The 70,618-nt window shown below is 47.0% G+C and overlaps 1 protein-coding gene and 1 long non-coding RNA gene across 6 annotated transcripts; one reads left to right on the top strand and one right to left on the bottom strand.

Annotated features, from left to right (window-relative positions):
• The first annotated feature begins 543 nt into the window (after window positions 1-543).
• On the top strand, window positions 544-27,942 carry LOC148056757 (uncharacterized). The gene is made up of 4 exons (XR_015702778.1): window positions 544-578; window positions 12,558-12,728; window positions 24,621-24,766; window positions 26,236-27,942. It is a non-coding gene; the product is annotated as an uncharacterized LOC148056757 (long non-coding RNA).
• A 143-nt stretch (window positions 27,943-28,085) lies between these two features.
• LPAR4 (lysophosphatidic acid receptor 4) lies at window positions 28,086-41,565 on the bottom strand. Of its 5 annotated transcripts, none has more exons than XM_087749177.1 (3): window positions 41,427-41,564; window positions 35,085-35,224; window positions 28,086-29,765 (listed from the first exon to the last, which is right to left on the bottom strand). In XM_087749177.1, the coding sequence occupies exon 3, from the start codon at window positions 29,610-29,612 to the stop codon at window positions 28,566-28,568; it is 1,047 nt and encodes a 348-aa protein (XP_087605303.1). In that variant the 5' UTR covers window positions 29,613-29,765; window positions 35,085-35,224; window positions 41,427-41,564; the 3' UTR covers window positions 28,086-28,565. The 5 variants fall into 5 exon arrangements, with proteins under 5 accessions (XP_087605303.1, XP_087605302.1, XP_087605304.1 ...); XM_087749176.1 differs by lacking the exon at window positions 41,427-41,564 and adding an exon at window positions 40,379-40,692; XM_087749178.1 differs by lacking the exon at window positions 41,427-41,564 and adding an exon at window positions 36,122-36,639.
• Window positions 41,566-70,618: the final 29,053 nt, after the last annotated feature.

Below are 70,618 nucleotides of genomic sequence, written 5' to 3' on the forward strand. Positions count from 1 at the left end.
CACTCTCTTCTGAAACAGCAGCCAGTTCTCAATCCGTTCGCTGCTCCATCTAGAGAGGGAGGCAGCCGCCATGCCATTAGCACATGCATCTTGCGTTGCAGGACAGATAGCTCTCCTTATTTCTGTGCTTGCTAACCCAAACGTCACAGTCACTGGGGCTGGCTTCCAGGCTGTGCCATCCTTTCTATTTACTTGCTGGTGTGGCACTTTGTCTAGACCTTTTTTCTGAACAGTCCTGGAAAAGACTCTGACAGGGGTAACGCAGGCAAGGGCAGATGGACGTGGAGTTGCAACGAGCACTCTGGGTACAGCGCAGCAGGAGGCTGCTCCTGTTTGGTGTGCGCTGCCTGCGCACACCCAGGCCCTTGAACTGACAGCTGTGTTGGTTTTCTTTTATCACATCAGACAAGGCTGCTCCCATCACCCAGGGCCTGACTTTTGGAGGTGTCCACATAAGAAAGGGCTACAGACAAGGTGGATGAAAGACTTGCGCCCAACACCACTGGAGAATTTTGGGAGTTGCTCGGAGCCCAGCCCCGGCACAGAGCGAGGTGGCCGAGAGGCAGCGGGGCAGCCAGGTGAGCCACAGACAGCCGCTTTGCCCGTACCTCTGCCTGACACAAACCTCACAGCTCTTTCAGAAGCTCTTTGGGCCTTAGCTCTTGGCTCTTGCCCCTGCCAAAGCCACAGCTGATGGCTTCTGCAGTGGAAATTCATGCTTCATGCAGCCTCTCTCTGCTTCTGCAGGGCCCTCCCATGGAGCCACGTGGCAGGCAGGGCACACAGGGTCTACAACAGCATGCAGGCGTGATGCAGAGCAGGAGGGATAGGAGGTGAAGACCATCACCAGGGCCACAAAAATTATCAGAGGGCTGGAGCACCTCTGCTGTGAGGAAAGGCTGAGAGCTGGGGTTGTTCAGCCTGGAGAAGGCTGCGGGGAGACCTTTTTGCAGCCTTTCAATACTTAAAGGGGACCTACAAGAAAGATGGGGACAGTCTTTTTAGCAAGGTCTGCTGCAACAGGGCAAGGGGTAATGGTTTTAAACTAAAGGAGGGGAGATTTAGACTAAACACAAGAAAAAAAATTTTCACAATGAGGGTGGTGAAACAGTGGAAGGGGTTGCTGAAAGAGGTGGGAGATGCCCCATCCTTGGAAACATTCAAGGCCAGGCTGGATGGGGCTCTGAGCAACCTGATCTGGTTGAAGATGTCCCTGCCCATTGCAGGGGGGATGGACTGGATGGCCTGGAAAGGTCCCTTCCATCCCAAAGCGTTCTGTGATTCTGTGACATTCTGTCTTTGTGCTCGGAGGAGGCCAGCAGAGATCTGCTGAGGGGAAAAGATCAGTCCTGGATTCATGAGAGCACATTCCCACACTGCGGTCAGCAGTTACGGTGGCGGTGAAGAGAGAAATGAGGTTTCTACCATGCAGACAGGGTATTGGTTTACTGGAAGAGGAAGAAGGGTTTTTAGGAGGCTGCTGAAAGGAAGCTGGTGTGAGTGACTCAGTGCCTTATTGTAGAAAAGTCTGGCAGGCCACAGGGCTCCACAGACAACAGTCTCATAGCAGTGATGTTTGGCAGCTGCTACATCCAGTTACTAAATCTTTGCTAGGCTCAATACCCCTTAATGGCCCTGAGCAGCCTCACCTGGGGCTCCCCTGCACCTGCCCACGGCTCCATTTAAGCTCAGGGTGGGGGCCTCAGCCCCTTCCTCTCCTTGGTGTAGGTGTGCCCATCTCTGGCCCTGCCTCTGGGATGGACCTCAGCTGTGCAGGTAATTCGTCTCTGGGGTGGACCCTTGGGTGCACACTGTAGTTTGTTTCCAGCCTGGGCTTTGACCCTGGCTCTTCGGGGGACATTTTGGAGTCTTGTAGCCTGGTCTCCAGCCCTGCCTCTGGCTCTGCTTCCCTTTGCTCCTCTCTGGAACACCTGGATTGACCCTGGACCTGGGTCTGTGCTTGCCCTGGCTGGAACCATCGACGGGATGAGCTGCCCGCCCTGGGGCGGTTGCACACGGTGGGTGAGGGCACTGCCTGTGCTGGGATCACCCTTGGCTCCCAGGTCCCCTGTCTTTAGGGAGCAGCCACCCTCGTGCTCCCCAATGGTCTCCTGCTCAGTCTGAGGTTGTACATAACTTCCTGAGAATGGCTGAAGAGCTGCTTCCTCTCAAGTAAAGAGGTTGGAGCAAATAAAGGACTTGTAGGCTTCAAGGTCGGTGTTAGAGTGGCTAATTTTAGGTTTTGGAGTGGATGCAGAAGTTGATAAGGTGCTGGTGCTCCCCATATGTTCCCAGGGAAAAGTAAAGCTTCTTAAAATAGGATCTGGAGCAGCCAGCGTTCTGTGCAGATAACAGCCTGAGCTGAGCTCCTAAGGAGCACTGAGCCCAGGGACCATTTTTTACTTTTATTTTGTTTTCAAAGACAACGCTGCCTGTGTTGAAGATCTGATAGCTCTTGCCGTCAGGAGGGTATAAACAGAGGGTGTCTGTTGGGTTCAGCCTCTCCAGAGAGTCTGTAAGGGCCTTGCTGGGCACAAGCAAGCACTATGCTGGCAACTACTCGTGCTGGTCTCCTCCTTTAGTTACCAAGAAGCAATGGGCATGGTTAGGGTGTGATTGTTTTAGATACCCGTTCTAGGGGAACCCAAACTTTGCTATTCTAAGTGCTGATTTTTCTCCAGTGACTAAAGGGAAGTCAAGATGACAAATTAGCACCTAAGATTATGCAAGTTGTGGCCCGTGCCTGGTGTCCGGAGCCACGAAAAGCTTGAGATCAGACGTGCCTACAGAGTTCAGGGAGCAGAAGTATGAGAAACTATAGGATGTCAGCCTGGGATTTAAGCTCCTAAATTTCACTTGGGTGAGCCGCCAAAATCCTTTTTGGGTCTAGCCTGGCACAGCTGGCATAAAGGTCAAAGCCGGAGCTGGGTCCCCTTCTCCTTCAGCCAGGGCCTTTCCAGCTGCTGAACTGCTTTTTCTTCCTTTCAGCTATGAAACTGCCGGTAGCAGGGCTGTGTAGTCCCCCTTCTTCCCCGCCAGCTTTGGTGACCCATTTCTTGCTCTCTGGCAGACATGGCTGTGGAGTTTAGTTCAATTTCAGACAACTGTATTTACAGGGCAAATGATTTTGTAACTATGACTTGTTAGCTTCTTGGGCTTACTTGCTATTTTAAGCTTATTTTTCAGCTTCAAGCTCTGGCTAAATGGACTTTCCCTTGCTGAAAATGTGCCTTCAGAGCAGGAAGGAACTTGACTTTGTGAAGATTTATGTCCCTTTTAACCTAATTATGTGACTATTTGTAACAATAAGCTTCAGTTCCACTTCAGTTAGTAAAATTTCTGTAAGCAGTTATTTGCCCCAAGCTATAAGGTATCTACTACTGAAATGCTATGAAATGAAGGAAATCATATGTATAAAACATTGAAAATGTGTTATTAAAGTCTGGACTCTGTCTTGAATTGTTTGTGCAGAAGCCTAAGGATCTGGAGTTGGAAATACAATGTATGTAGAGCAATACAAGAAAATGTTCATTTCTAAAAAACACTTAAGGTAATTTAAAATGAGCTTTAAATGTTTTCTGGCTGAAATTAAAACAGGAGTGAAAAAATTTGTGTAGATGTGTAGGTGTAGGGAAAGCGGAAGATTATTTCACTGTTATTGAGAGAATATAAAATAAGAAAAAGGTGTTTCTTTGTTTCAAAGAACCTTAAGAAATTTTGAAACAAAGCACTTTAACCACTTTTGGTCTGACAGGCATTTCCATTCAACTGAACTTTATTTTAGCAGTAAATACGTGTCCGAAGGTTTTGAGCAAAGATTCACCTTGGCAAGCACTTCATCTCCCTGTTGCTTCATTTCCCCCCTTATTTCTTACTCTGTGCAGCTGCTGGTTTTTTTCCTTTAATTAAAAATATAGCTAGATGGGCACCAGTAACAAGCTCTCCCCTGTCGCTGGTGCAGTGCAGGGCCTCCGTGCTGCCTGGACCCCGTCCCTGGGGACGCCCTGCAGGAAATGGTGGCCACGGAGGGCTGACAGTGCCGTTAGCTGTGGGGACAGCGGGAACGGTGGCAGTGGGGCCACCTGCAGCAGCGAGCAATGAGTCGCCATCTGCTCTCTGTGCACGTCCAGGAGCAGGACACCATCCCGGGAGGGTTTGCCCTCAGACACCTCTTGGCCCCGGGAGTTGCGGCCATGCCAGGGCCTTGAGGCTTTGCCGGGCATGTGAGGCAACCTGCAGGTCGTTGCCTCACAGGGTGGGTGCTGTGGCAAGTGCTCGTTCTTCATCAGATATCCTCCTCGGGCTGTTTCCACTGCCATTATTTTTTCTTTTATTTCTTTTTGGCGTGCATTTTTCTCCTGCGTAGGATGGGCCAAAAGAAGTGATAACAGGAAAGCACAGAGCCGTATCGCTCGCCCTCCCTGAGGTACAGAGGGGGCAAGCGGGCAGCGTGTCCCCTCTGTCCCCAGCCAGCCATGCTTCCCCGCAGGTGCTATAAGCACCAGTGTGGAGCATGTCGGCTTCACGCTGCCATGAGCTGGCAGTGGCCCTGCTCCCCTGAGGGGAGCTCTGTCGAGGCGGAACGTGTCGGAAGGGCCTGGCAGCCATCTTGGCAGTGCCATCTTGGCGGAGGGGAAGCAGCTGGGTGTCTGTGGTGAGGGCTGCTGGCGGTCCTGTCCCTGCTGGCACCCACCGCTGCGCCTCGGCGCTGGCTTCTGAGGCAGGGTGCCCGTTTCTGTTATCTGAACCCAGAAACACTTCTGATTTCTGTCTGCACAAGCGTAACAGCTCTGTGCATCGCTTCTGCCCTCTGTGCAACTCTTGACAGTGAAGATGTCCTGCTTTTCTGCTTTTCTCCTCTCACCTGACCTTTTTCCCTCCTTATCTTTCCTCTCTCGATCCTTGTAAAATCCCCTCTCTGTTCTGATTTCTTTCTCACCAGTACTTTTATCTCCTCAGCCTCCTCAGTTCTGGAGACCTTTTTCTTATGCAAGCAGATCACCTTCTTTATCTTTAAATCTCTCATGCTTGTTTCCACTACTATTTCTGTCAACCTGGCTCTTATTTAATTCATTTCCTGCTTTATTTTCTTTACCTCTCCCCTACCTTTTCCTTTTCTGTCTCCAGAATCTTTACTCAAAGTCTTGATCCCTCACAGCCTCCTCGGATGTCAGCCCTCCAGGCGCTGCTCCTGCCTCTGACAGTGTCCATTTTCACCTCCCTCCCTTCGGCTTCCCACCCCACCTTCACACACCTCTACACCCCACACCCTTTCTCCTCTTCTCCACCCCATGGTTGCTGACGGGCATCTTCACTCAGCCAACTTCTCCAATGTCAGCTCGTGTTTCTTCATCTTCTCTTTGCAGACTCCTCCTCTTGCCCTCCGTGACTTCAATGGTTCATCTTGCACTTTTGCTCCTTCCTCATGTCGCATGGTCCAGCCTGACAACTCCAGGCTCTGCCTTTCACCCCATACCCTTTTTCTGGTTACATGTATGCCTGGCATGAATGCTGTTGCCTTTCTCCAATGCACATGTGATTTCTTTCTCAGAAATTGTGGTGTTGTACTTAGCATTTCTCCTTATCTGGGTTAATGAAATCCCAAATCCACAGTTCTGTCTTCTCTTGGCCAGAACTCCATAGTCTCCTGGTTTCCCTGCTATGTCTCTAGTCATTTTGGTTTTTTTTAGAATACATCTTCCTCCCTGACTTTTTTTAGGTTTCCTAGAGGACTCTGTCCTTCATTCCGTTCTCCCTCTACACCTCATATTTGGATAACCTCACAAATAGAAAATCTTTGCCTATGCTGCATGATGTAGAGTGAACCCCTCGGGTGCTTCTGGCCCACCTCCTTTTGGGTTAAAACCTCAGGGCAGCCAGATGCCCACTATGGTTCAGTGTGGTCCTTATTCTGCCTTTCCAAACTCACCACTGCGTTGTTTTTAATCCCAAGAAATAGCATAGAAATTGTATCTATCATCTGATATTGCTGATGTTGCTGTAGCTGCCATGTTACTCACAAACTTATTGGAAGTTCATGACTCCACACCCTAATGTGTGTGGAAAGCAGCAAACAATGTCCAGCTCTTCGTTAGGATTTTCACCTCTTTGTTAGGATTTTCACATGCTTCAGCTTTTTTATGATGGGTTGTTTAAGGAATGGAGACACTTTCTCAAAAGATTCCTTAACAATGAGTTGATGTTAACAAATAATTGACCTCTCTCCAAACAGCATTGACACAAGTTAACTCCCAGACTTCTATCTTGAACATCCAGCTTCATTACCACAAAAGATTTTTTTGGTTGTGGACATTGAGCTGCTGCTTCCCTGGAAAGAGCCATGCCAGCTGATCTTGTCTGTGATGTTTCCAGTAAATTGAGAAAGCACTTGAACATGTGCATGAGTAGAGCAACAGGGTGGAAGTGAGCTGGGTGGGTGCTCAGGGCTGTGCCTGTGCTTCATTAGAAAAGGAAAAAGAAACCCGGCCACCTGGCAGGCTGACATTATGGTGGGTCCAAGCAAAGCACTAGTGCTTTCAATTTGGAATGAAATAACTTCCTAAGTGGTGTGAAAGTGGGGAGCAAAAAGAGCTTTGTTCTTGTAGACCTCAAAGGAGAAATAACTTGGCTTAGGTTTACACTTTAACAGGTGGTTCTTTTTTTTTTTAGTTTTAACCACTTCATCTCTGTCTGCTTCGAAGGTCAGACAGTTTCACATCAGCTTTTCATGGGAAGCTGAGGGTCTTTCTGATTGTTTGCTGACAATTCAGTAATATTCCCGATCAACTATTCAATTATGAAGACATCAGTAGTTCGGCCTTCTTGGGTAACAGTCACTCTGTTGTCCATCTTGTTGCAATAAGACTTTTATAATTGTATGAGAAATGTCTGATAATGAGCAAGTTCCTTTGAGGGCAATGACACTCTGGATCAGAGGATTAATAAGGAGAGTCACCAAAAGGCGTACTTGGTACCTCTATTTCCCAACATTTGTACACCGCCGCCTGCAGAATTGTGGCTCTGCCATCACAATACCAAGGGGTGTTGTTGCCAAGGGCTGACCCTGAACTGTGGTTTTGAGAGCAGTTTGATAATCTGTGAGCAATTTCTTACAGCAAGGTGGTGGCAGTGGGAGGAAAGCTGGAAAATGGGCACAGCTGGGGTTTGTTCCCCACCTGAGCCTCGTCCCAGGTCTGAACCAGGGTGGTGAAGGCAGGAGAGGGCAAGTGTGTGTGAGGAGCTGGGTGAATAGTTTGATTTGGACTAATGGTTTGGGTTTTTTTCCTCCTACTCTTGCCATCCTGTTTGAGGGGAGTGTTTTGTTGCATGGCAATAAGTACAATGAAGAAGTATATGCAGCATTGTCAGGAAGAACCCTTATCTCTACCGGGGTATTTTAGAGCTTATTTGAGCAAATGAGCTGAGCTGCTTGGAGCAGTAAATCGGAACCGAACACTAATGCCTAGGAGTAGCTGATGTTAATGATGGCTTGAAGATCTTGCAAAGCAGAGGTGCTCCCTCCTGCCCACTGAGCTGCTGAGGTCAGTGCCTTCTCCTATCTTGTGTTTTATTTTCTGAACACACGATGGCAGTACATGCTTTAAGCACCAGTTAACAATATTTAATTAAAAAAAAAAACCACAAAACAAAACTGAATGCAAACTTTTAATCTTTTTCTTTACAGTAGCTTGTAAGAAATGAAAGACGTATTTATTCCCCCATGCCTAAATATCTCATCTTCCTTTCCTTTATGAAAATGCAACTCATTCCTTATCCCTCCCCTTTAATTCAGTTGTGCCCTTATTCCTAATATTGCTTAATTTTCTCCTGGTGCTGTGTCCTATTGCTCTGAATCGCAGGGCTTTTTGTGCAAGATGGTGCTTCCCTTGCGGCGATAACAGGTTTGGGGATTTTACTGAGAGGCCGGTCTGTGGCTCGGGGGGGTGCAATGGGAGAGGCCGTTTCTGGCATTGGAGTAGAAAAAGGTTCAGCAAAGGAATCTGCCAGTGGTGGAATCGAGGAGGCAGCTCGGAGGAAGAGGACCTTCAGAAGCAGTTGTAGGGGGGAGAAATTCTCACTGTGAATTTATGGCATAAGGATTTGGAGAGTCTCAGCCTAGCTTGGATAAGAAGCTTTTAGATGAGTTTCTGAAGGGACTTCAGGAATTTTTTTCCTTATCTTTTCTCTGCTTATGGGGGTCATGTCAGTGACGACAACGTTTTCCCTCCAAAGCTATCCTCAATTCTCTCTGTCAGGAGGTGAATTGATGGAAGGCAACGCTTTCTGCTGTATCTGCTGGGCTCCTGCGAGCCTGCCGGCATGCTGCCCTCTGGTGCTGCTGGGGCTCCCATCAGCAGCTCCCGGGCTCTCATGCAGCAGCTTTGCAGGCAGACTTTAACCTTGAGGTACCGTGCGGTTTGTTTTGCGTTGCCTGTCCTTTGCCATTACTGCTATTGGAGGGCACAATTTTAGGACCAGACTTAAATTAACACCCTCTAATACAGACACCATTTTGTTATAACAGATATTTTTCCTGTAAAAGGTAGCTTCTTACAACTATATTTCTATTCTTCACTAAATACTTTACAGTTTCTGCACCTCTCTCTCCTTGATGCGCCATCTGATTTGACCTCTCATGTTTGATGTATGTAACTGTTTTGTCTGTGATACAGTGAGACCTTAATACAGGAAAAACAACAGAAATGGCTCTTCTCTCTATTTTTGCAGCAATCAAAATTATCTGTGCTTATTCCCTCATGTGGGACGATGGTTTTGGTCCAGCAAGCCAGACAATCAAATTAAGTAATTTGGGAGCACCTTGTATTCACTCTTTCAAGCTTTTGGGAGCCACCAGTGGTGTGGGCAGTCTGTAGGAGATGCGCTGGCGTGTAGGAGATGCGCTGGCGTGTAGGAGATGCGCTGGCGTGTAGGAGATGCGCTGGCGTGTAGGAGATGCGCTGGCGTGTAGGAGATGCGCTGGCGTGTAGGAGATGCGCTGGCGTGTAGGAGATGCGCTGGCGTGTAGGAGATGCGCTGGCGTGTAGGAGATGCGCTGGCGTGTAGGAGATGCGCTGGCGTGTAGGAGATGCGCTGGCGTGTAGGAGATGCGCTGGCGTGTAGGAGATGCGCTGGCGTGTAGGAGATGCGCTGGCGTGTAGGAGATGCGCTGGCGTGTAGGAGATGCGCTGGCGTGTAGGAGATGCGCTGGCGTGTAGGAGATGCGCTGGCGTGTAGGAGATGCGCTGGCGTGTAGGAGATGCGCTGGCGTGTAGGAGATGCGCTGGCGTGTAGGAGATGCGCTGGCGTGTAGGAGATGCGCTGGCGTGTAGGAGATGCGCTGGCGTGTAGGAGATGCGCTGGCGTGTAGGAGATGCGCTGGCGACCAGAGGTTCGAGTTTAACTGGAGGCTGGATAAAACCCTGACGTGGAGCAGAACAGACCCATTGCACTGCTTAGCTCCGAGTGACATCTGAGCAACACAGACCTGCTCAAAACAGGCTTCTTTTCATTTTTGCAAAGAAAAAGGAGTTGCTGTCTGGAACACAGATGGCTGAAATTGTGAATTAGTCTGTATCTAACCAGTGGGGAATGGGGAAAAGAAAATTTTGGGAAACTTGCTATTTCCTCAGGCCCTTGCCATCTTTAATGGCTTCATGAGTCTCTCAGTTAACTTGAGCAAGCCACAAAACTGAGCAGTACGGGATTGCACTCCAAAGGAGCGGCTGCACTGCCCTCAGGAAAGCAAAGAACACTTGCTTACTGTAAAGAAGACATAAATGCATGAGCCAGATGTGGAGCTAGAAATAAAGAGGACTGAAATAACAGAGGCAGAAGGCAGCAAGCATGTGAAATTCAAGGCTTAAAAGTGTGAGCATTTTCTCACTGAATGCATGTATGTACCTAACTATATGAATAAATAATGCTTTCTAGCAGAAGTGTGGGAAAATAAACTGTTACTGGATTTAAAATATGTCAAAACCCTAGTCTAATTAAGAGTGCATTCATGAAGGGGGAAGTTTTCGGATGTCTTCTGTGGGTTAGGGAAGCTCAAAGTGATGCAGAGGGAACCCATCTGTCGCACGGGACTGATGCGCCTTGGACAGCTGCTCATGTGTAAAGGCAGAGAATAAAAGCAAAGAGCATATTCTTGCTTTTCTAAGCACCAGAGAAGACCTGACCATGTGGATGCAATCATTTGTCGTTGGAGAATGCTCTCCTTGTACACAGAACCCAAATAGTTAGATGTGTAAAATTGAGAAGCATCCTTTACCACCTTCAAGGGTCGGACTTTTACAAAGACTACCTTAAAAAAAAAAAATGACAGGCCAGCAGAGTTCTGAGAGCTATCCTTTGGGGGGAAAAAGAGCAGGAATTTGTGCATGCTCTGCATGGCCTTTGGGAGAGGTAGCCCAAGTCCTGCAGCCCCAAAGGTGTTGGAAGCAAGTCTTAGCAAAGCGCTTTCAACCCTGAAGAGGTTAATGGAAGAGGCCCTAGTCCTGATGACAGTAAGTGCAAAACTGCAGGTCATTCCCAGACGTTTCCTGCGGAGTGTATTGACATGGCATTCCTGCAGCAGGACGATCGGAGAGGAGACAAGTCGCTTGTGCCTTCTGGGAATTCTGACAAACAAAGCACCAGCGCTCCCACGTAGCTATACAAAGAAGCAGGGCTCCCGTAGCTTTGGCCAACTTCCAGGTCTCATTGGTGGGAAAGAAATATTAATTGAAACTCGCCAAAAACTTCTTACTGGCATTGATAAAAGGGGTCTTGGAAACAGTCCTCTGCCTGATTTCTAAGGCTTGGTATTAATTTTTCATCTAACTATAATCTGCAAATTAAATATGACAGTGGACACAGTTTTGAGGACAGGAACTTATGTGATTTGCAGTAAAGCACAAGACATATCCCTGAAAATCTCTGTTTTTCCAAATCTGGGATTGGTGCACACCTCATTTGAAGACTGCAGTGCACACACCTGGGGTGGGAGTGGTGAAATCGGAATCTGATCTGTCTTCAAATAGGACCAGTGCAATTATGACTTGTCACCTCCTGAAGCCTTGCTGAGCAGCAAGAAAGCCTTGGAGATAGGGACTGCCAGGGGCTGGGTGCTCCAGGCGAACAGCCCCCCGGGTGCTGCGGAGATCTCGGGCAGCTGCGAGGAGGTTTGGGTGGGAGTGGGGGTGTCAGGTCACCCACCCACCTTTGGTCAGCAGAGCTCTCCGAGCAGATCCAGGATGGAGATGGGTTTGCAGTTAGGATAGGGGTTGGGCTGCTGCACAGCAAATGGGTTCAAGCAAGCCCCTGGAAAAAGGCATTCTGCAGAAACTGGTGTCAGGTGCTGAGCAAAGCAGGTGTGTTGGCTCTGAGTGATTTCTGAGCAACTCACATAGTAAATTAATTAATAGTAAATTAATAGTTGCCTTCCACAGCAATCTGTAAGCTCTGTGGAGCACCCACCACAGAGAGTCTGAGGCCCCAGTCGGTTTGATGGGGAGGGGTGTTGTAAGGCAACCTTGTAGTGGTAACAGGTCAGTGATGTGCTGCTCAACAGAAAGCTGTTATGGGATCTCACTGTCTTGTGCCTGGTAATTATTTAGGAGTTATTGTGTACGCGCATGTGGTGGTGGGGAGGCAATTGCCTGCCCTCTTAGTCCAGTATCATTGCGTGTGGGGTCTCATGAGAGCAGCTGGGCCTTGCTGCCTGCCTTGGTACTAGCAGCGATGTTTATTCTTCCTGAGTTCTTACACTAGCACACAGTCATTTCTGTAGAAGAAAACAGGATGAGCTGGTGGTGTGGATCCTTTTTGAGCTGGGAAACTTTGGTGTAGGAGTTGATGACATCAGTGATGCTGGACCTAGGAGTCTCTACCCTTTTCTTTGTAGCGCCTGCGAGAGTTTCAGCACGTGCTAGGTGGCGGGGCTATAAAAAAGTGACTCATGCTGGTTTAACTTATCTTCCTATTTCATACTTTATGTTCTGGGTTTTTCTTTCCTATCTGTCCCATGTCACCTCCCTCTTCTGCCCATTATGCCCACTCTCTAGCTAGCTCTCTCCTTCCCTCTGGTTCTTACAGGTTTCCTTCTGCTTTACCTCTTTTTATTTGCCCAAGCCCATCTTGCCCTTTCATGTCTTTCTCCCAGTTGTCTGCACGTCCCCTTTTCATCTGTCTGTCCCCTGGAGTCATGGGAGGACTTCAAGCTCTACCTCCTCTGCTTTTTACTTAGGTAGAAGCATTCAAGCCATCTAACCCACCCGTATTAGCTGATCCCAATCTCAGCGCTGATTCTTTAATGCAGGGTAACACATTTGACTGGGTAAAATCAAGCTAAGGGGTAGGCTGAGGAGATGCATTTGGGGAGCACCAGTTGCCAGGCGATATCCAGGTGGATTTCCAAGGGCAGGTAGATGGCTGCGAAGCCAGTACTAGGACTGGTTTTACCTTTAAAAGTGGCGTAAGACTCTAAGCAGGACCTACCTGAGAGCGGGTGGCATCTCTGTGCCTGCAACGTGGCAAGTGCACAAATGCGGGCTGCTAACGAGCATGTTCCTTTTCAGGGTCCCCTTCCAGAGGACAGGCAGAGAAGTGTTGGGATGACCCTCATACCCAAACCCACCTCATCAGTCCTGCAACGTGCAGGGAGTAGCGCCTGCCCACAGATACCAGCCAGCATCACCCCCGGGGTTACATCCCACTTCTTGCTGAGCATCGGTGCCTTTGGATCAGAGGTAAGGAGCCAGCGCCCAGCTGCTGACTATGCAAACTTCCCTTTCGGGTCTGCCATGTTCTTATTGTTCATGAAATCTGAAAGAAAAAGATGTTTCATGTTCTAGAGTCTTACTCTGAGATGGGATACTTTGCATTTTTGTTTGGCATGGTGTCTAGTGAGCTATCCCAGGGACACTTAAAGAGAACTGGGGAAGGCACACGGGACTGTGCTTAGACATGGCCCTGCACCCTGTACCAGCGAGGTATCCTAGCCTCAGTTCTCACTTAATGTGCGCCAGAGAGTGAAAGACCAAAGAGAAATACTGGCATTGCCTAGAAACTGAACTCTTGATATTTTGAAATAATTGCACAGCTGTTGTCTCAGAGCTCTAACATGAAATCAAATGTGTCGGCAGTGGTTTAGCATCACGTGGCCAGGCACACTGATGGCTGTGGTAGGATGATTGGCCACCCGAAGTGAAACCCAGCACACCTGGATATTCACAGCCAAGTAATGCCCAGCTGCCTCCTTCCCACTGCTAGATCTGACTTACGTGTTGGGTTTTTGGAGGGGAAGAGCAATGTTGTCAGCATTCAGCTCTGAAGGTAGAGGCCACGGAAGCACTTGTGCACGAAGCCCTGGTGCTGGCACAGGCAGTGGTTTGCTGCTTCAGGTGTCCAAACTGCAGGAGTTTGCAGACTCTGGACATTATGCCTTGTTTTGCTGGTTTGACTGGACAATTCAGTGTCCGGGGTTTTTGTTGTTGGTTGTTGTTTTTTTTTTTAAGGCAAAACCGTCTGTCTCATTTCCATGGTTAGGGAAAAACTCCCTATACAAACAGCTCCAGTTCTGATGCAGAAATATAGTATGCAGGAAACAGGCATCTTGGTGTGATCCCTGAGCCAGGGCTCACGTCTTCCAAGTCTGTAATAGCTCTGGGCCAGCTCAGCAGAGAGCTCGCTAAGGCCAATTTGTTCCACCTTGGTTTTGGGGGGTGGCTTTGGGAAGGTCTGCACAGAGGTCTCTGAAGGTTGTGTCTGGGGTCCGCATCCGTCCTACCTGGGTCACAGCTGAAGCCCCTGGTGGGGGTGTGCTTGTTCAGAAGCAAATGAAGGTGTGCAGCACGCTGGGCAGGTTTTATTCTTTTCTGGATATTTTTAAATAAACAGTATAAATGTCAGTCCTTCAGCTAATGGAGAAAATCAAGACTGTTTAAAGGGAGATTATTTTGTGTTGGCAATCTGTCCTGCCTCCTCCTCTGTTGATCAGTGTGACTGTAAAGGATAACTGCTTCAACATTAGGGACTACAGCAGAGAAAACTAACTGAAAATGTTTCTGCATGATTCTCCAAAGTCATACACCCCTGAAAATAAAGCCTTCTTTGGTGTCTTGCCCTACACCTTCACCAGAAAGCTTGCCTTTTCCATTAGGAAACAGTGTTTTAAGTGATGTATGGATATACAGGCCACACAGCGAGAGCAGACCAAGAATTTGCAGATCCTAAAATGAAGGATTTTCACATTGGAGGAGTTTTTACTTTTAAATAGATCAAGCTTAAAAATAAGCCCAGTTGTTCTTGTGTGTTTGGCATCAGATTTCCTGTAGAAGTAATAGTAATACGGTATTTAACTAATGACCTTTCCCATTTGCCAGCTTTCTCTGCTATCCTGAAGCTGGCTTAAAAAGAGTTGCTATGGAAATTCAAACTTGCCAGGCCATATGCATAAGATTAGAGTTTGACTATGAATCAAGAAACAAAAGGAACTGGATGAAAAGTCTTTTTATCTGAATACACATCTTCAGCGGTGATCGCTTGTAATCAAAATTCCTTCCCTGATTTCCTGCTGGAGACACAAGGCTGCGAGCCTGGCTGCAGTGCAAGAGAAGCTAACACGAACCTATTTTTCGTCGCTATGGTGCTAAGAATAAACAGCTTTTTTTAGGATGGGCTCCAAAATACCACTGGAGCTTGCTAGCTAGCACACAGTCTTTCAACTTCTGAATTATCTGCATCCCTTTGTATTTCAATTTATCCCGTGTTTCCTTAGTTAAAACATTGTTTTCCATATGGGGCTGCAGCTTCCTTCCTCACCGGCTTCTCATGTTCCCAGTGTGAACAGAAGAGCATGAATCAGAAACCTGCTACCTACCACCAGCTTTTTTCCTGAGAAACTAAGTGGCAACCTGGCAATCTCTGCGATCACTTCTTTTTAGCCAGTTGCTTCCTGAGGTCTGAAATTGTGTGAAATGCTGTCACGCTGAGCTTCATTACAAAAATGACTGCGGAGACGGAGGTTTTGGAAGAATTCTTTTCCTTAGTCCTGTGAAATAACTGAGGCGGGAGGACTTTTTCCATGGTGTGAGGTTGCAGTCGGACTGTGCTGTGCAAAGTAAGATGTGACCTTGAGCTCCACAATCTGACTCGATTTGATAAGCACCTTGCAGTTCTGCCTTAGAGAGTGCTATAAAGCAGCTTTCATCAGCTCTGTAAGGTGCCTATAGGCCTCTCGCAGAGCCCCTGGCTCCGCACGCGGGGCCGAGCACATTAAAAATTAGCTGGTTGAATTCTTCCCGTGAACGTGTCCTTTAACATATCTCTGGAACTTTGTGGCTCAGCCCATCCAGTGCAATGTCAATGGTACAGACAGATACCAGGTCCTGTCTCTGGTCTTTATCCAGAGCAGTCATGTATAGGCCATTGCAAAAAGAAAGAAAGAAAAAAAAAAAAATAGTAAAAATATGCTTGATGTAGTTTCATGAGAGAGCACTGTGGAGTATGCTTTTTCACTTTAAACTCTGCGAGAAAAGGAAGTAAATTTGATCTCTGCTCCTTGCCTAGAGCTCTTTAGGTTTCTTTCTGTAGCAGTCAAGTGAGACAAAGCCAGTAAAAATATACCCTGTTCTAGCCATTGGTCTCACCCTGCTCCAGCTGCAAGGGCCTGCTTAGCCTCACCAGATGAAATTTTACTGCTGGAGCTTGGGCTGTGAAACTGAGCGGGTTTTATGAGGAACTGCTTTAAATCTCCTGTGTTACCTATCTCCCCCTGGTGAAATATTCAGCAGAGGAGCAAGGGAAAGAGCAGGCCAGGAGAGAGGTGTGAAAACACGACCAGCAACGGCGGCTGAAAAAGTCGCTGTTTGCTCGCAGGGCCCCGCGTGGTGTTTGCTTAGATTTCCTGTTTGAAGCACAGACACGACTGTGGTGTTGATCACCGTTACCAGATAAAGATCATTTTTAATGGTGAGACAGTACAGCTAAAACACTACGTGAATCAAGGCGATTGTACCGTTTGCATAGAGACTGCTTCTTCTATAGTGGAAAGCATTAAGGACATCCATTAGGAGCAGAGACCATGTCCTTTTCTGTGAAGCACCCAGAGAGCACCTTTGTCTGAGGTTGGGACCCTTAAGAGCTCTTATTTCCCAAACAAATCTCTCATCAGGATGGGGACTCTTGCCTTGGATTCTCCCGAAATACAGCCAGAAAGATAGAGAAATAGGCGAGGCCTACTTCTGAGAGCTCCCACGCGTAAGGCAAGTCATTCTGGAACCGAAGGGTAATTCCAGCTCTAGCTGTTAACTCCACACACCACAAATTTCTTTGCGTAATCAGGAACTTGTTCCATACATCTGCTATATAGATTCTCTTGTAGCATTTCCTTTTTTTTACTGAGACGTCCTTTTTGTACCGTGATACTTCAGCACGTACTTTCCTATAACTACTCCCCGTCGCTGTGGCCGTACCGCAGCACGTTTTCCCAGCGCTGGGGCCGGGCCTTCGGCTCCCTGAAATCCCTGCCAATTCTAATCTGCAGCTCAAGTGACTTGGCACCCATTTCTCACGAAGACCCTTGGTATCCTACACCTCTGTACACGCCCCAGATACTTATATTTATCTTTGCTTGATTAGGGTTCATCTGCTGCAGAGCTTCTGCAGATGTTTCTTTATTTAAACCATACTTTATGAAGGGAAGGAAAGGAGAGACACATGCAGAGGAAGGAGGTGTGTTTCATAGCATTGCTTACTCTGAAGCAACTCCTATGCCAGGAAAATGTGCACATTGCTCATAATTCTTTGTCTCATTTGTTCTTCCCTCCTACTCCCCCCTCAAAAAAAAAAAAAAAACCACACCACCAACAGGAATTCCTTGCTGCTTTACTTACCAATTAAATCTTTCTGTCTACAGTAAACCAAGAAGGTCTATCAATGAGGCAGTATGTGGTCAAATGATGGTTGGAACCACTCAGCAGGAAATTTGGTAGGAAAATACGACTCAGCAGCTTAGCAGGCTTTATTTTTAGGGCGCATGAGCTTGTTTAACTCTCAGATGTGAACTGCCAAATTTCTATTGTTGTCAGATGGCTCGTGTCCCACCAGGCTGAGTCAAACCGGTGACTCACGGGCAAGGAGGAATTGCTTTGGTGATGCATTGTGATTTTCTTCCCTTCTCCAGCCTAAGATGTTGAAGATGATAAAACCTCCAGTCTAAGATGATAAAACTTGTTTGCAAAGCTAGTTTCCAGCTTGTTCTGGTTAAAAAAAAGTCCTGTTTGTAATCAAAAAAACCATTGCACTGCAAAATTGTTTGAAAAAGCACCTGACGTATTGAAGTTGGATGCTTCTGCAGTTGGCGTGGGCTGTCTCTGCTCGGGGCTGGCCAGGTGCAAGCCAAGCCCCGAACGGAAAGAGTGGGGCCGTGTTAGCTCAGCATTGTTCCTCGGCCAGCAACCCCTGCCGAGAGCCGGGATTTATTAAACCCGGAGCACAGTGCTGTACTGAGGCAGGGACAGGGATTTCAGGTGTGAGCTGGCTGACATTTAGCCAGCTTGGCAAGTGGATGTAAATCCTGTGGAAGATTCAAGTTCATACGTTATGTGGGGAAATCATGTTCTAATTCCAGCACACAGCGTCTTTCCCTTTCACCTCTCCCTCAGCCCTGCTCCTCCCAAATCCTTACCCTCCTCTGTAGTACAACTACTCCTTATAGAAATCACTAAATTAGTTCCTCGATATGTATATACGTGTGGGATTATCTTGGACTCCTTGCTGTGCTCACTTCTTACCCGTCTGCCCTTGTGGCTCTTTAAAGCATTGTGTGCAGTCAGATACCGGCTGGGATGCAGCAAGGAGGTGCTTTCAGACCATCACCCATAGAGATGAGAAAACCTGGTGGCGTTTCTGGGGGTTTTGGCTTACCATGTGCTCTGAAGCAGGTCGGGGGTCTGGTGCCTTGCGAGAGAGCAGCAGCTGAGCAGCGTGGGGGCATGCATCACTTCAAGCCCTCCCGTATCTTACACCCGGGTGTGCAGTTACGCCGGGGTCAGCCTGTGTGTGTAGCCAAGCTGGAAGGCAACGAGCCTGACTGTCTGGAGGGGGTTTAAGGTTGTTTCTTAAAGGGGTGAGCTTTTCCTTCTGCGTTAGTGTGCGCTAGGCATTGCTGTCTGGCAGCTGTTCAGGCACCGAGGACATGAACTGTTGCTGTCAGTGTTGAATTATGCTCCAGCATGCTCCTTAAAATGAGTAACAAGTCTCTCTAATACAACAGCGTGTTCTGTAGGCCTCATCAATGTGCAAAAAGATGGATGGCCTTAGCAGAAAGTACAATTAAAAACTTATTTAGTAGCCTACTACAGTGTGACACTTACTTCTGCTTATAGCAGGCTTATATTGGTTTAACTTTCAGTGACATATGTACTGAAGAGTCTGTTATGAGTTCATAGTTTGGTAACCGCATGAGTATTTCTGTTTATTTCACTTTTAAAGAACTTTATTCATTGCGAGTTTCTTACTGTAGCATGTCCTTGGGCCCTTCAGGAAAGTGTTAGATCACACAAAGTCTGAGGTTTTGGTGTCGGACAAATCCACATGTGATTTTTAAAATGCGTAAACAGTCAAAATGTCCAGTCCTGCAATTTTTACGTTAGTCAAAGTCTGGCTCAGGGCCGTGGCAGTCTGTCACACGCAAGGACTCCTCAAGAACTCGGGCAATTGTTCTCACTGCTTGACAGTGGTTATCCTGGCCCTTTTCCTCTCTGGCCTTGTGACTGATCCGCACACTCAAACTGTCCTGCTTTGTCTAACAGGAATAAAGTGATAACTGTCCCTCCTCAGCTGCAAGCTTGCTGATAACCGCAAAGGATGCTTTTAACAGTATTGTTTACTTCTTTCCCAAGGGCGTGTTGCTATAGCAGCAGAAGGTACTCTGATGCTGTGAGAGCTGGAGTGCAAACCCAAACAGGTTAAGATAACTAAATAAAAACGGAGTATGAGTCAGGCTCTCAAAGTAAGGAAGGTGATTGTTTGCTGGGGATGTATGCAGCCAGCAAGGCTATGCGTCGTAAATGATGTGTGCAATAGGTTCATTTCTGTTTTGAGCTGTGAAACAGTGTTTGACTCTCTTGATAATTCTGATCTGAACTACAGGTATGCTGCCTATGTGCTGACCTCTAAGGGATGAGATGGCTTTGGTGAGGTGCTGTCTTATCACCTAGGGAGTTTAAATGTTCAGCTGTTGTATTTAAGACTTCACATGGAAATGAAAATCCACCTCTACTCTACACCTGCCCTTTATTCTGGGAGCAGGGCTCTGTGGTGCACCAACCTGAGCTTCAAAGCTGGCTTTAAAAGTTCCCGTTGTCCTACCCCCACGGACGCCCTCCCCTCGGTTGTGCCGGCACAACCATTGATGGGATAGAGCTGTTAACAGGAACCTGTTTAAATGATCCAGGTTAAAAATAAACCCCCATTTTGGGGGGAGGTGGTGGAAATGAGTTATATTTAAACCAGATCATTGCAGTGATCTGGTAGACAATGTGACCTCCCAAGCAGTTGCTGCACAGCTCAAGGGCAGTGGAAGAGCCAGAGAGGGGTATGGGGAGAAAAGCAGGCGGCAGCCTCCGAAATCAGTTTCATTGTCCCCCATCCCTCAAAAAAAAAAAAAAGAGGGACAATAGAACTCTGAGCCCTGGTTTCAGAGAGTACCAATTAACCAACATGAGGTGTGTTTAAAGGGGGAGTTGTGTAATAAATATTTGGGAATATGAGTGACTGCTTGCATGACAGTGTCTTACATGTACCTCCCCCATCCTCCTTTCTACCTGTGGTCCCTAGCTGCTATGCTAGTTTGTGTCGATGAGATAATATATGGGAACAAGGCAGGAATCTGAACTGCCAAAGGGGAGCCATATTTGCGGCTGTACCAACATCATGACGAAGGGGTCTTACCAATATTCCTCTTTCTCTTGGGTTGCGATGGCTCTATCGCACAGGTATGTGTTCTTTCACACATGCAAGTGGGAGTGGGGTTGGGAAAAGAAAAATTATTCTCATGAGCAATGCTGAGAGAAGATGGATTTCAAATTACATAATTGGCAATGCAAAATCTCCAGGTTAGTGGAGGAATTTTAATAGGAACCCTTGGCCACTTGCTCTGTGGCCTCTTAACTGTACGTGTGCCAAGTGACCACTGCCAGCAGTGAAAACAGCATAACCAAGGACCAGAAACAGAACATGCCTTCTCCACATATTACTGCGAGAACATTTAGCAGGATGCGATTGTTGGACTTGAGACTGATATTTGTCCTTTGATAAACCTGAACCTTTTTCCTGCACAAATCCGAAAATAAATCAAGGTCTCCTCAAATCACTTCCCGGGTATGGTTGCAGTCAGGTGGTTACATGCCTGGCTTTATACTGGTTTTAAGAAGTCATTTTGCATACTTGATATTGCTCACGTGCGCGAAATCTTGCTTCCCTTCTGATAGCTCTACAGTTGTGTGAGTGAATCTTAACTCAGTTGTAACCTCAAGCTCTGTATGAGTGGTGCTGACTGTGCCATTTACACCAGAAAATATTCTCTTGCTAAAACGTCTTTACTGCCTTGCCCAACGCAGCACGGTCAGCACCTGACCTCGCTGACTCGTGCCCTATGCTTACACAAGGCTTTATTGGGGTTTTTAGTCCAGGTTGTGAGTGCGTACTGCGCAGGTTGGCAGAAGGCTGTAATGGACAGTGACAGAGCAGGCTAGAATTTGTATTGTTAATAAGGACAGGATGTCACTATTGGAACACAGGATAACTTACTGTAACTTGTGTCACCTATGTAAAATTTGTAAAAGTATTTCCCAGCTGAAGACTCTGCATCTGTGCAGTAGAAAGCAATCCTCCCCGTGATATCTGTGTGCTGATACTGTGCCATGGGACGTCTCTGTTTAAAGCACTTTCCCCAACTCCCTATTGCAGCTAATATTGATTTTAGCATATGAAATAACACCTCCACTGCCTGTCAGCTGCTAAATCAGTGTTGTTCAAATGTGCCATGTGGTTCTCAGACTCCTTGTATAGGATCTCAATGCTCACTTTTGCCGAGATGGCTTTTCTGTCATCTCACTTCAGAGATAACACAGGTTGATGCCCGCTTTGGGAACAGCACAGTCCTTCCACTGGTCAAAAAAGACTTCAAGATTAATTTTGTTCTGTTAGTGTGAGAACACAAACGTTGTGCCACGGTTGAGTTTGAAATTAATGTGTAACAGCCAAAAAGCCGAGTCTAGAAAGACATTTTCCTTTTTCTTAAAGAAGATATCTACCCTCGCTTTCTTTTTGGGTTGAGTCTGCTGTAACAGTAAAACTTCTTCCAGCAAGGCAGGAGAAGTAGGAAATGTGAGGATGAAAGAGGGACTGCAGACGTGCATGCTGAAGGGAGGGTGGCAGTGGGAGGCACAAGCAGGGATGGAAGGTGTTCTGGCAGCCCGGGCTCTGACTTTCCTAGAATCACAGATTTGTTAAGGTTGGAAAAGACCCTTAAGATCATCAAGTGCAACTGTTAACCTGTCACTGCCAAGTCCACCACTAAACCATGTCCTCAACCACCACATCTACCCATCTTTTAAATCCCTCCAGGGATGGGGACTCAGCCCCTGCCCTGGGCAGCCTGGGCCAGTGCCTGACAGCCCTTTCAGTGAAGAAGTTTTCCCTAATATCCAACCTAAACCTGCCCTGGCGCAGCTTGAGGCCGTTTCCTCTCGTCCTATCGCTTGTTACTGGGGAGAAGAGACTGACCCCCACCTTGCTACAGCCTCCTTTCAGGTAGCTGTAGAGAGCAATAAGGTCTCCCATCAGCCTCATCTTCTCCAGACTGAACAACCCCAGCTCCCTCAGCAGCTCCTCATAAGACTTGTGCTCCAGACCCTTCACCAGCTTCGTTGCCCTCCTCTGGACACGCTCCAGCACCTCCATGTCCTCCTTGGAGTGAGGGGCCCAACACTGAACACAGTACTCGAGGTGCGGCCTCACCAGTGCCGAGTACAGGGGCACCATCGCCTCCCTGGTCCTGCTGGCCACACTGTTCCTGATACAAAATCATCCTGTGCAGGAGAGAGATGAGAGCTCGGGGAAACAAATCTATTAAAATAGGTTCAACTGCTCTGGTCTCATCCGTCTGTTGTGGTCTTAGGATGCTGAGTCTCAGAAGTGATCTAGTGAATCAGTGCCAAGAAAGTATTCCGTGACTGCGGAGACAGTTGGAGCTAATGATGCACTGCCTCACAAGCAGTGGGGGGATTTGTATAAAACAACAAAAAGGAACGACCAGTTTCCCATGCTTATGGTTTCCAGGAAATTCTCCCTGTGTACTGGATGTACTCAGTTTCTTAAGAAGTCTACAGAAAAACTTAAGTTTAAATATTATTCCAGTTAATATGTATATTTATAGAAGTCAGAGTAAATGAGCACACTCACACATGCTGTTTTTCCAGGAAAAAATTTTCCTTTTTCATTATACACGCATGCAGATACGTAAAAGGGCAAACAGTGCAAAACATGCGCGTTGTTAAGTTCTATACAGTATTTACATGGGTCAAAATCCCCCAGGCAGAGAAAAGCTAGCACAGGGTTTTCTTAGGCACTAGACAGTTAAGTATTCTGGGAAAATATACGCACAGTGATCCTAAAAAGAAACCACCCAACTCTGTGCTTGTCCCAGTGTTTTAGGTGTAAGAGTGTCCTGTTGGTTTTGCATGGAAGTTAAATTTAAATATTAAAACTGAGAGCAGCCAGCGGTGTTAAAGTGACAGTTTCCAGAGAAAAACCAGGAATAGCACTGTGCTTTGCTGTGAAATGTGCCTATTTTATAGAGGTTAAAATCATTGCGTTAAATGACAAGCTTGACTGCCCCTTTTCTGCCCTCCCTTTCCCCAACCCCAGTGAGCTCCACAACTCGACCAGCCCGTTTCCCCACGAGGAACCCCGGCAGGCACAGCCCTTCACACGCGTCCACGTCGGCTCCGTCTACGGCTCTGCCTGGCAATCTCTCACGCTTCTGCTGGTGCAGACTCCCTACGTTTCATGTCTACAGCAAAACGCACAGCAAGGGCAGAATGAGCCTGTATTAATATACTCAGATGCTGGCAGAACAAACACAAAATGGAGAAGATTTCAGCAGCTGGAATTGGTACCTAGAAAAAAGGATCTTTGACCAGTGCTGTGGGAAGTAAAAAAGGTGTTTTGAGTAGATCTCCCTCACTTTCTAGGCTCTTTGAGCGCATCATCTTGAATCTCCCACAAACTTAATTTTCTAAACAAGACATCTCTGTAGCACAGCATCTCAGGAGTGATTTGAGTTATGGTCCTTAGGAGCGCGTCAGAGCGAATGCACAGCTCGTACCCAGACAGGGCTCCTCGGGGTAAGCTTGAGGTCATCATTCAGCGGTTAAAATTACAGCGTTTCTGGCATTAGTGGGGAAAACAGGGCTTGGAATTCTAATCTTTTGAAGAATAACTCTACCTCCTTCTTAAATTAATGCTGAGCAACATAATCTGCTTACTGAAATGAGGACCGTTTTGTTTCTGTTCTTAAATCCTACCCAAAGAACCATTTGCAGTCCGTCCTTTCAGATGCAGCACAGCTTTGGGGTTATCCCGTGCTTGGGGTTACCCCGTGCTTATGGTTATGTTTGCTTGGCTGGTGCAGCGAGACCCAGCCTGGCTTTTGGTGCCGCACACCAGTGGAGAAGCACGGGGTGGCTCTCCCGATGGTTTCTGCAGGAAGGTCACCAGCCACTGAGCGGAGCTGGGGCCGTGCAGGAGCCCGGCGGTGCTGCTTCCAGCCCACATGCCTCTGCCTCTTTTGCTTGGGCTTTGCAGCCTGGGTCGATGATAATTTGGGCACCTCTGTGGTGTGCTGTGGGAACAGCCTCGGCTGCTCCCCTCGGTTCCCTCACACCCCCTATTTTCGCTTTCTCCAAATAGAGCGCTGCATAGACACACTTTCACAGGGACCGTTGTTGTCTGTCACTGTCCCTGTTCTGAGGCAGCGTTTCCAAGATGGTAATTCCCTGCTCGTTTTACCCTCTGGGAATCATAGAATGGTTTGGGTTGGAAGGGATCTTGACATGGAGCGTTACTGGGGAGCTCTTTAGGGACACCAGTCTTCGAGATCATCATCAGAGGTGCCATATAATCTTATCAGTGTGATGGGTCCCTTTTCCTTCCCCAGCTGTTTGTCAGAGGGAAGTCCTCTCTGGGTCATACAGCAGGCTTTTGCAGGTTTGAGAGCAGCCTCCTTCCATCACCCCTGCAGCACCACAGGGAGAACTTCCTAAAAACGTCATGGGGGTGTTTTTAGAGGGACCTAGAGGCTGAATCCGCCCAGCAGGTCTGGAGTGGGCAAGGCTAGGAGGAACAGAGCCTTGCTTTCTGATGAGCAGCCGTGTACTTGCACGTGCAGCACAGGAACTCCTCATCCTTCTTACTTACCCAAGGAGCCAGTACGTGACTTATATATGCGACTTGTGCTGCCTCCTTGTCCTTGCATTTCATAGACTTAAGCCTGAGTAGTTTGCACTGATTCTGCAAAGCTGGTGAAGATTTATGCTGTCCCACGAACACTTGGCACCTTTCATCTGATGTAGAGCCTGTTGTGTTACGAAGAAAAGCCTGCTGTAAGAGGAGGGGCTTTCGTGGTGACCGTAATGCAAGGCCCTGCTTCCTCCTGGCATGATATCTACGTGAAAACGCGGACTGGTGCGGCATTTGGCATAGGTGCGCATATACAAAGGTGAGTTTGGGCAAAGAGGTTTTCGTGTTGCCTTTCAGACCTCCAGCTGTCCAGCAGGGCAAGGAGTTGCAAAGCGTGTGGTGGATGAACGCATATGGAAGACCAGGGAATAGGAAAAGTGAGCTGGCTGGGAGCAACGAAACCCTTGATTAATGCTGTACGTTTAGCATTTGAGAGGATTGCTGGGCCCTGTCTCTCAGCTTCAGCTAGATAAAGGCATTGCCTTCTAATTAATTTGATTTTTGCTTTTAAACTCATGGTTCTGGTGTGTGCCATTTTGCTGACAACAGCCCTTTGTCAGATGGGGAGAAGGAAGACTCAGCTGCGCCTCAGCCAGAAAAACTGTGAATCCACTTTTCTTTTACCACCATCGTTCCTTCCAGCTTGGCTTTACCAACATCTGAAAAATTACTTTTCCTCTCCCTGAATGCATAATTGGTTATTTATACACAAACCGTAGGGCATTTACTTGGTATACTTGACCTAGAAAAAAAAGATTAGTCAAGAACTATCCTACCAGATGTGAGTGTCAGTCAACATATGATCTCCATATAATTTATAAGGTATTAAATTACAAAATAATGAATCTTTTCAGTTAGTGTTTTGGCACATGATGATAGTATTACATTTTATGTGAGAATATCGACCACAGCTCTTGCCCCATAAAACTGCAAACAGAAATTTGTAAGCATTGGCACTAGTTTCGCTTGGAAAAAGACAGCCATTATGCTCGGATTACAGTCAAGCTATGTATGTACAGCCTGGAGGTTGTCCAGTCACACGCAGTTCTTTCCCCCCTCTCTTTTAACATTTCCTTAAGAAGGCTAGACAGTGGTTTCTAGGTTAGATTTTTTTTTTTCTTCCCTTGGATTTAACTAGAGGAAGGTCTGTGGAGCACAGAGCAGAAGGTCTTCCAGGATTCTTGCAAATGAGATATTCCTCTGCTGTCAGCTCTGAGGCGCTGGGCCAAATTCTGCTCTAGCTCACCCCGGAGTGACTGAGCAGGCACCATGGGTGAGAACAGCCCTGTCCCGCGAAGCTCCCAAACCCCACATAACCTGGGAATCTCATCGTTCTGCTTCTTGCTTGCAAGTGGAAAGAAGCAGCTTTAAAATAAGATTTACCAGCTGACAATTATATGTTGCCCGTTGAGAGCAAGCTGGCACGTAAACAAGTTTCTCATCTCTCTTTGTAAAATCTGAAATAAGAGCAGCGCTTATTCATGTACGATATATTTTTTCTTGCAAATAGGAAGAAGGTTTGAAACGCACCCTCAGCTTTTTAGTGAATCCTTCCCACTCTCATTCCTTTTACCTCCCATCCCTAAAAACGGAGCACTTGTTAAGTACAATTTTTAACAACCAGTTAAGGGCAGGGCAGTGGAACTGGGGTGCCCCACCTCTCTCACCCAGCTTAGGATGTGCCGGAGCTGTGGATGGTTTCGCAACCCCCTCTTCTTCCCTTGACAGCGCTGCGGTGTGACGGACGGTTTGCTGCACACGGAAAACCCTGCCTGTATCGAAGCCTGTAAAATCCCTCTTGGCTCACTTTGCATTTTGATCTGAAGTTATGGAAACAGCTTCTCTGAAATATATACGTTTTATGGCAAGTGTTGAAACAGGCTCATCAGCCAAAGGAAACAAGAATTTTAAAAAGCCCTCTAAACAGTTTGGTTCAGGCCTGCACAGGAGGGAAAGGGGCACGGCACTGGTTTTCGCTTTGCGTATGGTTAAACGGCAAATTCTCATGTTTCTTAAAACACAGCTCATTGCTTCTGTTTGAGGTAAACTTTTCTCAGCTGCGGACAAACTCACTGTAATTGACTGTGCCCTTGTCCTGCCACATCCATCTCATTCTGCAAACTAGTTTGAATGATCTGTCCTTGTTTGCATGGGGTTTTTTCTGCTCCAAAGTGGTGTCGTCTGAGGGTTTAATGTACAGCAAAAATCTCCCAAGCCAGGCTTGTGTGCAGGTTTCTAGTAAATATAGCTGTAACTTAAAGCTGAGATAAGATAGTTTGGCTGCTCTCATACTCCCTGCATATGCGTTGATTGTATACTTTCCTGCAGTAAGACCCAAAAGCCAGGGGCACTCGATAAGCCACAGTCATTTCAGGGCTAAACAGAATGATCTCTAATGTCTGTCTTAGCCTTGGTAAGCAATTGACTTTTTTATTCAAAGTGAATGTAGTGCTAAATAAATATTTCCTTCAAAGCATAACATTTTTTGCAGCTGAATTCTTTTCACACTTTAAAAAAACTCTGCTTTAAGTAGTAATCACATGTGATGTGTAGCTCTCAGTATCTCAAGAGGCTTGATCTGAGAGACTTAAGATAAATAGTTGAGTGGAAAACATCTGTTCAATTAATATTTTGTCTGTCTCTTTTTTTTTTTTTTTTTGGCAACATAGTCCTAGAAGTAGCTTTGTGCTGTACTGTGGAAAATGTAGATTACTGATCTAACAAGTTGTGACTTCATACTTTTTCAAATTAAATTGTTTTTCTCATTTATGCGTCTTATGCTTAAGAATGAATCGGCCTGTTAACGTCAGTATAGCTTCAAATATGAAGCAATGGCTGGAGAAATGAACCATCTAGTAAAATGCAATGACATACAGATAGTTAACTTTCCGTATATTTATATAATCTATACCTATAAAATGCAATGCAGGATATGTAATAAATTAATTGAAAAAGAAGAACACACTGCTGTAATCAATTAAGAAAAGAGTGCGGCTAACTTGTTTTACTTACTCTTCTTTTGGATTTACTTTAAGACCCTCTAGCTTAATTAGTTAACTGTATCGCAAAAACCAGCAAGCAATTGCTTGTGAGATCTTCTCTTAATTGGATGCTCCGACACCAGTTGTCTGCATCCGAACAAGCTCTTCAGTAAGGGCAGCGTGCTGGTTCTTCAGCCCTTCGGCTGCACTCAGGTTCCATATAACAGCTCTGCCCTTGCAAGAACTCGGGGGCTGCAGGCCCTTTCTTTCAGCTGACTTTATAGCCTAGCCCTTACCAGAAATAGTCACACATCTCCTGGGGCATAAAAGCCCACGTGCAACAGAGCAGTAATGAGCTCTTTGCTTCTCCCTAGAGGTGGCATTTAAAATAAATTAAGACAGCTTACTCTGACAAAACTGAAACTTCTTATTTCAAAACTGCGTTATTAATTATTCTTTTCTCTTATTAATTTTTCTCTTCTATCACCAAGCAACTGGTTTGCCTACTTTCAGAACAATTATTTACGCTTCAAACCTCTCCATACAATAAATTCAGCATGCCTGTATCTAGTAAAACCAAGATGTATACTCTTGCAGTGAAATAAGGAAAAGCCAAAAGCTTTTATTATGCCTTTTTAAGCAAACATACATATTGTGTGAAGTTATTGAGTTAACATGATGATGGATCTCCAGAAGGCATGAAAAATTGCCAGGTATCTCTAAGAAAATTAAATTTTCTATTTCCCACCTGGTCCCATGTCAACTGCTGGGGAAAGAATGCCAAATGTTGGCATCTTCTGATGAAAGAAGCTGTTCTGTTCCCTCCTGAGTTGGTGCATACGTTGTCACCCATCCATAATCTCCAAAGGGAGAACCATCGGGATTTTTATATTTCATGTTTGCCTGTTGCATCTGATGGGACCATATAAGTATAAGGATTTGTCTACCTGTGTAGTTATCCCCCAGCATCTTTTCTTCATTAACACCACGTGTGAACCCACATATTCTGAACCAACTATTTCACACATGGTGTTAATCAAAAGTTAACGGAGGATAACTCCCTGTGTAAACATCTCGCTAGAAATGCGATTCAGATGTTAGGTCTCCTCCATTCGTAATAGCCTGGTCACTTATTTCATCCTGTGGCGCTGGTAGCGCAGTCTTTGTTAGAGGGGTCTCAGTCTTGAAAAGAGAATCCATTTTTATCTGGGTTTTTATGTTGAAAGACTTCTGAAAGGATTCTGATGTGAAGTAATAGATGAACGGGTCAAAGCAGCAGTTCATTGTTGCAATGCACAATGTGATTGGGTACATTGTCCTCGCAAACCTCTCCAAGGAGCAATTTGCTATCGCTTGGGACCGCACGAGAGCATACAAGAAGAGTATGGAATTGTAAGGCACAAAGCACACGACAAAAATGGCCACGTGCACAATGATCATTTTCAATACTTTCTCTTTGTTTGTCCCGATCTGAGACAAGGTGGCAGGTTTCCGGAGAGTCCTGAGAACTAGAGAAGAGCATGTAAGGTTGAGTAGCAAAGGAATTATGAATCCTACCACTTCAATAAATATAGTGATCTTAGACAGATAGGTTTTCCAGATACGTTTGGAAAAACCTTCGAAACAGGTTGTGCTGGTGTTGGAAATGTTGGTTGTGGAGAACAGTGACGCTGAAATTCCACCACTGAGGACCAGTATCCAAACACCGGCACAGACTATGGTAGAATTTCTCCTGGTCCTGATGGTGCGAGATCGGAATGGATAGACGATAGCAAGGAAACGGTCAACGCTAATGCAGGTGAGGAACAGCATGCTCCCGTAGATGTTAGTGAGAAATGCTGTGCCAGAAATCTTGCATAGGCTATCTCCAAAAGGCCAATGCCTGTTGAAATTATAAAAAATTTTAAAAGGCAAAGTGAACACAAAAAGCAAATCTGAAACAGCCAGGTTTGTCATGAAAATGGCTGTTTCACTTCGCATTTTCATCCGAAAGCAGAAAACAAAGAGGGAGGCACAGTTAGTAATCAAACCAAGGATGAAGACCACGCTGTACACGGCTCCATACAAGTTGTATTTAAAGGAATCATCTGTCAAACAGGTATGATTGTTGCTGTGGTTTCCCATGCCAAGTTTGTGATGTGCTTCCAAAGAACTTCAAAGTCTACTTCAGTGACATCCATAAAATAAAGCAGTGATCTCTCTTCTTCCTGAAGAAACGCATTCCAGGAAGGTCGCTTGACACCTTGCTACCACATCTCCGTCACGAATCCCTTCATCCTAAAGGAGAGAGAAATAGATGCCATCAGTCTTGCAACCTGGTGTCACCTAAAGCGGCTGTGCAAGAGAACACGGATTCTTTCCTTTCCAAATGAATGGATGTGCAAACAAGAGCAGCAATTAGTTTTCAAGGTGGTCCTTTATAAATTCCACTATTATTGGGAGTTTTCAAAGTTGAACACAGCAGTTACTGTACTCAGCCTTTCCTTCCCCCATCGCTCCCTCGTCCTCCTACTGGAAGGACAGTGATTGCTAATTCCAACTTTCTGCTTGGAAAGGTTTTTCTTTAAAACTTGAGGTGGAATTGGCCCGGTGTGTTTGGAAAGAAATCGTGGACCCATGATATTGCCCAGGTATCGAATCAAACAGTCTGAAATGTTCACCTAAACTTGTAAGAAGAGGAGAAAAGTTGAAAGTTTTAGTGTTTGCTTTTAACTGTGCAGAAGTGTAAGTTCTGTGGTTTTTCAACCTTCTTTGGTGCAGAAGTATTAAAAAAAAACCCAAATCTTTTATTGACAAAGTTCCGCTTTGCCTTTTTTCTACTTGAAAATAGGAGCATACTTACACATGTTTTTCAAAGTGAAAAACTGAAATGTTTTATTTCAGAAATGTTTTCCAAAAATATTTTCCAAAGTTACGCTTGCCACTCTTGGAAAATGTTGCCTTTTTTTTTTTTTCCTTAAAAATTTCTGCAAAACTGGAATTACTTTCAAAAGGACTGTTTTTGCAAACGTAAAATGCTTTGCAAAAAGGACTCCTCTAAGTTGTACTGACAGCTTCATTTCATTTCTACTCTTTGTCAAGGTTTAGAACCTGAAATTTGGGAAATCTCTTAAACACACTTGTTTAAGAATTTGTCCCGATTCAGTAAGCTTTAGAGAAGCGTAGAGTTGAAGCAAGCATGCTGTTTGTTGGAAATCAGTGCTTTCTGAGCTGTCTTGATGTTCTCTTATCGCTATTCTGAGTATGGGTTTTAAGGCCTGTGAGGATAAGCAGCTGTAAAGCCGCCCTCGTTGGAGTGAGAAGGGTGTGTGTGTTGGAACGGGGGCATGGCAGTCGGTACATCTTGGAAATGCGGAGCAAAGTTGGATAACTAAGGGAAAGACCTTTGCCTTGTAAAATACAGCCAACCAAATACGAAACAAAGTTTATAATCTAAGAAACATCTTAGTAGCTACAACTGTGGAGTAATTTAGAGAGATTAAACCCTTGTGAAGAGTAGGATCCTTTCCAGAAAGTGATCCTCTGACAACGCAGTTTCAATGGCAAACATATAACTGAGCAAGCTTGTGTTAAAGGTTGAAATGGCAACATATAAACAAATAAACTGGGGAAGAAAGCATGGAATTGAGTCAATTTGGGTTGCAAACTGATCAAAATCCAATGTTTCCCATATGTTTTCCTACTGGAAAAGCTCACGCAGACAACTGTTCTTGCGCGCAGGCTGTCAGCGGGTCAGCTGGTAAAACGTCAAGCGTTGAGAAAGATGTAACAGCCACGGCTTTGCCAGATGGAAGGCGCAAATTCTGCCCTCGCCTGGGAGCACCTGGGCGTCTGCAGGCCTTACAAAAACCAGCGCTGTGACCCAGAGAGCAGGCAGCACCTCGCCTTTGCACCTTAGAGGTTAGTTGGACGTAAAGCAAAATAGCAGGAAGGGAGGATCCCCAGATCTCCCTTCTCAGAAAGATGACTTTCAAATAACTTGAACCTTTTGACATCCGAAAAGATGACTTGGAGCTGTTTGGTCTCTCCTGTCGGGGAGGGGTCATGCTCTCTGTGGGCCGGGGCAGCGAAGCGGTGCTCTGGGCTGGTATGCCGTTCTGGCTATGTTTGCCGTGCGCGCCTTGAACCACCGGAGTTCCCTGTGATTTTCATAGGCAGCTTTGGTACACGCTCTTCACCCGATTTAGTAAATTCTTCCTTCGTTTTAGTCGCCTTTTGAATTACACATTTGTGATGATATCCTGCATTAGCTAGTGTTCAAACCCCGAGTAGATATGCCCTTATCTGGTTGCTGTTGAATGTGTGGCAATGACAGAGGAGATAAAGCCCGCATTGGAGCTTTCTCTACAGCACAGCAGACGCTTCATTACACAGACTGTACAGGGCTTTGGGGGACAGATGGACGGAGCAGGGAACGGGCTGCGTAGGGAAGCAAAATGTTCCTTGTGCCCCTTTCTGCTTTTGCACTCATCCCAGTGTTTTTCCTACTAAATTGATGGCTAAGTGAACTTTATTGTGAAATGAGCTAAAGAAGATACCAAGCATTAGGGAAAGGATAATAGTAAAATCTCAAAGGTGCGCTTTCTTTGAATATGTAGTAATCCAAATAAGCGGAGTCTCACCTACAAATTGAAACACCTTTAAGCAAGAACTTAGTTGGATTCAAAAGCGCATGAGCTCCAACAGGAATAGCTGTGCCTCTTAGCTTAAACCTGCATTGAATTCCTGGCTTGTAACTCCCTTTCAGTAAAGAAAGAGACTGCATGTTATCTCCGTCAGGAGCAATTTTTGTTTATACTGAAATGTAGCCTCCACAAGTAGACCCTTTTCTTCTGCTGTGTGTAAAAACCAGGTGTGCCAGACTCTCCTGGTCCAGGTTTCATGTCTGGGTCCTAGCTGGGGAGGTTTGAGAGGGATTGGGTGTCCTTCAAAACCTTACATAGCCATGTGCCTGGGAGGGCGGTGGAAACCCCGCTTTCCAATCTGTGCGCGCAGTCCAGGATTTTGGCTGTTCCTCAAAACGCAGCCTGACGCAGCAGGTTTGAAAGGCAGCTTTGAAATGCTTACCTTTACTGCTGACACACGCGGTCCTTGCCAGCAGCCTGAGCCAGATACTGGTTACACAGGAGAAAAGATGCTCTATCGCTTGATTCTTTTTTTCCCTGCCCTGCATCAGACAGCCACAAGGTCAAATACCAGTTTTTCTGGTGTATGAGTCTATGGGAATTGCCTGCCAGCAATTGTCTAGCTACGTTATGGTCTTTAAAATACAGGCCTGTGTTGTTTACCTGTCTAACACGGAGGTGCTTAAACAAGCTGACAAGTTGCTTTGAAACTCAGCCATGTGCTTTAAATTCTGCAGCGTGAGCCTACAGATTTAGTTCTCTGAATGTAAAATTCACTTTTCTTCCTCTCCACTGAGGATTAAAGCAGGAGGATGCTCCTCGTGTACACCATGTTCACCACTGCTATTGCCTTGCTGGGGAAAAAAAAACTAGCAATACATTTTAAAATGCTGAGTTAAGTGAATATAAAGAAAACCACTTTACTGGTCTGTATTTCAGGCGGGCCAAAGCTTTAAATTCTGTGTATAAACTGGGGGGCAGCACACAAGGGGAGGAATGTAGCTGTTGTCAGCAGCGGTACCGTAACAGAATATACAGCCTGTTTAATGTGGCAATATTGAGAATATTCTCTCTTGTAGCAGGGGTGGTACAAGCAAAACTACGGCAGGTGTTGCTTACTCACATAACCCTGTTATTCTCAGAGTTATGACGTGTGGGGTTCATCGGAGTAGCTGACAGGGGTTGCTCCCATTTGCATTTTATTGTAGAGATATCCCCCGACTTCTATGTACTGAAAGTAAAGGAAAACCTCTACGTATTACTTCCTACAGTGCACGAGTATCCTGTTTACAATTCTTTTATTTCCTCCTCCTGGCACCCAAGAAATCTTCACAACAGCCAGCTTGCAGCTTAATTCAGATCAACCTGTTTTCTGTTAGTACAGAAAATTCCTGCGGGTAAAAAGCGCACACTTTAAAAGCAGATTCGCTAATTCCATTAAGCCCATTCTTTCTGCTTCACACAGGTCCCATTCTCCACAAGTCCGTCAAATTGAGGTCAGAAAAAACAGTGTGAAGTTTGGGACCGACATTTTTGCATCTTCACATTTTCTTTTTCTCATACGAGATGTAAGATGAATGTAACTTTATCAGTCTGAATATGTAGGACATCCTCTGCGTGTTCATTTAAATAACTAAACGCTGCAAAGCCTTTTCTTGTGAGGTCTGACACAGACCAAATGGGAAAACCTTTCAAATCTGAAGGATCTCTTCCTAGATTATCACTATGCGTACTGAGATTATTTCTAAATCTTGTGAGACAAAGGTTTTATAGGTACAGAAGCCAAAAACTGACGGATCAAAATGTGGGGATCCGGGCTGTTTGGGGGGTTTTGCTGGGTTTTATTAAGAAATGTCTCTAGGTTATGGCAGCACTTGTTGTGTTTTGATATGCTCTCAGACCCCGACCTTGGAAATAAATAAGTATTTTCCTTGGGCACAGCATGCACTTTATGCCTTCTCTTGACAAGAACTACATTCATTAGAGGGTTTTCACTTCCCTGTTACTCACCCGGTTGGTACAATGATGTGTAACTCACCCCCACCACTGAGCCCGGGGTTACGGCTTTACAACCACAAACTCTTATCATTTCTTCAATTTCTTCGTTTTTATTTCCCTCCTTCGTTCCACTTTAATTATGCAGAAGGCTCAAAAAAGGCTTTGTTGGGGGGGGGGGGGGCGGAATTTGTTTGGGGTTTTTTGAAGATTTTTGCATAGATGATAATTCTGCATAAGGCTATAGGACTTGGATTCTTCTAGACTAAGTACTATAGGTAAGGTGAGATATATTGCAACTGTTTGAATATGGACTTAACAGATAACGAAGAAACTTTTTCTACCTGGAAAAGTAAACATTTCTGACAATTCTATGACAGTGCTAATGAGGAACTGTAACACCACCAAACTATCGTTCCTAAAGGCTTACAAATGTTCACTTGAAAACCACAAAATATGAACTTAAAGAAAGCAAAGCAGTGATGGAAAACGCAACACAACTGTCTCACCACCGAGTTCCCTGCTGCTTTGTACTCTTGCCACTCAGTGCTGGCAATGGGATCTCCACTTACTTTCTCTTTTCAATAAAAGTTTCACTATTTTTTTTTTTTTTGGTTGCAAAGAACTTTGAGAGCATTAACTGAAAGCGGTTATAGGAACAAATCTCCAGTTTGAGAGAATCTGGTAGCTGGCTTTTCCCTTTTTCATAGGATCACAGAATACCAGGTTGGAAAGGACCTGAAGGATCATCTGGTTCAACCTTTCACCTGGACCTTTCTGGTCCAGCCTTTTCGAGGCTGACAGGGCCCGTGACTGTGCTGCACAGCGATGCTGGCTCTGTTTTCCCAGTGCCAGCAGTGAGGAAAGCTGTACCTGCGAATGCAGGTGTTGCTGGACCCAGCTGCTGCTCCAGGGAAATGGCTGGGAATGGGAAATGGCTTGGGACACCAAGTTTGGGGTTGGCTTTTAAACTGACCGGCTTGCTGAGTTGCTGCGAGCTCTCCATCCTCCCCAGAGCTTCTTGCAGTCTCACAGTAGCCTTCGCCTATGTTTCTTCCCTGGTGCGGTGGGAGCAGGAGAAACGGTGGGATTAGACAGTGGGAAACGGGCAGCTGCCTGTAAACAAAGCACTATTGACTATATGAAGGAATGGAAAGTAGAAATGCTTTAATCTCTTTCATTTACTAATCCTAAGTGATGTATTTGAGAATGGTAGGAAAGAAGTAGACAGAAGTGTGACTTTAAAGTCCAGCAAAGGTTTCTGTAGCTTCAAAGAGCCGTTCTTCCCTGCGTTTTATCGGAGTGAATGCCTAGCCCGTATGCTGGGCGAAAGGGGGACGTTTTCTGATGATTAGCATAAAAGACAGGCAGGAAGGCTCTTATTCATGGCTTTGACACTTATTGTGCAAGGACCTTCAATACCATCAGTTCCTTCGCATCCCGGTATTTGCCCGTCTCCCGCACCTGGTGGGAGGGTGGAATTGTGAGTGACTTGTGATCATTTCAGTGAATCGGGTTTTGCTGTCTGCTTTTCAAATCTTCTTTGATAAAAGAAAAACAAAACACAGGAGCCCGTGGGGCATTTCCCTTTGCTCAGCCACCAAAGCTTGATCCCGGGGACCCGCTGGGTTAGGTGGGAGCGTGCCGGCCGCTCCTTCCCTCCCCGCCTGAGGTGGCCTTGGCTCTCCAGGAACCCCACAGACCCTCCAAGTTCAACAGCTCCTTTCTGTTGCCTGGACATCGGTGAAGGAATTGCAGCAGGACCCCAATTTAATTCTTTTCCAAGGCTGAGTGGGGAAGGGGAAACCTGAGCCTATCGGACCTAGTCCTAAAGGCGCTCTCCTTTTTTTCTTTCCTTTTTTTTTTTTTTAATTGGTCAGCACCGTTGTCTCCTAACTGTCCTTTGAGACTTACAAAGCATTTCCTGCTCATGGTGACTTCTCTGTGCTGTATCTGTTTTGTATTGAGCTAATTAAAATGTTTCCTTCAGAAGAGAATAGCGAACTGACTTACCCCATATTCAGACACTGATCCTCAGGGCATGACTCTCTTTTTGTTTTCACTGAGAATGTCTCTCTCCATTTACATCACCCCTTTAACCCTTGACGCGCTTTGGCCTTCCCCGTCCACTGCTGCCTTCAGAGGGCCTGGTCCACAGCCCAGAAACAACGGGATTTACCCCAAGCTTCCCACAAAAGTTTACGTTATTTTACTCTTGTAAGAGGGACTTTTTTGCTTGCAAAGGGATCTCGAGCTGATGATGGAGGACTGTAGGAATGCTGCTTTTTTTGACCCTCAGGTCTCTCACTAAGGGGAGACTGCTTTATAATAGCATTGCTAGATTCAGTAGAGATCCCGATAAAAGAAGATTTAGATGCGAAGAAAAAACTGGTGAACCAATGAAAAGCAGAGTTACACTGTTTGACCCAATACTTGAAGATTTACAGGTTGTTTTCAGTCAGGAGTGGAAGCTGGTGATGAAGGTAGCCTTGTCTTTGATGTAGCCCTGTTTATTTAGAAAGCGTGGTTAAGAAAAAAAAAAAAAGAGAGAGTCCTGTTTCCCTGAACCACTGGGGAATCCAACAACAGGACTCGGTTTATTTGCTTACAGTTCCAAAACGCTTTCCAGTCAGCGTCCTGCCGAAAAAGCTTCCTTTCTTTCCTTTCTCTGACACAATTTCCAGTGGTTCCTTGGTGATTGCTTGACTTTTTGGCTCCCTGTTGCCTTTACTGGGCTCCTCGTGAGGTGCCTGCCGCCGCATGAAGCCCTCCTTTCACCCGAGCCTCGTCCGACCGCTCTCACCCAGGGCTGTGGCTCCGGGCTGGTTCCTCTGCAGTCCCTTTGCTGAAGCGGCAGAGCTGAACTTTCACCTCTGTTTATCCAAAAATTACAGGCTTTTTTTTTTTTTTTTCCTTGCATACATTAGCACCAACAAGCTTCCATCCAGCCCCAGCACCACAGCACAAACGCCTGTTTCAGCTTTCGCACGCTAAGCTGGGTGCAAGGAGGTGCGGCTGGCTTTCCTGCGGGTGCCGAGCACAGTCCTCAGCAGGGCAGAAGGCAATCTGTGCTCTGCTCCAGCGCTCAGGACCCTGAAGGATCTGTGCCCTGCACTTATTTACTGGAAGGATTTGATAAATTAGGGCTTTGTTCTCTCAAATTGCTTTATTCTGGGGGGAGAAACCTTCTGGGGAAGGCTGGAGAACTCTCTTCTGACAGCAGTATGGGCTGGGTGGGTAGCGTCAGCCTGAGTTTCATTTGCTGCGGTGGTCGGGCCTCCGAGCGCTGGAGATGCGCGGTCCCCTCCTGGAGCTGCTGGGCTCCCTGTTCTCCTTGGTGCATGTTTCTCGGCAAGAAATTTGTGCTGATTTGGCAATGTGACTGGGGTTTTCATGTCATCTCCCTCACCTCCCCTCTGGGGAAAAACATTAAGGTCTTGAAAAGTATTCAGTGGCGTATAATTCAAGGGTGCACGAGGAAGCACAGCACACAGCTACGCTATTTTTCAGTAAGAACTACAGAGGGTAAATTTGCACTAACGTGTTAAAATAAGTAAGAAATGACTTCGCAATGCGAAAATATCACATCTCAGCCAGCAAGTGATGTTTCTGTAGTGAAGTTTCTTAGAAATCAGATTTCTCACAATGAGATGAGAGAAGGGGAATGACATTTTGGCATTGTATAAGGGATGCTGCTTTTACTGCTAAATATGGTAGTTTCCATTTATCATGTAAAAGCAAATGCATGCTGGGATGGAAGATGGTACGTTATCTGCAGGTTCAAGAAATTAAAGTGGGAATATTATTAGATGAAAATAAGAGCTTCCATTGTGGCTGTCTATTTACAGGCGTAATAGGTACTCGCAATATTATGAGATCACGTTATGTACAGAGCGAGCAATCCGCTCTGTTGCTAGCATGCACCTTTGTCTCGGCGCTTAGGGACTGATGAATGTCCCTCAATTTCACTTGCCAAGATAAAGACACTTTCCTTTTTGTACAAAACCAAACCATTACAAATAATTCAGAAAACTTTCCTTGCAGCTGGGGTCAGCTAAGGCTAGTTTGGCTCCAAAGCGGTGTGGATCTTTACCCCCTTTTATGGGACTGAGCTGAGAAGATGGTGCACTGGAGGAAGTCTTGCAGAGCCACTGTCTGTTCTCGTGAATAAAGAGCTCCTCTTTTCAAGGAGAGAATTTGCCTTTTGTGAAAGGTGGTGGCTCCCCTTCCCTGAGACTAAATCGGATCCTTATTTACGGAGGAGGAGCAATGTGTGAAGGAGCAGAGTGAGTCTCTGCACGCACACTTGACCTGGAAAGACCTATTGAGGCTGGATGTGTGCTGCAGGAGCCATCCTCACCCACCCCAGCCCGGACGGGAGGCTCACCGGCATCTCGCTTGTGGCCCTGCAGCACTGTGTGCGCCATCAGGCTGGGACCACCACGTCATCTGGGTACACCCGGCCGGCAACACTCGGACATCGGTAAACGGAGCCCCGACACTCAAATATGCTTTAGCCAGAGTTAGCTGCAGCCTGCACAGATGCATCGCAAAAACTGGCATAAATACATATGGCTGCAAGCGGCCGCGCTGTAAGTGCCAAGGTAATACCACCATAACTGAGTCCCACGTCATTTTGCCATGTACTGCTCTCCCCAGGGAGCAATCTGCTCTCCCCCTCTGTTCCAGGAGTAACATACCTTCCTATAGTGCACCCTTTTCCCAGGATCTGGCGCAAGGCTTGGGTAAAATTGCCTTAATTCCCGCTCTTGTGCTCCAGCCGTGAGATTACAGGCTGGAGAAGGGCAACCATCTTACAGCTGGGAGCGCATCCTCTCCCTGGCACGAGCTGCAGCGCTCGGGCACGGTCAATGTTTCGGTTGCTGCCTCTCAGAAAACTGGAAGGCACAGGTTTTCACGGTTTTGTCTCATTACAATACTCCCAACGAAAGTGAACGGGTAGTTGTGTTCAGGCACTAGTTCTGTTTGTCTGTGTAGGAGCTGAGCTCCTAACTCCAGAATCTGAAAGACACTGACTTTTTATCAATTGACCTAACCCCCAGCTAAGGAGGAGTCTCATTTTCAGTCTCAAAGGATTAAAGTGAAATGTCTGCTCAGCCTCCCCCTCCCTCCCATGTTTTTCAGGACTTTCTTTTAAAAGGGAGAGGCTTTGAACCCCCTAAAGCAGCAAGGTTAGTTTCCTGCCTGTTTCATTTTGGCTTCCATAATGCTCGTCAGGGAAAGAAGATGGAAAAGCCCTACGAGGGGGGAATATCCTTATCACCGACCTGTGAACTTTGCACTTCCCATCCTCTGGGTTTTACTGTTCTGTTCGTGTAGGGGAGCAATACAAAGCCACACAATTGTCTCCTCTCAAACAAAGATTGAGGAGTATCATTACAAAACCTCAAACTTTTCTTGCAAATTCTTCTGCAGTGGGCTTATATTGTATTCAATCCTGTTTCTTCCAAAGAGCTGCGTCTTTAGATTAAGTATGCTGTTCATCATTCATTTTACTTCTGACGCTGGTTTTTCTATCTGCTTAAAGCTGTATTTGCATTTTTATCATGGAATTTTGCCACTGAGTTTAAAAGGAGTAGATTTTAGCCATAAATGAAAAGCCAAAGTGATAAAATTTTCAAGTTTTGCAGTACAAAATATGTAACTTATTTCCTAATTTTTAATACAGTTTGTAGGAACTAGATCTCACATTACATGAAGCTGAAAACATGTATCATTGTAAACTGGAAGTCTAAATTTATGCCACGTTTATATACAACCCTTTCTTAAGCTTATATTAAAGTGTCGTTATGATACTGACTTCAAGTACAAAATAAAAGCCCTAAGCAAGGGATATTTTTCACAAATCTGAAACAAACAACAGCGATAGAAAAGTCCTTAACTTGTCATCCGCAGTGACACAACGAGAATCACGGTGTGAATTACAACGATTTCCACTGCAACAGTTTGGAGGAGTAGCTCACATAGTAATTACTTTCCAAAAACTTGGAGATCGTCTTTCTCACTTTAAACAGAAACATTTGCCTCTCCCATCCCAACCGTAGCATAGCTGAAGTAAGAGGAATGAGATCTGCCTGTACAGAAAAAACACTGCTAATCTCCATTGAAATGTACAGCTCGAGCCCATCCCCGGCGAGTTTTATCCCACGGATTTGTCTGAGCCGTCAGGTTTCAGAAAAATGGTAAAATCCCTTTTTTCAGAGCTGACATTAAATCTGGCTGCTAGAAAGCGAGGAAATAGAAACTTACCACGGCAGAGCGGCCGGGGCTGGGATCGTGCCCACGGCTCGGCAGATTTCAGCCCGATTCCTCCCTGACAGCCCACATTTGTCCTTTTTGTGTGCGCGGATCGCCAGTCCGGTTAGTCCCGCACGGAAAATCCACGTGCTCGACTTTCTAAAAGTTTACCCGTTCATCTTTAAAATCTAAAGCGACTGGCAGCCGTCTGCCTTCCTTTGTTCGGCGAGGAAACAAAACTGCTGAAGGCTGCAGCCATCGTGTCTTGGGAAACAGGACAGGAGAATGGGCCCAATGTCTGGGCAGGGTTTGCGGGCAGGGGGAACTCTTGGGGGTCTCGATAGGAAACGCTTTCCATTGGGCAGGGATGTATTATTAGAGCCTGAGCCCGCCCCGCGCCTGGCGCTCTGCTGGGTCCCTCTCGCAGGGCTGTATTCCCTTCCAGCGCATGGCCCAGCCCAGGCAGCTCCCAGTTCAGAATTAGCAGCTTGAGGACAGCCCGACAATGGGCAACGCGGATTTCCTGAGCAATTAGCTGGCGGACACAGCCTGGAGAGCCTGCCCGCGCCTCCGCGCTGGCGATGGTAATGAGCAGGGGAAAAGCTGTTCGAATCGCGGATTTGCCTTTGCACGGCTGTAATTGTTTTTCCTTCCAATTAAAAAAGTGAGGAGGAGAGGGGGGAGCTGGGAATCTGGAAAGCGTTGGGTAAGACTAGGAAGCTGCAAAGCAAAGCTGGCCATGAAAAAAAATCTTTCTAAACAGATTTAGAAAGGGGTTGGTTTTTAGGTTGGGGTTTGCTTTGGTTTTTTTTTAAATCTTCTCAAAGGAGCTGGCTAGAACAGCCTGGACTCTTGTCCCCCGGCAGTTTGCTCTGCAAGCCCCGGGTTCCTGCTGGAAAACCCGTAGGCTATCAAATGTTTAGGGACGTAATTAAAAATACTCCCGGGAAGCGTGGCTGCTTTTGCCTGCGTAGCTCACCCTGAGAGCTGCTGCCACCTTTCAGTGAATCTGCCTTCCAGCAGAGCCGCTAGCTAAAAGCTGTTTATTTTTATCTCTTACCTTTAATATCAGCCCTTCAGCTAGGGGAGAGGATCTTCTGGCAGTGGACGACTTGTTTGCCTCAGCCTGTTTATGCCGTGGAGCAGCTGGTGCCTTTTTCTTTCTTTTTCAGCCCTCTCCAGTGCCATAGGTTTGAAACCCCGTCTCTGCTTTCAAAGCCCAGCCTCCCACCTAACGTCTCTCGCTCGCATTGTGTTTGTCTCTCCTTTTCCTCCGCTCTTCTTGGCCGTTCCCACAGGCAGCCAAGGCCAGTAAACAACTCATTGTGAAGCTGGGGCTAATGTTATTCCTTGGGCTGGTGGCTGATGCGGTGGTCTCTGGCTCGCCTCTGCAGCACGCCCAGCTGCCACAGGCTTTTATCCAGTCGATGCAAATAACTTCCTGAATATCTCATGTAACAGCCAAACTCCAGTCTGCAAAACCTCATCCTCCGAGGGCTCACGCTTTAATAAAACATGTAAAAACACGAGCGTGGATTTGGATTGAAAATGGGGAAGGTGCAGATGTTTCCTGCTCCTAATGGTCAAAGGTCCGTTTTCCCTTTTTTAGCTGGTAAAGATGACAGAGAGCCTAGGTAAATTGTGAAGGGACGGCCAAAGACATCGGCCATCGCCGTGGCTCCTGTTCGGGCGGGGGTAAGTATGGGGGCTGGCAGAAGGCTGAGGTGCAAACTCCACCAGTATCACCAGTAAACTCGCATACAGAAATCAGCTTTGGCCCTTCATGGCTTGTGGGCATTTTTAAGGCTGGCTGCATGGAAATCCTGATCCCTGGGGTGTAATGCAACTGCTTTTCGCACCCCGGGGCCCATTCTTATGCGAGTGAGTGCTCTCAGTGGGGACAACATGTCTGCATTTGAAATCACCCTTTTTAGGAAAAGTGTGGTTTGGATGGTTTGAGGCTGGGTGTACTGATACAGATTAGAATGAGCACGAGCACGCTGAAACCCTTTGCAGATTAACATCTTGTGTGTCAGCCTTCAATACTACCAGTCGCTGGGCAAACCCATTAGAGAGGAGACTTATTGCTCCTTGAAGATTAAATACAGCATAAATCTTAAAATAAAACAAAACTTCTGTGCTTCTTACAGGGTTTAGCCAGAATGTGGCAATTGTGCCAACTTTGATGCTGTTGGAATTTAACCAGGCAGCTGTACCTATCTGGGATGTTTGCTTTCTCTCTAGAGTCATTGGTTTAATTAAGCACTCCTAACAGAAGCCTTCAGCTGTTGTGAACTTCAAGGGCTCTCAGGAACTCCTCCTTACAATGTTACTTCTAACCCAACAGGAGACTGGGGATGGTGTTTTTGCCCTTTATGGAGTCCCTCCATCTAAACCATCCTAGTGGTTCCAACTTCATATCCATCCATGGTTGCCATTGAATTCAAAAGCATCTCTAGTGAGCAGGTTGGTCAGTCACCTGTTACTTTGGGCTTTTTCTTTAAAAAGGAGCATCTTTTTCTGCTAGCTATAGCCAAAACTAGAAGCTGGACAAGTAGAACCTCTAGGCTGACCCATGATGCCACTCTCCAGCCTCCAGGATCGTAAAAAAAAAAAAAAAAAAAAATCTCAAAGTTTTCCCTTAAGAGATGCAGCAAGGTTTTGGTATTAATAAGAAAATGTCCCCAGAGCAATATATTCCTGCTCCCCTCCAAGAGATGTTCCACAAAGCAATACGCATGCGCCTTTACTTTCTCCTCACCAGTTTAAATAGGCCAAATGCCATGCTATCAACGTACCCTGCATATTTTTTTAAATAAATAAAGCACAAACATTTCCAACAAAGTACCCTTAGCATAGGTTTATTTGCCAAACATGAAAAAAGGAGGAGGCCGCCTCTCTTCTCGGTTACAGTTACAGGCAAGTGTTTTCTTTAAAATGGAAAAACAACGAGTAGACTCCTCAGCTCTTCATCTCTCCCCTCTGCACAACTCGTTTGCTGTCCCCACCCTGATCCCATGGTGTTCATCTTAGACTTGGGGCAGGGTGGGATTTAGTGAGCTCTCCTTGTTAAAACATTGGCAGTACATCAATAATCTCCAGTTATTTTGGAAAACAAGGGAAACTGGACTGTTATCTTATTGGAAACCATGGCTGCTGAGAACGCATAACATGTTTAAGCAAAAGTTTTACCCCCTGTTTACAGTACTCAGATTTTCTGCTTGTGCATGAAAACTCTACTGACATGATACTTCTGTTATGCTTTTGGTTGTCTGTTGTGGCAGTGGTGGCGTTTGTACTGGCATATGAAATTTCGATTGATTTCAGCCAGGCAAGAATATCTGAATTTAAGGAAAAAAATTGCCCAGGAGACTAGCATATTGCATTTCTGAATGATTAACGCTTAATTCTTCTGCTGTCAAACGTACTGACTATTTTCAGTCAAACGATGCTTTATCGTGCCAAGATTCCTACTTCAGGGCACTTACGAGCACTCAAACGGAGCCAAAGTGCAGAAATCAAATCAAAATTGCATTTTAAAGGCCACTAGAATGCATATGATAGAGACATTAGCTTTTCCCTTTCCTCCTCTGTTCATTGGCAGGGCTTGTTTCCTTCCTTTGCTTTCCTACAACAGCAGACTTAATTTGTCATTTGGTAGCTAAATATTGCATGGCTTTCGTTCATCCCGGTAGGGCGGCGCGTATCAGCTGTTCTGAGGCCCCGCGGAGCCCTCCCTCCCGCAGGGGAGCGCCTGTGGACAACCGGCACCGGTCAAAATGGACCATCCCGGGTGGCTTCGTCGCACCGGAGAGGTTTAGGGACCCTGCTTGGGGAAGTGGGTAGCCCCACATTGCCAAAATACCTACTCTTTCAGCTTGCAAACTCGGTTGTATTTAGAAATTTTGGCTGTCTGCAATATATCCTTATGGTCTCCTGTATCATTTGCTCATCCTAGGAGGCACACAGCTTCCTAAGGGCTCGTGTTTTTAAAGCACCAGCTTTAGGACTACAGCTCCCACGCTACAGCAGCTCCAGTGGAATAAGGTTAATGTTAGGGTGGCTCTAAAGGAAACATTTGGATGATTAAACCAACAGGTTCAATTCTGTCAGAGTGGAGTATTTCATTTAGATGTTCCTCAGGAAAGCTAAAGGAAAAAAACAGTAATACTGATATTTTCCTGGTGAAAAAAAAAAAAAAAGTCACTTTACAGAAACCACGGTCTCTGATGGAAAAGATTTTGAAGGAAAATTCCTGAGCAGATGTAGCAGAACCCTTCAGGAGCTCGCTAATGCTGCAGTGTTTACTAATGCTTAATGGTTTGTCAGCGCTTCCATTCGAAATCCTTTTTGAAGAGTTTTATAACAAAGCCATAAAAAATCACTTTGGAATCAAATGGAAATGCAAAGCTTTATCCTGTTTGTTTTTCTTAAAACCTCTGTTTAGAAGGACCTTTTTTAATCATTTTAAATGCTGCAGATAGATGCCAAGCAAGTGCCCATTTGAATCAGTATCTTTGCAATTTTAAGATGGCTTCATTTGAAAACCCTGGTTTGTTGCTCTTGAAGTTCCATTACTTTCTAATCTAACAGGGCTTTTTGCTAATAGATGACAGGATATTTCTTTTCCAAATGTTTAGTCAAATCGAAGATTTTGGGGGGCGGGGGAAAGTGCTGCTCGTGCCAGCGGAGTGACTGAGTGTCCAGAAAGTCCCTGCTGCTCTCAGTGCTGACAGTTTTCTAGCGAGCGCAGCCTGCTAAAACACGAATACCGTCCACCCGGGTAAGGACTGGATTAACCGATTAACCTGAGATTTGTTTCTCTGATTTTTAGACCCATCCAATAGCAACTATTTGCATTCTCACGAGTCCTGAGGGCCTGCCCTTATTAAGTGCATTTAACTTGAAGCAAAGGCATTAGATTATGAGCTGCTGAAATGTGTTTCATTGTGTAAAAAGTAAAACAAAAGTTCGTATTGTTTGCTAGGTCAGGCACATAGAAACCTCCGGTGGCACCAAGTGCCTGAACCTGAATATTCCTCCAAAGCATGCATTTTTTTTCCTAAACCTTTGCTTTTCTTTGCTACATAGCACCATCAATAAGCTAGAAGAATGTCAGTCTTTTAGACGCTGTCCTCTCCGTGCCTCGAGGGATGCCTCTCCCTTTGCTTTCCATGTTTCGCAGTAATTTAACTGGGCTCTTCCAAGTGTGTCTCAGTAGTTTCACAGCCTTTCATTTTTCTTGTCAACGGAGAAGGGATTCATTTTGCAGACTCCCCACTCATTAGTCATTTTCCCCATAATGTGGAGCAATTTCCAATCTTGCATGACCAAATCTAGCCCATAATGTCTCCCTTCAGAAATTGCATCCAGGAGCTACTTCAGGCAAGAAAGAAATACCTGATTATTCTCTCCTCCAGAATGAGTTCAGAAACTCCCTCTGTCCTAATTTGGTGCGGGATCTGGGTTCGTTGATTCTTTTTACCCAGTTCAAAGGGGCTGCCTTTCAGTTCTGCATGCTTCAGAGTCCCCGCTTTAATAAACACGCGGTAACGTGCACCGTTGTTTTGACAAGAGGCACCAGTTACGCCGAAATCTTATCCCCTGGAGAACGGAGCAGGTGTTTTCCAGCAAAGCTGCTGGGCCGCCTGCCTGCGCCGCCGCCAGCACCAGCAGACGAGGAGCCTGGTTTCAGGGTCAGGCGACGTCGCTCCTGTTGCGGTGGAGGATGATGTTTGAACGTGTCCAAGGGGAAGCTGAAACGGCTGCCTTTGTCTTGCCGTGGTGGGGAGCAGAGCAGGTTTTAACGAAAAGCGGGTGAAATAGAGTTGTTCTATTCTTTTTCCGAATCCCAGTGATAGCCAACAAATGGCTCCTATTCCAGGCATGGTGGAGCCTGGATTTTTTAGCAGGCGTAGCCCTGTTTGACTGGTGTGACTGGACCTGTAGCGGCTGTCGGTGTCAGCAGGAGGTACCGCACCCATATTTCATAGAGCACAGCTTCCCTGGGCTGAGGCCGTGGGGTGGCTGTAGTCAGACCATGACCCGGCATCGGTAAGTGCTGGCATTTTACTGAGGAAACTGAGTTTCACCGAATGAGTTGGGAAGGATGAGGAGCTACGATGCGAGGAAGAGCCACTGCAGAGCAGTTAATGAAGCAAGCAGAGAACAACAGACGATGCAGGCCAGCGCTGGCTGACTTCCCCATGCAGTAGCAGGGACAGCATCTCGGAGCACGGCAGCGGAGGGATATTAAGTTTCAACAAAACAAACCCAAAGGACATGAGAAGCCGGTGAATACCGTCTGTGTTCTGATGGCAAAAAATCAGTTTGAAAGGAGCCTGGAGCACCTAGAACAATTGAAGGCACAACGGGGCAGGAGCTTGCAATTCTGCTGTGCATGAATAGAAGGAAGAAGCAGCTGAATATCAGGAAGCGTTTTCTAACAATGTGGACTATTAGGCTTCGGTGGAGACTCCCGAGGGAAGTGGTAAAAGCCCACATGGGCTGAATGATAGAAAACTAGACAAAACCATAGCGTACATATACTGGGAAGAAATCCTTCAGTAGAGTGATACGCAATTCACAATACCTAGCGAACATAGCGTTGCTATTGTTAATAACATCTTTAAGATGCATTTTTGATACACCGATTTAGAAGAGTTCTTGCAAAGGAGGAGGCTGCAAGCTTTCTGTGCAGGTCCGCTCCCTGCGAGAAAGGGGAGCGGGGACGCGCTGCCCGTCACAGCCCCCCACTTCCCAACAACGCGAAGCGGTTGCCTCGGCTATCCCTGTCCCTAGGAGGAAGCGTGTTTTCTGCATTTTCATAAGAAATCTCAATTAACCCAGGCCCCGCTCCCTCTAGAGGGCAGCTGCTTCCCTTAGAACTGCCTGGGAGAGTGATCTCCCCACCAGCCTTTTCTGGTCCCCACTGGTGCAGTGAGTTTTCAGGGCTTGCAGGAGTTTGGCTGTGCCACAGACCGCGGGGCGATGCCGGACGATTTAAGGCCCCATCAGGCTCCCCCCGCCTTTGGCACTGAGCCGGCCTCCATGGCTGCGTCACCGACGGAGAATGGAAACAGAGCGAAATTAGTAAAATTCATCATGCTCTGTAGCTTCACTGTCTTGGGAGCCTCTTGCGGCATCACAACATACAACAGCATAGCTGTTATCAGAGAATTTATTGATGAAAGAAATATGATAGAATGGATGAAAAATTAAATATTTCCAATTGTCATTGGCATCCAAGCCATTGCAGTACCTAGGAGCTGGTATAGCCTGCGGTTCTCCCCGGCTTCTCAATGGATGACGCTTTTGAGTGTCTTAACCCAAAAGACGACTGTTTTGAGCACGACTAATGCCCGGCTCCGCCGCGAGGTGCGTGCCATTGCGCGGGGCTGTGCCGCGCGCTGGGGTGCAAACCTTCGCGCTGTACTTCGCTCCTAGGGACTGTGTTAGTGAAGCGTATTAGCGGAGCTAATCTCGCCAAGCCGTGTGCTTTTCTGTTGCACAAACTTACAGTCGGGCGGTGTTATGCAAATCAAAGCGGTATTATTCGTGTTGCACCACCACTTAACTCCTGCTCTCTACCAGCCCGTTGTTGATAGTACTTTGGCATCGCGTCAATCTGATTGCAATTAAGCTTTTTACAAAGCATCATTCAAGGCTGGCTGTTCTGGTTTTGATTGTTCGTGCTCTGAAAGGTTCTCCACAATGGATGTTCTGGGGAATATGCTACCAGCTGTGGTGGTAATGCCCTTCTCTGATAGTTTTGATAATTTTTTTGTGACTCGTGGAAGCTATTTTGGTACTAACTTGTTTGTTTTTCTGATTGAAAAGTGGTTTCTGAGGAGAGAAAAATACATATTTAATGCCCTAGGGTTATGCATTTTTTTTCTGAAGCCCTTTTTCTGTCCACAAAAGACTTTCTTAAGGTTTCTTCTACTAGATACTCCAAAAAAATGCCTGTGTTCCTAACAAAAGTAGGATGCTATGTGTAAAAAAGCAGTAAAGAGGAAAGATTCTGATACAGATATCAATGCCTAAGTGTGTTGCCAATACATAAATGTAAAAATAAAATGGAGCCTGCATTTCATTTTGGAAATAGAGTGTATCTCCAGCTGAAACTTGCTGCCTTGGTTCAGCAGCACCTGCAATAAAGCAGTTATGACCGAGTACTGAGAATGAGCAAGCAGCCTCTCCCAGCTCGTGAGCCAGTGTGGGGAGGTAGCAGCATGCAGCCTGTGCCTGTCGTACTGGGGGAAGGTCTGTACCTTGGCGTCCTCCCTCCTTGGCGAGAGGAGGCCGGTTTGTTAGGTTTAAACTTGGGAGGCTTATTTTCCATTACATTCTTTGATCCTCTTCTCTCTCAGGACGTTATTTTTGCATTTGGGGGGTGTGTGTGGTTTTTTTTCTCCAAATGAGCTCAATGTGCAGGAATTAGGGTGGTCAAGTCTCTATTTTGCATCAGCTTATAGAGAATACAGAAACTTTCTCTCTGCTGTGCTCTGTGATTCTGATGTCCTCCCCTGCTTGCAGTCCACCCAACCCAGAAACGATAGGAAAAAGAGATTTCTTTAACATTTGACTGTTTGGCCTAGCGCAGGAATTGCCCGTTCCAGGCTCTCTCCAGCATTTCTTGTTTCTCTCCACTTTGCCCTGGACCGTTATATCTCGCTCCCTAAGTCTATGAATTGCTATTTGCATCTGTGCTAGACATAAAATAAACATCAGGTATGCATATATAGGCATTGGCCAATTTCCTTTTATTTTAAACTAAAGGAAACTTGCAGTAATTTAGTACAAGTTGAGCATATCAAGGTTTCCTCAACGTGAGAGAAGATCCCTCTTCCATTTGATTGAAAAGCCTCATGTACAGAAGGACAGGATCCAGCTCTCATCTCAGAGCACGTGTATTTCCTTGGAAGCCTGCAATGAAATGTTTCCTTGCGGATGGCCCCAAAATGCCTCCAGGGTGCCCGTCAGGGAGCTCTCACAAACCCCTCCCAGGGCACCAGGACCTGACCTTCTTCCTACCGACTCTCTCCAGGATCACGATAGCCTATCGCAGACACTTGGCACCCACTGGCAGTCCAGCCTGAAGTTACAAATCAATCCCAGAGCTTCTAGTTCACAACCCAAAATTCATGCACAGGCTAACGCTGAAGAAACGTGGCTGATGGAAGGCGTACTGCATGCTGCACGTCACCAGCTGTCCTCTAGAAAGTGAATTCAACCAGTTTTTCATGGAGTCACCTGGAAATGAGTTATTAATGGGCCAAACACACTCCTCAGGGACAGCTTCCACCTGCACAGAGGCAACGGCCAATATCTCATTACATATACCAGTGGCGTGTTGGTCAGGGCTTAGCTTAACGTTGTGTTACTGATACGGGACAAGCTGTGCAGCTTGTGAGGTTCAGAAATACGGATGAGTCCAAACTACAGAGTTTTGAACTGAACTTTCTTGCAGACGTGGGGAGCTCAGGGCACGCAGCTCAGCCCGAGCCACCTTGAAAATGGCATCACCAGTGCTATGGTTTAAAATACAGCAGGGTGCTGTTAGGAGATAACAACAGATGGTCTCTGTTGGCTGCCTTGGAGCGCCCAAGGAGGGCTGCAGAGAGGCTCGGGGTGTGACACCTGGACACCGCTTGGCTGCTGCCAACAGGTTGTGGTACGGAGAACGCAGATGTCACGTCCTAGCTCCTGCCGTGCTCCGAGGTCTGAGGGTACAGCGACAGCAGTGCCTCGGGACGCCTGTCGTGATGAATATTTCAGTTTCTGGTACGAGGCTGCCATGGGGCACTTCAGCACAAGTGGAGAATTTGTTCCAATAATAATGACTTTCTGAGATACATTTGCAGCAATCAGCTGCTCACCACGTGGAAAGGCCCGGTGCCCAAGTCACGCAGTGACTGAGACCCAGCGGTCCTTTTAGAGGAGACGGGTGTTCCTGCAGTGCCATCAGGTTGAAAATAGAGCACCAAGGCAAATAAATACAGAAGATGTACTGAATAAAAGCTGCTTTTCTGAAAATGTTGTTACTCCTGAAGGAGGAGGGGCTTGGAGAGGCAGCCTGCCGTGCCAGGGGAAAGGCCACCCTGTCTCGGAGCTCCCTGGATAAGAGTGCAATCCTTGTGTAACATTTCCCTTTGTTATCAGAGGGGAAGAAGCACTTTTAAAAGCATTGTTTTTACAGAGGAAAGCAACACCAAGAGGGCAATGACTTTTTTTTCTTTAACCTTTTCTCTGTTGACTCGTGATGGCCTTCCAAGCCGAGTCGTCAAACCACCCGCCACCGCTGCCCCTTTGCCCGCCTCTGCCATGGGCTCTCCCAGGGCTCTCTCTGGATTTGACCAGTTCCCGGTGCAACTCTTCAAACCTAGGAGAGGTTTTTGCTTTCATGCTCTCCTCTGTCCCTGGCCTGAGCATACCCACCTGCCTGGGGCACTGTGTCCTCACCCCCTGCCCGTTGTTTTCCATCACCCGCTCTTCCATCTGCTCTCAGGGCACCGAGTCCCTTGCTTCGCTGAATGCACCCTGTGCACAGGTTGCTGCACAGGAGGGGCTGGTGCTCTGTATTTCTTACCGGGGATAAATGTTGGCTAATTTGATCCCTCTGCAGAGCTGGTGTCCCGCTGGGTCTGGGTCAGGACAGGCTTCACCCCAGACCGCGTGTCTCCTTCCATAAGATGCTCAGCATTTTGGCTAAAGTTTTCTTGCAATGCAGTGCCCTGGGATTTAGTTGCTAAAGTGCCAGAGCCCTTGTGAAACTAGCTGCTCCTCTGAGATTTAACTATATGCAGACGATACCTTCTCTTCTGGTTTTATGCATTATCTGGTACCACAACAACAGGGGCTGCACATAAAACTGAGGAGTATCTGGATTTGAATTTGCTGTTTTCTTTCTCCTTTTTCCAAAAGCCACTTTTAATGTGGAATTTCTCAGATTCAAAATTCAAATAGCATTCTCATCCAAAGGACATCCTGACAGTTTGCACTTGTAAAATTCCCCGTGGCTGATGCCTTCCCGGCGACCAACGCCGCTGCCGCCAGCTCAGCTCCCGCAGGAGCGCGAGGCACCGCAGCTCCGTCGCACGCCCGCCGCGCTGCTCTAGAGCACAGCTCTCCGTGAAACGTGAGACCCTCGCTCATAATTCATGGGCTTCCTATTTTGTCCTCACTAAGTCAATGTATTTCCTGTGACTTGGAGCAAAATGCAGGATTTACTCCTGGGTTCATGTCTTCCCTCCTTTACCGTCCTTCTTCTCCTGTGGGAGAGGATTCACTTAAAGGAAGGATTTTACTTAATGTTTAATGGCGAGTGTTATTGACTGAAGCGAACAGACCAAACCAAATAAACCCCTATAGTTTTACATAGTCTGATTAAAAGTCTTTCCTGCTGGTTGCTAAGTAGTCTCTTGTTTCTCACAATGTAATTTCAGTAATTAGTAATCATCATGGACTCCTCCAAAGCAAACTGGCTGTGAAATGGGGAAAGATGGGATGCTTTTTTGTTTATAATAGCACCTGAGCAACTGCTGCCTGCTGCCCCTGGGTGCGGTGCTGTGGCCTTGAGGATTATTTCATCCCTCCTGTCCCCATTGCTGCCTCTGTCAGAGCCACAGATGTGACATTCAGCAAAAAGAAAGTTGGGAAGATTTTCATCGATTTCAGCTAGGGAGTGACACGGCCACGGCCGGTGGGTTTGCCAAGGCTGCGATGGAGCTATTCTGTATTTGTTGGAAATGGCTTTTATTAACTTCGTGTGACCAAAAAGCTTCCAAATGGCCCGGTTCCAGACTCCCTCACTCCTGGGCCTGACTCTTTGCTCCCTGTCCTGGGGAGGGCTGGGAACATCAAGGAGCAGAGTGCTCAGTGGGCTACGAGAGGCTGCTGTACCCAGTTTGACTGCGACGTATGACCAGAGTAGGAGGGCATCATGTCGAGGCCACCGAGATGCGTTGCCCCGCAGTGAGCGCAGCGTGCTGTGGGCTCTCCCCGCTCCCCTGGCCGAGGGACCTCTCCTCTCCTGCACATCGCCCTTTTTCAGCTCCGGCACGTCAGCGCGGCTCTGCCTGTTCAGGGATTTGGCTGCTGGCACGTGAACTGCGGCCGTGCAGCTCTGCCTGCGAGGCTGGGGGAGGCTGAGGAGCGCGTTGCTGCTGCCGTGGCATGCTGGCCATGGCAAAGGCTGGAAGGAGAGGCTGTGCCACCAGCAGTGTCACCCCGGCCCAGCAGCAGCAGCCCCGCCAGCCTTCACATATCCTTCAGCATAAGACAGTCCTTTCCTCATCGATCACCTCTGCGTGCACATCGCCCTACCCATTTCATGGCAGACTGTCATCACGTGGAAGATAAAAGGCCTAATCCTCCTCCCTGTTCTGCAGGCTTGATGTGTGCCATTTCCCTGCTTGCAGCAAAGCTGCTTTCGCTGTGCAGCGGCGAGCTGGGCTGCAAGGCAGACCCCAGCCCTGGGGAGAGGCGGCTCTTCTGCAGGAGCTGCAGATGCGGTTTCCTCGCAGGACTGGAAAACAATGAGTTTTCAATCAAGCCAGCATCTTCTAGCAGGCTCGCAGCTCCGTGCCTGGGGGGATCCGGCTCCAGCTGTACTGTGCTGTGATTCAGGACAGGAAGGAGAAAACAGCACGCCCAAAGGGAAGCGCCGGAGGAATTCAGGGAGACAGAAAGCAATTAAATAGCTTGGAATGTGTCCAGGGCCTTGGGGTTGTCACCCCGTCTCCTGCAAAACTTTAACGACCGCACGTGGCCTGGATCCCCGTGCTGTGTCTCCCCTGAGGGGCAGCGTGCAGGGCAGTGGGACCGGAGCGGTGTGAAGTGTTTCCTAGGTACGGGTTTCAGACCAAGCTCCAGCCTTGCAGCGCAGTTTTCTGCAGCGGCTCAGGGAGGTTTTGCTTTGGGAGCTCTCGCTGCGGCAGCGGCATGGCTGGACTCTGCTGGAGCCCGTGATATATCGCCTCATGTGAATTCGAAGCGACCTCTCGGACCATTACTAGCGGATGCTGTGTTTATCCTAATGGTGACACATCTTTAAATAGCACAGTTACATTACAAAGTCCCTGTTTAAAGAGTTTACCACTATCGCTTTCGCTGAGTGTAGTTCATTCAAAGCAGTTTGAAAAGGAGCAGAGCCTCCCTAAGCGCCGCTTTGATCCTACTAACATTTTTCTGACCGGGAATAGTTGCCAGAGACTCTCCCTTCTCTGTCAAGTCGTTATTACACCTCTTCTGTAAACAGTTTTTCCTCTCTTTCTGTTTTCTTTAGCTTTCCCAAACCACCTCTCCTGTCATCTTCCAAATCCTGCTGAACTGCTTCCAAATTCCTCCTTGCCCCCCTTTCTGAACGCAGCCTTTCGGTACACGCTGCCCTCGACTGCCAAGCATGTGGTCCTCCGCTTCACCTTGGAGTAAATGACTTCTTTCTAAACATCCCTTGAGAAGTATGATTTCACCTCTTTGGCTGGGTTGCCCTGCTCCAGTATTGGTGGGACATCTGTTTGCAATGTGAGTGAGAAAGCTGTAGCATTTTTTTTTCCCCCCTTCTCCTTCTTGTTGGCTCTTTGCACTTAAACTTGGCTTCTGCTAATTTATAACGATGACGGATGCATCTTTAATCGCAGGAGCGCTTTGCACGTCCCTCTGGCAGCCGCCGGCTCTGACACCACGCCTGCGCTCGGGGAGCTGCTGCCAAGGCAGAGCAGCGGCTGCTGGCGAGCACGGCCCCGGGTTCAACACACTGCTCGTGTTTCCCAATCTCTTTCTTCTTCATGTGCTTTTATTTAATTTTTTGACTGCGTTGTCCTGTAATGAGCACAGTGTCGCCCAAGGACAGTTTAGACTAAGCTTTCAGCAGCACCAACAAAATACCATCTGTGGGAAATGAACCGGAATCGAGGCATTTTTGGGTGGTAAGCAGTGGTTGCAGCAGCTTTATAACTATTTTCAATAATGGTCCTTTATTTGGAGAAGGAGGGAAGCAAAATCTTATAAAAGCCATCTGATGGAAGGAGAAAACTTACCCCAGTGCGTGGGCTCAGCTTCGCTACCACTGCAGTTGGTTTGGGTTGCATGGGGGTCATGTGAGAGCGAGCTGACTTTAAAGTTACATATATTTCTCATCCTCGGACCCCTTTATAGGCAACAGAGCTTTCAGTTTGTTAAACATGATGCTAGAGCACAGCTGGGAGCGGGGAAGAGGGGTACGCAGCCAGCCCTGCGGCTATGCCTCGCTTCCTAAGGAGAGAAGAGAGGAGCTGCTGCAATGACCCCTGCTTCATTTTTTGAGATACCGCTGCACCTGAAGTCATGGGAAGCACCATAACTTCTCATCACTAGAGAAGCTCATGACTGTATACCCTGTTCTTCACCCCACGTTGCCATGGGCATATCTGTGGTCAAGGGGAGGTGTTCTCTCCGTCCCCGGAAAGGGCTGTAACCCACCTTTTGCTTCTCTTCCAAGCTGCTGCTCAGTCTTTGCCCTTCTCTCTGGGACCCTTTTGCTTGCCCCTCTTCAGTTCAGTTCTGCTACGAGCACAAGTTACGACCATAGCTCTGTCTTTGCGCAGCGTTGGAGTTAAACTTTCCCCTTGTTTTAGAAGAACACATGGTTTTGCTTAGCACTAGCTAAGGAATTACAAGCCGTATGTCTTGAATATGTATCTGCCAAGGTAAGTAATCTCCGCTGTGAACTTGAACAATCAAAGCTCATGGCTATTTGTTTTCCTATGTATAGATTTACCAGCTGCTGGTCTCTAACATTTATTGATGTTTTCTTTTTTCTAATCAAGACGTCATTGCCGTGTTTAACTAGGCGGTCTGTCATCTGACGCGCAGGGGGTAGCTGGGCATACCGCGAGGCTTTTCCACCGCCCGGGGCAGCCCAGCCCTCCTGCATGCCTGCAGCAGGCTGGGGCAGGATCTGGCAAGCAATCCCAGTTTACCGTTTCTACCAAATCTACTGGGGGGGAACAGTTACAAGCAGTGTTTTACACACGCAGGCAGCTCCCCGTAGTCAGTCCCCAGAAAAAGGACTTAAGAGAAATCTTAATACAGCCTGTTCAGAATGCCAGGGAAGCCTGAAAGAAGTGACTGGAGATTTTATACCAAATTTTCTGAAATGTGCAGCATACGTTTGCGTAAAGAAAACAAGGGAAAGCCCGACTCTAAAGGTGTGCATTGTATCTTGTGCGATTCCTGAATATTTTTTGTGATTCACTTTGATTTATGTGTCCTGAGGGAAAGCTTTGCAGCAAGAACATATCCTGGAGCCGTCACACCTATACCTTGAATCTTGTCCTTCACAGGTGGGCGTTTGTGCTCACAAACCTCGTGATAACTCTCACAGGCTTCCTTGCTTGCTGTGTGTTGCAGCAGATTGTATAGCTTTATCTGCACCAACGTCCGTGGGTTAGACACGCTGGATGAGGACAACTGGAAACTATTTGCGCTGTTTATAATTCAAATCAACAGTTCTCCATACACCTTACAGTGAAAAATTTTAAGTGTTTTGAGCCATGACTATCAGATTTACAAAGCCTGAGCAGAAGGAGTTTCAGTTATGGTAGGAACTCCTCAGTAGAGGATGAGGAAGGTTTTAATGTAAAAAATAGTTGTGTTTTGCAGAACTGCCTTGGCAGCACTACCACAGACAAGGTTTTGAGACCATTTTGTTGGCTCGTACAAGTTGCTTCTACAAATAAAACCAATTTCACACACTGTCATTTAGAATTTGCTTCCTACCTAGTGTCTTAACCTCAGACACGTGTGGAGAGAGCAGCGGTATCAATTTAGACTGCAAACAGAGCACTCCAAAGCTGAGAAATGTCACTGTTTCTGTTATCTGTACCATTTTTGCACCAGCAAGTATATTGTTTTCTCCACGAGCTGCCACAAAACTCTGTTTTGGCGCACAGGATGATAAACAGCAGGTTTCAGGACTTGAAAAACTGGCTAAGCCTTTACAAAGAAAGAGTTTATCTAGCTCAGAGGGCTTTTTCCTTGCCAGATTTCAAAGGCTTCCTCAAACAAGGACAGCAATGGAGATTCTTGGGACAGTTTTTGAGAAAATTTTAAAAGGCGATTTGGGAGCAGTTATCACTTATCTTTATAGTGCAGAGAAAAAGAGATTTGAACTGTGGGTACTAGCTTATAATCTACCGACTTAAATGGCCATTTGCTTTACTCCTGCAGTTATTTGATGTGCATACAGGCATAGAGCACTTTCAAGATCTCTCTAGCCCCAGGGAAACATTGGGCACAGCCCGAGGCTCTGCCTGCCCTGCAGCCTGGCTGGACCCAGCTCCTCGCCTGGAGAACCTCAACCTGTGCTCCTGGCACGGGTTGCACATGTTTTTTCTTTGCCCCAGACAGCCACAGGCAAAAAAGCAACTGGCACAGAGCCTGGTGTAGCTGCGTGTCCGAAAGCAGGGCCAGAAGCCAGCAAAAGCACCTTCAGGGAGCAGAGCCCAGGGAGAGCGGTCTCCCGTCTGCTGGGAGGGAGCGGGCTGTGCTGTGTTCAGGGAGGCCCACAGTCATAGCGCTTTTCCGGGCTGCGGGCAGAACTGTCTTCAGTCTGGCAGAAGCACAGAGTATGGTGCCTGGGTCCCTGTTCTCTAAAGGGAGGTTTGAGATCGGGAAGGGAGAAAGGAAGGCAGGTTTCTGGTCCCTTCTCTCCCAGGGAGGAGCTGGTGCTCCTGGGGAACGAGCAGAAGGGAATCTGCACTAACCTGCAACACAAACTGGGACAAACGATATAAAACACCCATCAAGTGCCACAAAACGAGCCCTGGAACATAGATACAGCAAAATCTCTGCTCACCAAAGCTCCCCATGCCGCGACCAGGGAGCAGGCAGGAGTCTGGTTTTCGCCCATCTGTCCTGAGGCTTTCCGTCAGTCGGTGCAGCACTCGCCGTTTGGTTTTGTTTACTTGGGTGAGTTTTTTCTTAATCTACCTGGGAGTATTTCTTGAGCTGCATCGATTCTGAGCATGCTCTGAGCTCTGGACCGAGGGCACTGTATGGAGCCCCGAGGTTGCTCCGGCTCTCAGCTGAGCAGGTCTCCATAAACACGCAGGGCACGGCAATCCCGGCCGCAGCTCTGCCCAGGCGCAGCGCTTGAACCTGACGTTTAAAAATAGCCCAGACGGAGGCTGAGAGATGAAAGGAGCCCACAGCATCTCCACCAAACACAAACCCTTTAATGAAGCCAAGGGACTGGGGCGGGACCAACAACATTGTGAGCGGAGGGAGATCTAGTAGCCAGTGTCACTATGAATAGACCGCTTGTAAAAAGGCTTACGTGCAATTTGCACAAGCGGGGAGACTGCGCAAGGAAAAACAACATTCAATGAAATCCTTTAAAAAGCTCTGCTTTTTCAGTCCGTGTTTAACGCTTAAACTGCTGTGAATCTGATACCTCTACATTCAAACTCGTTCCATTACAGAAGCATGCAGAAGGGGTGGGGCGGGGGGAGAGAAAAACTCGTTTGGCTTGATTTTCAGGTAAACTTAGACTTCTTCATGAGCTTTTTTCCTGGCTCTTTATACTAGTGGAAAGCAGATAATTCAACACTTTCTTACAGCCTCACAACAGTATCAGTGTTTTGTCTCACAGCAGTTCTGTGGAGAACTTGGAGAATCACCCCTATTTTCTATGCATTGAAGCAGCAGCCACCTCTGTCATAAAGAAACCCATGTTTGTGATTCAGAACGGGATATTCCGCAGAGCAGAAGGTTCTTAGAAGAGCTGCAAGGGAGTTCCCACCCGCGGGGTTTCAGGCTGTCTTACCCACCCACCACCAGCTCCTCCCGTAGCTAAGCATGGCGAGAGGAGAGGAGAGGAGAGGAGAGGAGAGGAGAGGAGAGGAGAGGAGAGGAGAGGAGAGAATAGAATAGAATAGAATAGAATAGAATAGAATAGAATAGAATAGAATAGAATAGAATAGAATAGAATAGAATAGAATAGAATATTTCAGTTGGAAGGCACCTAAAACTATCATCTAGTCCAACTGCCTGAGAGGAGCTACAGCTCCACGTGTTTAGCTCTGCTAGGATGGTGCAAAGCACCGCTTTGGCATCTCGAGGGAATTCCCTGAGGAGGCTTTAATGACAGGCAATCTGTTAGTTTAGTAAGATGATGTCTACATTTTCCAGTTTCTGTGAACCTGATGTAAAGTTGAGAGATTTTTTTCCTAAAACCAAGTAAATCAGGCTTCTGGAAAAGGTACCTGAAATTAGTGTCAAGTGCAAGCAGGTATAAATACTAAGAGAGGCAGCCTGAGCAAGAGCGTGAGATCCAAAGCCATAAACTTGGAGGAAGCTCAGCTCTGTGTTTTATGGCTCCAAAATGACTTCAAAACAGTATAAACGTGACCCGGTTGACTTTAACTCTTTGGGTTCCTGCAGCCATCCACCGCAGCAGCACGGAGCTGCCCGCAGCCAGCGAGCCTGCCTGAGCAGGCGGAGAGGTCGGAGGCGTTTGACACAGGCTTAAATCCAACCCCGCCTGGGCACGGCCATGCCTCTGGGTTACTCATACTCCTGGGCTTACCTCTAACATGCAGTTTTTCTAGCTGCTCAGAAAAAAAACCACGATGCCAAACCATAAAAAACATTATTTTTCTCCCTTTCACTATTAGAGAAACTCATCTGAGAAGTGCCCACGGCCTTTCTTTCGTTGCCTTTGCTGATGAACTCCTTAGCCCTGGAGGCAGCAAATATCATCTCCCTTAGAGGATGAAGGCAGATATTCCTGTTCTCTTCTTCAAATCTGCTTATTCCCTCCAATGAGGGATCCGTCATGGCTGACGTTAAGTTTTTAGGATGCTATTCTTGCTGCTTTCTCTGTGACCCTGTGCACACGTACTGTCACACAGTAAAGTCCGTGTTTCTCCTGCCTCTAATGAGATAAAATAAGTAACCTGATATTTTGTGTTCCTCTGCCTGAAGCAGCAGTGTCAGGGTGCGTTCAGTTGCGTGCGTTTGGATTTTGACTGGTTGATTACCTGCAATCAGTGCCTAGGGTGGTCAGCAGGAGGTTGTGAGTGCTGCAGGGACCTGATGTTCAGAAAGCGGGGGCTCAGCACCTGAAGGTCAGCTCTTTTGTCAGAGTGGGTGCCCCAAAACACGAGGAACCTTTTAAACACCCCCATGAGTGTTTCCGGGGCGTCTTCCTAGAGGTTTTGTGTGGATTTGCAAATGTGGTCTTGCATTAGAAGCAAATACTCCAGCTACACCTACTTGTACTGCTGTGATGGGGGGTCCTGGATCTATCAGCGTGTGACTGTATTACAAGGTAGTGCTGTGCAGAGACTTGAGCTACTGCCGAAGAGGCAGCTCATCCTGTGCTAATTAACTCTGCCGAGAAATGAAGCCTGCCAGCCTGGGAGGACCGGCCCGCTGACAGCCCTGCACTGTTCCTAGGACTGAGGGACTTTGTTCAGCTCAGGTGTCCCTGCCCGAAGCCCAGCAAGCTGAGCTGCTGGGGAGCAGCAGGCACCATGCAAACGTGCATGGAAACCCGGGTCATGTAGTGCAAATCATTTCGCTCCCGCAGACCACTGGCGGACGCCCTGACTCCCAGAGTTTGCTGGATGTTACCACGGAGAGCATTAGCTATTTCTCTTTTGCCTTTTGTTGCTTTTAGAGCAGTGGTGCAGAGGGCAGGGAGCAAAAACGGTGCGGTCAGGGAAGGCAGCTGCTCTGAACACACAGGAGAGAGAATGGTCTTACTTGTCCTGCCCATCCTCGACTGCCGCCTGAGGTACGAGCATTTGTCAGCCAGCTACAGCCCACAGGTGCATTTGTAAAAATAAGTTCCCTACGATAATTCAAGCCTCACTTACCAGCTAAATGGTGAACATGCCCATCTGTCTCAGCTCTGCAACAAGCAGCGTAGAGCCTGTGAGTGAATAGGTATTGTGCCTGCAGCCGTCCCGCAGTGCAGCTGAGAGGGGCGGTGGATGTAATGCTAACTGCGCTGCAGCCGATAAACTGCTGGTGCCTGAGAAAAGGTCAGATTGGGCCACAATGTCGTGTTGATGCTCAGGTAAAATTCCACATCGCTGGGGCCAGGGGAAGGAAAGGGAGATGCCACCCACTCTTCCTTGAAAGGGCAGAAGTTGCAGCTGCTACAAAAGGCAGGTGAGATGAATGTGTAATCCTCCCTGCAGAGCTGGCTGCGGAGTTTTGCCGTTTTATTTCAGCCTGTAGACAAGGTCAAGCAGGAGTTTGCTTAAGGAAGGGCTGAAGCCAGGTGTAACCACAGCGCCGAGGGAGCATCACTAAGCCCAACGCCGCGGGGACCGGGATTCGCCCCAGTCTGAGATGGGCACAGGCAGGTGCAGGTCTGCAAGCACATGGGGAAATTTGGGAATGACGGAGCCAGCAGGTGATGGGATGGTGAGGGGACAGCCCTTCTCTGCCCCAGCTCCAAAGAAAATCCAAACCCATGGATAAGGGGCTTAGATCAGGAGCTCTGGTAATTCATTCCCTATTTTTTGTATTTTTTAAATTAGCTTTGTGATTTAAGATTGCTAATGCAAAACAAAACTAGCAAATTTTGGAGGGCGAGGGCAGTACTTGGTTTCTGAGCAGCCTGCACCCTCTGGCGCTAAGCCTTCCTGAACAGACCACCGAAGCGCCCCGGCAGTGTGCGACCCAGGAGCAGCGGAGCGCTGAGCGCCGGCCGGGAGGGAAGCGGGCAGCGCTGCAGAGCTGCCAGCAGCCAGCTGGGGCTCAGGTATGAGCCTCTTTTGATAGAAACCTGATTGCTAACTACCGTTCACACGCAAACTTGATGTAGGAAGAGAGGGATGAGGCAGAGCGGGACTGATGAGTCAGAAGATGAGAGAACTACGCGGTTTTTCCTAATAACAGTTTCATGCTTCCATTCCAGCGTGCTTAACTGGATGTGTTTTGCCCGCGTTAGAGCTGTGCCTATTTACATCCGTGGCAAAGCTGGCCCTGGAGATTTGCAGCAGCATGCACGTGAGCAGGATGCGGCCCTCACTCCTTCATCCTGAGCCGAGGAGCTCTTGCCGCTCTGCCGGCAGCTGCCTCCTCGACTGTGTTTTTATGAAGTGCTGTTTCAGCTGCGGTTGGGGCTCACCTGCGCTTTATAAATACCCATTTGCCGTCAGTGCAGGGCTTGGGCTCTGAGTCAGCAAAACATTTCAGCACGTGCTCAATCATACCCCAGCCCGTTACAGAAGTTAAACATCTGCTTATTTTTAAGCTTGCACTTATATATTTTTGGGGGGACTGGAGCGGTATTGCCGAGCGATGGCCAAGACCGGGTGCCAGTAACGGTGGCTCTTGCTGCCTACCTGGAGCTCCAGGTGAGCCCTGCCCAAGCTGCCTTCTGCTCTAACACTTTAAAAGAATGAAAAATAGTCCAAAACTGTAAATATGGGAATAAACGTTCCCACAAGTCATCTGCTGTTAATTTACGGTTGAATCAATTCATTTTAATCCAAAAACAGCAGAGCAGTTTTCAGTCTCTGCAGACCATTGAATATTATACTTGATATCATAAGCAAAAGGATTGCAGGGCATGTCTGTACCCCAACTGTTTTATTTCACCAAGAGCATTTAGTGCTTTGCCAAATTCTGTCTCTGAGGGTCACTGCAAATGTGTTCTCCTTCTGCTTTTCATATAATACTGAAAAGTCAGTTGTGATTGAGTAACTCATTAACTATTCTTGCAATTTTAGCTTGGAGGCTTCTCTTGTTTAATGCATACGTAGAGCTTGGTCTCTCAGACTTACCTCCCCCTAAAAAAATAAGTGTACGAGCAACCTGTGCAGTGCTGCCATAGCAGATTGTTACCTGAAATAATGTGAATTATTTCTCTTGGAAGCCAGAGCAAACAAAACAGCCAGATTCTTTGATGTCTTGATCTGGAGAGGCTGCTCGTGGCAAGCGGTCAGCCTCCCAGCTGTCACCATGCTCAGCTTTAAATATGAAACCTTTTTTCCAGATCACCTCCCAGTAAGTTGCTTGCTATTTGCAATATCTGGTACTCCGGGTGATCCTTTCTCTGCGTGTCCGTAATGGGAACCAGTTGCTTAACAGCAGAGGAGAAGGTACAGATAAAGCAATCGAGCTTACCCAAATCGCTTTTGCACTGGAAATTATTCAGTTGTCAGACAGTGATTCCTCCCTCTCGGTGCTCGTCCAACCCACCGTAACAGATGGCCCCAGGCAGCCTGTCCCTTTGGCTGATTTTGTCTTCTCTTTGACTAGCGTTTTCGCTGATGAAAATAGGACGCGTCCAGGACAGCGGTCAGGGGCTGCACTCGGGCTGATGGGTTTTGAAGAGCTGCGCAGCAAGAGGTGTAGCCATACGCGGGGTGAAATCCTGATGCATCTCACAGCCCGCTCGGCTGCCTCGGCGTGCGCTGCTCGTGCCCTGCTCCCCGACCAGCGCTCCCAGCGCGCGGGGCTGCTCCAGTCCCCCAGAAAATCATTTCAGGCATTGCTCGACTCCGCTTGGACAAGCTAGGCTGCACAAGGATGCTTCACATTAAAATTATATCTGAAAAGAGCAAATGGCCATTGCCTGATTTACCTGGATGAATACGTTGTCTTCGTTTGCCTTTTTTTTGCTGAGTGTTAAAGAAAGACCTTGGTAGGAAACTGTAACGTTATGCATCTGGCTACGAGCACTGCTGGGTTCAGTGCCTTTTGCTGTGTTTAATTCCTTGCAGCTGCTCAGGGTTAGTTAATTATCTCCTTAAAAGAGGAATTTCTATTTTTACAGGATGACTAGAAGGCTGATGGAAACATGCAAGAGAGCAGAAACCCAAATATTTAGGCAGACCCATAAAACACTTCCCATAGCTGACACCACAGCTGCAGTTAACGCCAAACGCTCTCTGTTTGCTTTCTGGGTGATACATTTTTCTTAAGGGATAAGTTGCTGGAACAGCTTGAAGTGAGCATCGCCTTGCACTTGCACAGCCTCACTCACACCTCAGTATGGAGCTGCACTGAAAAACAGCAACGGTGCAGTTTTGCTTCACAGAATTGTTCCCAGTCGGTTGTTGTGGTCCTGGTGTCGGGTGAAGTCTTGCTCTGCGTTACTGCTGCCTTGGTCCCCGTTGTAGCGAAGGATGCAGCAGACTGTGCCGCAGTGGCTGTCCTTGCAGGCACGGGCAGAGCTGCGCCGGAGCGCAGCAGGGTGTCTGGGACAAGGGACAACCTTTCTGGGTGCAGCAAGCTCACATAGCTTGGGTGGCTGTAGGTCTCACCCCGGCTTTCCTTGCTTCACGAATGCGCTCCAGGGCTGGGGAGGGTTTCGTGCAGCCTTCGCCGGCATGCGGATGCTCACCACCGCCACGGCGAGCGGCGTGTGGCCTGAGCACGTGACAGCACAGCTCTTGCACCCAGGATTTAAAAATGTCTATACTGTTGTTGCTGAAAAGTATGAAACGAAGTCTAGTCTCGCTTGATCTTTCCCTTACTTTTAGCCTTTTTAAATAATAATAGGCACATGTAAGTGATTAACGCAACCGCGTGCGACCGTTCCGTGTTGTTTGTGCAATCCTCAACATGTGCTTTATCTTCCAAGTACGAGGTGGACGTGTCTGGCATTTCGTATGCGAGGGGCTTTGCCAGCCCGGCGGGACGGCGCTCAGCCGCGCTGTTGTCACACCACCGCAGCTGCGGCAGTAGCTGCCGGCTCCTCCCTGCGCTCTCCCCGGACCCCTGGAGGGTCACACTGGCCTCACTGTTGGAGAAGATCACTTATTTTGTTCTGGTAATAAAAGATTTTTTTTAATTTGTGGCCTTAATATTCAAGATAAGCTCGTTCTTTGCCTGTGCTATACAGATACAGTCTTTGCTTCTCTTCTCCTTCGTTAACAGCGATGCCTGACAGCTGCCGGGGTGGGTTTTGCCTCCAGCACGCTCTTTTGACCCCCATGTCCCTGCCATCCATCAGCAAGTCTGGGCGGATCCATGTCAGCTGACAAAACTGAGGATAGAGGGGAATATCAATTAAAATCTTAGAAAAACTTTCCATCTCCCTAAAGAGATCTTGTTTTCTTTGAAAAATATTTAATAGAAAGTTGGATCTAGGTTCCACATTGTGTCCAACTGGCAACAAGTTTACACAGTCATCCAAAAAATTGTTTTGAAACCGTGTTATTGACGATGCTAACCATTTAACACACCAAGTGTGTTAAAAAATAATGCAAATATTGCAGAAAAGCAAAGCATAGCATGTATACATTTTATGAAATTTAAGGGAAATTAAGATTGAAAATGTGTAAGTATAAAGATGGCAAGAAATGCTGCCAGGTGCTCAGGTGAATGTCACCCAGGTTTCTAGTCTTGAATCGCCAAGAAAAGGGGCTGTATCGCACTCACCATGGGCAGCCTTGGTGTGAGCAGGAGCTCGGGTGCCTGTGCCTAATCCCTCCCATCTCCAGGCAGGTCACACAAAACTGAACAAATCTGAGCTTTACGAGACGGCCGGTTCCAGAGGCCGTGGACGAGCCACCCGCTGCTGGCGGACTCTTACCTTGATTACTTCTTACGTACCTTTTCCCCGATTACGCCTTTTTGACCAAACTTACACGAAACGCTTCTGCCCATTGAGGCGCGCTGCAGCTCTGCGGAAGCCCTGCGAAGTCTGGTGGCGTTGCTGGATCTCCTTAGGGTTGTTTGCATAACTTTCTACGTGCCCTTTAGATTCAGAGTGCTTGTTTTGATCTTTCTTTAAATAATATGTGGAAGTGTTGATCCATGACATGGTTTGCTACAGCCTCCTAAGAGGTACAAGATCATTTAAAAAATGTTGTTGGTTTTAAGATTTTCTTTTTTTCCCAAAAAAAGACTATTTTGGGGAAAAAAACTACTAGGTTTATGCTGTATCTGGGAGGAAGGTTGGTTCTAAGTCTATAAAAACCAAGCATGGATGCAAGCTTGAGCAGTGCTACAGTACCAGCATGGATAACGTAGGTCCTGCTGGAGCAGGGAGCTCCTGCAAATAGAGCAGAAATGTGATAGTATACATGGGCATTTAGTGGAAAAGGTACGGTAACTTAAATGATTTGGTTTATCTTTCATAGTGGGCTGTGGCTGGAAGTCTGGGAGCTTTTTGGCATTTCCCAGATCCCTCTGTTAACCTACGGGAAGAGCATCACTGAGCAATTGGGAGCTGGATGTTCTGATCCACTAAATGTGAAAGGCCGTGGCCAAAACTAAATGCGTAGGCTGAAACAAACGGTCTTTTGCTGGCAAAACTGAGATGGTTATGGTTTCCTTTCCAATTTCTGTGCTCCTGGGACATGAGTAAGCAGCTGGCAGCCCGTGATCCATAAAAAGGCAGATAAGCGCTAGCAGAGGACCCCAACGCACTTATCTGACCTCAGGTACCACAGGCCATCACGTCTGTCCTCTTACCCTGATCTCAGCTTTCCAAGTTGGAGAAACCCACATTTCTTTGCAGTTTGATCCAAAGCACACCTGCGCGCTGCTTCCCCAGGGCTGTCCTGCGGGTTCTCTCTCCGCGGCTACACCTGATAAGAAATACAAGGAAAACTGGCAGGCCCCATAATGTGGGAAAAAGAAGCCACACAGCTTCACAGCGTTAAAGAGGGCCACACGTTAAGTAGCCAGCTACGGTGGTCTGTAAGGACAAATAGGATCTCCCCACCAAAAAGCTCCTCTTCCTGTCTGTTGGACCACAAAAACCGTGCTGAAGAAACACAGAGCAACACCTGGCGCACCAGGGGTTGTTTTTTAGGTTGATAGAAGAGGAAAGTAACAGTTTTAACACACAGGCAGTGTATCACAACAGCATGCAGGTCACTACACACCTATTAAATTAAAATCTTTGTACAAAATAAGCCTTAAAATGTGCTGAAGTTGTGCTTGTGTTTAGGAACAATAAGAAGTGGCAAAGAGATGCACACTGACAATACAAAGCAGAAGCAGTTGTGGTTTAATGGCAGGAAGGCATGGTGATGGGCAAGGCACCAGCCTGAACCGTCTGTGCCCAAAGCCCAGAGAACAGGGACCCCAGAGTGCGGTGAGCCCCCTTCTCCCACCTCCATCCCCACCCAGGTTGGCCCTGTGGTACCCAGTTTGGTACCAGCCAGGGAACTGGCTTTCTGCTCCTCTTAGCCAAATATACCTCCTCTATGGCGTGGTCATGGGTGGGAAACCACAAAGGATAAATGAGACTTGATATGTGCATATATTCCCCTAATGCCCTGCCCGGGTCCTGCGCTGCCGGTGGTCCCCAAGAGCACGTTGTCAGTGGCAGAGAGCTCTGATCTCGTCCTTTGGGCTTCTCCACGTGACCTGCCCTCGCCCAGAGGGAGCAGACGCCGATGCCTCTGGTATATTCACTTGGGAGCTTTGCCTTGAGTGGTCTTGTCTAAGGCAGATCCATGGCTCATTTACTCGGCCAGCTGGACCTGCCATAAATGCAATGAGCCACAAATATCCTTTTCATAAATAAAAACAAATTCCACTTAAGCATCAGCGTAAGGCCTAGTTGCTCTCCTTGCTCTGAGCAACTGTTTGACTCTTTGGAATGAATTGATCAGGTATTCTGGAAATTAAATTAATTTCCAAATGCATGCAGGGTCACAGAGTAATTCTAAGACAAGGAGTTAAACTTGTTTCCTTTTCCTTTGTATTTAAGCTCATTTTCATTGTGTAGAGAGCATATCTGAGATAATCTTTGCAGTAAACATGCATTAGTACCAGATTCTGCAAGGAAACATATTTTTGTCTCTTTTTTTTTTTTCTTAAACTAGGGCTTTAAATGGATCCTTCTATAATTCTCAAGGTCGTTGTTAAATATTTTAAATACTTGGTCAAATGCCAAACTATTTTCATTGCCTGAATTTCTCTCCTTGGAGAATTATTGCAGACAATGAATTGTGGCGTCTTCAACATTTGTGTCAAAGAGAAACCTACCATGACAAGCCGTTTTGTAACTCAGGAACTTGACTAAAGTTTTATATTGTATTGAGTTGGACAAAAAGTCTCATGGTGTATTTAATCACCAGATATCTGCGGCATCCTGTACTGCAATTATTATGGCCTTTATTTATTAGGGAGAGAGAAATCTCATTTCTGCGTTTTGTATTAAATTTGGGCTGAAACCATCTGCAGTCCTTAGAAATACCTGGATGAAGCAATTGCAAGCAGTGGGAAAGCTTGATTGCCCCTCATGCTTTCAGCGTTAGAGCACGCTCTCCGGGAACATCCCTGGGGCTGGGGAAGGCAAAATGGCCAAATCGAAAGGAAAGTGAATTTTTCCTTTCTTCAGTTGCCAAGCACGGTGTTTCGATTTGCAGCGAAAGCCTATTGAAGACAGCGGGAGAACTCCTCAGTAGTTTGGGTCAAGCCTTGATCTACAGTGGAATACATGAGCAAGCCTCCATCTTGCCATACAGCTTGCTTTTCTGTTTTCTCAATTTTATACTGGGAAAAAACCTAATTAAGGCCTTTCTATGATACACTTCTCACCATCACTTTCCTTACGAAAGGAGATGAGGGGGTTTAAATGAGGCTGACAGATATGCAGCAGTGAAAGAGCTTGTACCAGGCAGATACCGTAGCCACACTGTATATGGAGACTGACCAAAAATGATCAAATGACTAATATGTTGTTTGCCTGGTCGTGAACTCTTATTTGCTTGGAGGAAGAAGTAAGCAGAATTTTCTGAAGTTGGATTATGAACAGATTAGGCATTGGTCTTCCTTTGTGAGAACAAGTGAGCATTATTAGCCAGAAAACAGATGAACCTGTACTTGACCGAGTGAAACGCAGTAATCTTTATTTCCTTCAAAGCCCTAACTTTGATTTCGGCACTTGATTGACACTGATACTCCAAAGTCTCTGGAAAGAATTGGGCATTTATCCCTGTTACAGATCTGCGGGGTGGGCTGGTATTCATTTCCCGTAGCTCACCCGTAAAGGTCCGGGCTGGGGTTTCGTGGGTAACGTGCCCCATGCTCATTGCCCGCTGGCCGCAGGGGGACGTGTGCTGGCCTGGAAGCTCCTGCTCGGAAGGGCAGGTACCGATGGCCTTGCGGCGGGCCGCGGTGTGGTTCTGACATCTGCGGGGGACCGGCAGCATGGCCACTGGAGTGGCCTCTGGCAGTGGGAACGAAAAGGCTGCATGGAGATGTCACCCATAATTTAATTAGCGACAGCAATGATCTTGAAGGATTTCATGAAAATTATCATGAAAGGCATTTTACTTTGTAGACGAAACAAAGAACTTTTATTTTGCAACCAGTTAAGCCTTTGTTTTCCCCTCTTTGTTGCTTTTTTCCCCCCTTTAAGGGAAGGAGAGAGTAGAAGTTGCGATTAATTTCTTCTTTCGTTTCCTTGCTCTTAACAAAAATTCAGGTAGACCATAATTGAAGTAAGCACATCCTGTGGAGAGAGAGGAGAAGGCCCTTCTGGCAAAGCAGGGCAACTTCGAAACTGGTGTGTGGTCGCGCTCAGTCCAGCCAAGTTTCTGAAACGGCGCAGTGCACGGGCAGTACGGAAACAGCCCACGTACGAGGGCGTGCAGCTGTGCAGAACAAATTGTACGTGTATTTGGTTCGGCACTGAAGGCAAGTGGGAAGTGTTGCCCTTTGCTTTTCAGATGCTCCTTCTGTAGCTTGAAAATTATTTTTAAAGCTGGAAATCAAGATTCTTGGGGAAAAAAAGATAGTACGGTCTTAATCCAGTGTTAGCCTTTTTAACCTGACAGCTTTAGCTGTTCCAAATGCGTTTACCTGATGAGTTTATATGTGACGGTGTTTGTTTGGAGGCAGCATATTTTGGCTCCCTGGATATTATCTTACAGCGAGGATCAACGTTTCTAAGCATGTATTTCCACAACAAGTAAATAATACGGAGGAGACGGTGAGGTTCACAAGATTCATCAGACGGCTGCATGGAGCCATCACCCAGCCGCAGAGGAGGCTGGAGCCATGCCTCCTCGGTGCTCTCCGTGGTTTTGGGGTATCGGCACAGCTACAAACTGGCACAGCTTTGGCAGGGAGACAGAAGGTGATGTCTGCAGCCTGGCTAGCTAAAAACCTGGCTGCTATAGACAGTAATGCAGAGATGGCGCTCGAGAAGCATATCGCTAGGGATGTTATTTCTTTATGATCTCTTTCCTGGTCTACTCGATATTTGTTTTACACAGCTGCCTCCAACATCTGCTTTTCATCTCTCCTCTTTATCCATGTAGGTATTCAAAAATGCCTTTCTTCTTTCAGCTGCTTTAGGTGTCTCCTGTCTTGTCAAGGAAACATGCGGCTAATTGAATTAAAACGTCATTTTCAAATAGGCTGTTGCATATTTTACACACAAATAATTAAAGGAGTAATGTCAACTGCCTTCCACATAAAGGAGGATGGGGAAAAATAGCAAGATGAGCCTGAAATTTCTCAGGAATCTGAAAGCAGGCTGAGCCCATTCTGTAGTTTCAAGTTGAGATCTTTTCCCACCTTTCTACCTGACAGCTTTCAAGCTGCTTTCCCAGCCTCCCCAGCCTCCAACCTTCTTCACTTGGTGCAATTGGGACCCAAGCTGTGGTTCAGCCTTTTAGCCCAGGATCCATCTCCAGGGCATCGGGCTTCCCAGGTGAGCAGCTTCTTCTGCTTAAGCATCTAGCCGTGATGTCAGAAATAGCCGATTCTTTGGCTTTCGTCACCAGTTGGCACGCAGACGTTGCTGAGCAGCACCGCTGCCCTGCGATGGCGGGTCTCGGCAGCTCTGCTTTACCCAGCTGTGATCAGGAGGTTTGCGCGTGCCGGGGGCCGTGTGTAAGCAGCTATTCCCTACCAGTTTCAGCCTGCAACCACCTTCCCTTCTCTCTTCCTCCCCAGTAAATGCGGGGTTGTTGCTTTTGGATAAAAGAGGCCACTGCTCTGAGGCATTTTGCAAAGAGCAAATACGACTTTTGACCTCAGCAGGGAGCAGAGTTTTGCCCGGCTTGAAGGTCAGCGGCTCCACGAGCCGTATGGGCTAGAGACACTGATGCTTCCTCCCTCTGATACTCGCTACAGCCTCCCCGGAGGAAAGTCCCTTTTCTTCTCAGAAAATCCCTCTCCTTTTGATGTTTTTCCCATTTTTTGTTATTTATCTCCTTGGACAAAGCTTGCCCTTTGAATAACATCCCTCCACGCTACAGTATCTCTGTACTTCTGTGGCTGAGCTTCTCATGCATCTTGAATCAGCCATGTAACAGGCAAATCTGC

This window comes from Nipponia nippon, unplaced genomic scaffold (genome assembly GCF_047370975.1).
Source record: "Nipponia nippon isolate SJK-2023a ecotype South Korea unplaced genomic scaffold, ASM4737097v1 scaffold_12, whole genome shotgun sequence".
NCBI classification, from domain to species: Eukaryota; Metazoa; Chordata; class Aves; order Pelecaniformes; family Threskiornithidae; genus Nipponia; species Nipponia nippon.

Excerpts from the sequence above, each read along its gene's own strand:
- LPAR4 (XM_009465253.2), bottom strand. The coding sequence starts at position 29,612 with ATGGGAAACCACAGCAACAATCATACCTGTTTGACAGATGATTCCTTT.